This window comes from Phoca vitulina, unplaced genomic scaffold (genome assembly GCF_004348235.1).
Source record: "Phoca vitulina isolate PV1807 unplaced genomic scaffold, GSC_HSeal_1.0 scaffold23, whole genome shotgun sequence".
NCBI classification, from domain to species: domain Eukaryota; kingdom Metazoa; phylum Chordata; class Mammalia; order Carnivora; family Phocidae; genus Phoca; species Phoca vitulina.
In genome coordinates this window covers 26,544,886-26,616,974 of record NW_022589726.1, presented here as the reverse complement: position 1 = coordinate 26,616,974, position 72,089 = coordinate 26,544,886, and positions in this window count along the sequence as shown.

The following is a 72,089-nucleotide window of genomic DNA, read 5'->3' as shown; positions in this document are numbered from 1 at the left end:
ACATGAAAATATGTTCATCATCATTAGCCATCCGGGAAATTCAAATCAAAACCACATTGAGATACCACCTTATACCAGTTAGAATGGCAAAAATGGACAAGGCAAGAAACAACAAATGTTGGAGAGGTTGTGGAGAAGGGGGAACCCTCTTACATTGTTGGTGGGAATGCAAGTTGGTACAGCCACTTTGGAAAACAGTGTGGAGGTGCCTCAAAAATTTAAAAATAGAGCTACCCTCTGACCCAGCAATTGCACTACTGGGTATTTACCCCAAAGACACAGATGTAGTGAAAGGAAGGGCCATATGCACCTCAATGTTCATAGCAGCAATGTCCGCAATAGCCAAACTGTGGAAAGAGCCGAGATGCCCTTCAACAGATGAATGGATAAAGAAGATGTAGTCCATATATACAATGGAATATTACTCAGCCATCAGAAAGGATGAATAGCCAACTTTTACATCAACATGTATGGGACTGGAGGAGATTATGCTAAGTGAAATAAGTCAATCAGAGAAAGTCAGTTATCATATGGTTTCACTTCTTTGTGGAACATAAGGAATAGCATGGAGGACATTAGGAGAAGGAAGGGAAAAATGAAGAGGGGGAAATCAGAGGGAGAGGCGAACCATGAGAGACTATGGACTCTTAGCTTCTATCTGAGGGTTTTAGAGGGGAGGGGGGTCGGAGGATGAGTTAGCCCGGTGATGGTTATTAAGGAGGGCACATACTGCATGGAGCCTAGGTGTTATATGAAATCAATGAATCATGAAACACTACATCAAAAACTAATGATGTATTGTATCATGACTAACATAATAAAAAAATAATAATAATAATCTACAAAAAAAAAAAAAATGGGCGCCTCGGTGGCTCAGTCAGTTTAGCATCTGACTTTTGGTTTTGGCTCAGGTCATGATCTCAGGGTCATGAAATCAAGCCCCACATCAGGCTTTGTGCTCAGCAAGGAATCTGCTTGAGATTCTCTCTATCCCTCTGCCCCTCCCCTAGCTCACACACACTCTTTCTCTCTCTCTCTCAAATAAATAAATCTCTAAATGAAACAAAGCAAAGCAAAACAAAACAACCCCACCCCCTGCTGGAACTAATAAATGATTATAGCAAGGTTGCAGGATACAAGTTTAATACACAGAAGTTACTCAGTCTCCTGTATAGCAACAATAAATGCATGGAATTTGAAATAAAAACATAAAAGTAGAATTACAACATGACCCATCATTCCCACTTCTAGGTATAAATCTAAAGGGAACGAAAACAGGATCTTGAAGAAATATTTTCATACCCACATTGTAGCATTATTCACTATAGTCAAGATATGGGAACTTAAAAGTCCATCCACAGATGAATGGATAAAGGAGATGTATACACACACACACACACACACACACACACACACAGATTAATAGAGATAGAGATGTAGACAAATATTCAAATGTGAGCCTATGTAATATAATACATTGTATATTATACTATATATTCATATATAAATATATATGGATATTATTCAGCCATGAAAAAAAAGGAAATCCTGCCATTTGCAACTAACTTTGGTGACTCTTGAAGGCATTATGCTAAGTGAAATAAGTCAGACAGAGAAAGATAAATACTGTATGATACCATTTGTATGTGGAACCTAAAAAAGCCAAACTCAGAGAAACAGAGTAGAGTGATGATTACCAGGGACTAAAGGGTGGGGAAAAATGGGGAGATGCTGGTCAAAGGATATAAACTTCCAATGATAAAATTAACATGGTGATTATAGCTAATAATACCGTAACATATACTTGAAAGTTTCTAAAAGAGCAGATCTTAGATGTGCTCATCACAAAAAAAGAAATGGTAATTATGTGCCAGGATGGAGGTGTTAGCTAATGCTATGATGGTAATCATTTTGCAATATATAAATGTATCAAATCAACACATTGTAGACCTTAAACTTACATAATATTATATATCAATTATATCTCAATAAAGCTGGAAAAAACCCACAATACTATTTACATTAGCACCCAAAGAAATTAAACACTTAGATATAAATCTAACAAAATATGTAGACAATCTATATAAGGAAAACTAAAAAACACAGATGAAGAACTAAAAATTCAGATAAAAAACTCAGATTAAAAACTCAGATAGAGAACTAAATAAATGGAGAGATATTCCATGTTCACAGACAGGAAAACTCAATATTGTCAAGATGTCAGTGCTTTCCAATTCAATTTATAGAGTCATTGCAATCGCAAACAAACTCTCAGCAGGTTATTTTATGGCTATCAATAAACTGATTATAAAGGTTAAAAGAAAAGGCAGAAGACCTGGAATAGCCAACACAATATTGAAGGAGAAAAATAAAGTTGGAAGACTGATGCTACCTGACTTCAAGACTTAAAATAAATCAGGAAATAACAGACAAATGGATCAATGCAATGAAATAGAGAGCCCAGAAATATGTCCTCATATATATAGTCAACTTATCTTTGACAAAGAAACAAAGGCAATACAATGGAGGACAGGCTCTTCAACAAATGGCGCTGGGACAATGGGACATCCAGATGAACAACAACAAAAAAGAAAGAATCTAGACACAGACCTGACACACTTCACAAAAATTAACTAAAAATAGCTCATAGATCTAATGTAAATGCAAAAACTTGTAAAACTTCTAGAAGATAACATAAGAGAAAATTTAAATAACTGTGTATGGTGATGACTTTTTAGATACAAGACCAAAGACATGATCCAAGAAGGAAATGATTGATGAGCTGGACTTCATTAAAATTAAAAACTTCTGTTATGTGAAAGACAATGCCAGCAGAATGACCAGACAGGCCACAGACTGGGAGAAAATATTTGCAAAAGACACATCTCATAAAGGACTGTTGTCTGAAATATACAAAGAACTCTTAAAACTCAATAAGCAAATAACTCAATTTAAAAAATGGGCCAAAGACCTTAACAGATTCCTCACTAAAGAAGATACACAACCGACAAATAAGCATATGAGAAGATGTTTCATATATAATCATGAAAATGCAAATCCAAGCAACAAGATACCAATATGCATCTATTAGAATAGCCTAAATCCTAAACACTGACAATACCAAATGCTGGTGAGGATGTGGAGCAAAAGGAATGCAAAATGGTACAGCCACTTAGAAAGACAGTTGGATAGTTTTTTTTAAAACTTAGCATACTCTTACTATATGATATCACCATTACATTCCTTGATACTTGCCCAGAGGAACTGAAAACTTATGTCTACACAAAAACCTGCACACTGATGATATGTTTATAGCAGCTTCATTCATAATTACCAAAATTTGGAAACAACCAAGATGTCCTTCAGTAGGTGAATGAATAAATAAACTGTGGTACATCCAGACAATGGAATATTATCCACTGCTTAAAAGAAATAACTATGAAGCCATGAAAAGACATGGAGAAACTTAAATACACCTAAGTGAAAGAAGCCACTGGGAGGGAACTCTAAAGTAAATAACAGGTATTGGATGATTATGATGTGTCAATATAGGTTTGTCCTTGGTAGAAAATGTACCATTCTGGTGAATGATGTTGATAATGATGGAAACTATGCAAGGAGTAAATAGGAAATCTCTGTACTTCCTTCCCTTTTTTGTTAAACTGTTCTTAAAAAATTAAGTCACTAAACAAAACAAAACAAAAACCCAAAAAACTAAAACCTTGACTTCAGACTACTTTTGGAAATATATTTTGGCTGATGAGAAATCTGCTGTCAGTCTAGTTGTTGACCCTTTACAGGCTACCTGTCTTTTCTCTCTGGCAGCTTTCAAGATTCTCTCTTCATGCTCGATGTTCTGCAATTTCATTATGATGTATGTGGGTGTATACTTGATTCACTCTGCCCTACTCTTTATGTACTATTTCAGCCTAAGAAGTTAGGGGTTTTTTCTTCCAGTCCTGGAAATTCTCACCCATTATCTGTTTGTCAGTGTTTGTACAATTTCCCATTTTCTCTACTTCTGGAACTTTTATTAGAAATACATTAGAGCTCTTTCATCTAACCATCATTTTTCCAATTTTCTTGTTTTTCTTATCTTTCTATGCTTCATTTTTGCCAAATATTAAGTACTATCACATTGTTTCTGTGATTAGATCCAGTCTAGAATTCCTATCTATTGAACTCTTCAATTCAGTGGTTATATTTTTCATTTCAAGGATTGCTAACAGGTTTTTTTCATACTGATTTGACCGTAATTTATAGCTATCTATTTGTATGTTATAATTTATTTTTATGGTTATTTTCCCATCTTTACCTGTTTGAAGGTTGTTAACATACATTTAAGTCATTTTAATATTCCATATTATTTGCATTTTGCCAGTAGTATAGCACCTTTTTGCTGATTTTGTTGCTTCTCTTTCTTAATGTTACATCTTCTATATGTGATTGGAAGACTCATGTTGAGGCTGTAATCGTGGAAATTACTTACCATTCCCTTTCTCTACATGACCCCTCTGTGCCCACAGGTGGATTTTTGTCCCCTGGTGACACTGGGGAAATTGCAAATTTAGTCACTGAATCAGCAGGTGGTTTGGCCCAGATGCTGCATGTTCAGCCACTTCTGCTCACTCCAGCCACTTTCAAAAACCACAGCCCCAGGCAGCAGTCAAAGTCCTACCCTAGCCCCAGGTTTTCTTTCATGAACTTGGATCCAGTTCCCCAAACTGTGTGTGATGCTTTTTGCCCTTGTTACTCCGGAGATATCTAATTCCCAGGGTCTTTTAGATCTAAGGTCCAGCAGGCCTATGGCTTTATCCTCCATGCAGCCTGTTACTGCTCTTTATTTGGTTCACAAAGACTTTAGCTTAAAATACAGATATATCTTTTTGTTTTGGTTCTAATATTTAATTTATCATTGCCATATGTTTGTTTTGAGATGGAGAGCATAAATTCATAGTACCACCATGACCAGAAATTTTTGAAAAATTCTTTAAACTCAGTTTAAGCAAATGCAAGGCTATTGCCCCAAATAAGGTTGTTTGATAATCTGTATGTTCTATGTAATTAGTATGCTCCTGTGGTTGTTACTGTCAGGTTTACAACAAATGATAGAAGGTATCCACAACAATAATAGTTTGTCCTTTAGAACAATCTAGAAAAAGTCAAAGTTGTTGACCAAAATTCCTTTATTCAGGGTCTTCATGTAGCATATACTACAAACATTTATATCACTTTTAATATTATAACCTATTCTGTGCCTCCAGACTTAATTATTAATGCTTTAATGCAAAGAGTTTCTAAATATTTTATTTGAATATATCCAACCTAACATAAAAATAATTTCATACAACAGAAAAAAGGCTTCCCAAGAAACAGAGTCAATTATGAGTAGAAAAATCAGATTGAAAAATTATAGCATCCTTGATTTTTTGGGTAGTTGTTCTACTGGTCATTTCATCATCATGAAGTGGTGTGAAAAGGTTACCTTCTACCAAATGATGGGAGGACAACATAACCCGAAGCCAATAGCTGATGACCTAATACAGGAGTTTTTGAAATTATAGTCTTTTAAGCTTGCATGTGGGTGGCAGAAAAGTTCAAAGCTGCATCCATGGTTACATAATTAAAGGTGTATGATTATCCTTAGAGAAGAATCTCCAAAGGATATTCCAAGGAGTCTGTACTCCATTAATTGTAAAAGCCTGACAAAAATGGTTAGAGGGATTTTTGGCTCCCTTGACAACTGCTGGAACTTTGTCAGTTTATGTGTAATGTATATGTCATTGTTCTTGCATAGTGAGCAATTGGTTTCTCAATGCCATATGGCATTTTTTGGCTAAACACAGATGCAACACCATAAGGTGAAATACCAGCAGTGAGAAATAATAGTTTATATTTATCATAATGTACTAGCACAAAACCAGAAGCCAGTAACTGCTTAATGTTCCCAAAAATCTGTCTTAATGTTTATTGTTTTTGTTTTGTTTTTGCTTTGTCTTCTTTTTGGTGTCAGTAGGCAATGAAGTGGTTCAGCAATGAATGGATTTTGAGAAGAAAACATAGAATTTTAACGGGTCCATCTTTGTTTTTATAATTAGCACAGTTTCTTGAATTGGGTTAATGTATGGATGCAGTTGTCTAAAACATGTTTTGGGAAACTTTTAGCTCCCTTTTTGATCACATAGCCAAGAATTGATTATTGGCATCAGAGATAGAATGATGAACAATATGGTCATGAAAACCCTCCTATGTGTCATCCAGTCAAATACCCTAGAGTCTTTTTTTTTTTTAAGAGAGAGAGAGAAAGAAAGAGAGAGGGAGAGAGAGAGAGAGAACACATGCCAGGAGGGAGAGGGAGGTCAGAGGGAGGGGCAGAGGGAAAGGAGAGAGAGAATCCCAAGCAGGCTCCACACCCAGGGCTGAGCTTGACATGGGGTTGGATCTCATGGCCCTGAGATCATGACCTGAGCCGAAATCAAGAGTCTGACACTTGTGCTCCTACACTAGTCTTTTTTAAAGGTGACTCTCAGTTGATAGCATTATGAAGATCAAGACCTTTTAACAATATGGCATCATAACTGTAGTTTTAAGGAAGCAGAAAATTTTCATTTTCTAGAGTCAGTTGAAATTCTGTACTGAAAGAACTTGGCCTATTGTTTTTTTTTTTTTTTTTTTTTTATGGAAGATAACGAGTAGATGTAATCATATACTAGAAACCAATTTGAAATACACTTGGCGTTTTTCTCCCCCCAAAATGGCAATGCATCAATTGATGTTTGACACATATGGAAGATGAAGCTGTTTGAGTGTCTTATTTGCTCGACATTTGTGTTTCAAAATCACACCTTTCCAGGAGCCTTTTGAGTTGGCAGCAGTGGTACAACCCTTCAGATAGGTGGAACTGCTGAGAAACTATTCTTAAAAATTAAAAGTTGAAGATTTTCTGTAACATTTTCCTTATAACAAATGGTAAATTTATAACTTTGAAGTGGTTAGAGCTAAATGAAATGCAGTTGTCATCTTTAGTTCCCAAAATAACACCTTGAAAAACCTGTAGAACATTCCTTATATGTTCTCATACTCCTTTATGGATATAAATGTCCTGAAGATAAATTATACAGGTAGAAACAAAGTCCTTTTTCAACAATCAGGAGACATACCTAATTGTGACCAGGAGACATACCTAATTGTCCTAGTCTTCTCCTTTCCTTCAGATCATCAAAATCTTTGGTATCTGATTCAATCTTCTTGTATAATACCTAAATTCCATCAAGATTGAGGGAGATTTTAGCAACCATGTGGTGAACACATCTCATCCCCAAACTTCACCATTCCTTGACCTCCTTAGTTCTAACTAGATCTGCCCTGTCCAGTGTGGTAGTTCCAGTCACATAATGGTTGTTGAGCATTAGAAATATGGCTAGCTCAGATTGAGATGTGCTAAGTGTAAAATATCCCCCTGGTTGCAAATGGACGTAAAATACCTCATTATGATTATATATGGTATATATTGTTATATATTATGTATAAAATGATATTTTGGATATATTGGGTAAAATAAAAATATCAAATTTCATGTTTACTACTTTTTAAAATGTGGTAGTAGAAAATTTAAAATTAAATATGTGACTCATATTATTATATTTCATATGGATGGTGCTATTCTAGAGCGTTTCACTTCCATTCTTCTCTCCAAGCCATCCTCTGGATCTTGCCATGCAGTCTAGGGTAATCATTTCTCTAGAGAAAGCTTAAACTCTAGTAATCCAAGTTTTGGTCAAGAACAATACAATTAAAAAAAAGAACAACTATACAATAGTGTGTGTATGTGTGTGTGTGTGTGTGTGCTTACACACATTTCACAGTTCTTTTATTCTCCTAATCCTATTCTGATCTCATAGTCTTAGTTTCTTTATTTATCTTAATTTACTATTTCTATATTTCCCTTTTATCAGTCATTTTGGTGTTTCTTCCCAGTGGAGGACCCAAGAATGATGATCTGCCCTCCAGTTTCTCCAGCTCCCTTTATCCCCATGTTATTATCTTTCTACCACATGTATTCTACAAAATCTAACTTTAAATCAATGTTACATTCCTTATTATTTTTTCTTATTCATAGACATAGATAGAGAACAGAATGTAACTATGCAAATTGGAACTTCTGCAAATTCAGAGCATCAACATGACTGGACCCTCATTGCTGCCTGGCAATCATGTAACTCGTGTCTGATCAGCAACCGTTCTCATTTTTCTCAATAACACACTACATTTATTGTATTCACTTACTGATTATTTTTTTTCCTCACCAAGTGTTATTGAATGTCCTTTATATGCAAAGAGCAGGACATAAAGATACGAAAAAACATAGTTCCTTGTTTCAATGAATATACAGTCTCATACAATATTTGTAAAGTGCTTAGAATAGTTTCAGGCAGATAGTAAGAACAATAAAAGTGTTTGTTAAAATAAAATAGTGCATACAGTATAATCATTACTGTAATTCAGTAGAAGGAGAAACTTAAGGGTGAAATAAACAATTCAGTTTGTGTCTTCTTGGAGTGTGTGGTGCTTGTGAACTTCCCAGGTGGAGACGGCTGTTTCTAGGCAGGTAGAAAAACAGTTCTAGAGCTTGGGATATAGGATGGGATTTAAGATAAAAATACTAGAATCCTGAAAAAGTTAAATCATAGTTAAATTTTTGATAAAATCATCAAAAAAAGAAAAAAAGACTGAAATGAGAAAAGAATCAAGGTTAACAAGTCAGTGCAAAGAAAGGGTCTTCCAAAGGAAACAAAACAAACAAAAAGCACAAAAAAAGATAGGTCAGAAAAGTAGGAGAAGGACTTTACAATAGGACTGGCTCCTTTTCATCACTAAAGACTAGGTCATGGAGCACTGGGTGTTATATGCAAACAATGAATCATGGAACACTACATCAAAAACTGATGGTTCTAGAGGGGAGGAGGGTGGGGGTATGGGTTACCTGGTGATGGGTATTAAAGAGGGCACGTACTGAATGGAGCACTGTTACACACAAACAATGAATCATGGAACACTACATCAAAAACTAATGATGTATTGTGTGATGATTAACATAACATAATAAAATTTAAAAAAGACTAATGATGTAATGTATGGTGATTAACATAACATAATAAAAAAAAAGACTAGGTCAAAGTTCCCCATTCCAAGGAGGTCTTATCACATCATCAAAAATAATACACACACACCCCAAATCACTCTATTCCATGTCCTGAATTCATTTTCTTTATAGCACTTTCCATGTTTAAAATGATCACACTATTGATTTATTCATTTAAAACCTGTCTTTCCTTGCTGAAAGGTAAGCCCTTCAAAGGCAGGAATGTTACCTGTTTCATTAACCAACGTCTCCCTGAAGCCTAGCATAGTGTCTTTGCTCTTAATAGATACTATGTGAGTACATGTAGAATTAATGACAGGACATGAAAGGAGGGAGGGGGGGAAAGGAAACCCAAATGGAGCAGCCGCTCCTTGACAGAAGCTATTGTTACCATATGGGTTCACAGTACTAGTGTGGTCAGATACTTTAATTTGCTGAAAGAAGCCAGAAGTCCAATATTTACCATATTTCATTGTTTCTAAAATATATTTTTTCACTCTTTAACAACTCTGAAATCAGAATGTGTCTTATAATTGATTGACAGATTCGATGAAATTAGGGACATGAAATTTTTCTGTTTTAAAAATCACAAAACACTTGTTTGGGTCAAGCAAAACACTGTTATCTGGATTAACATGCTCCCAATGGGATCTCTGACTCAGAAGTTTTCTTATGCCAACTTCCTTGCATCCCTCCATTCTCCATTTTACTTTTTTATGCCTCCCTACAATGGAAATGCCAAAACATGAACATGGGGCAGAGTGGCACAGTCATTATCATGGTAATTTACTTATGGGTCATATTGAACAAAACCGAACAACATCTCATTATTCTTTGAGAGCATATATATAGTGTGTGCCCAATGTTACGTATTGCACATATGCAGATAATCTTTGACTTTGGTTTTAATCATGAAGAAAAATTGAAGGATAGGAAAAAAAAGGGAAAATATCACCAAGCTACCTTTATCTGGCATTCACATCTTTGGCTGGTAAATACAGTCCTAGTTTATTCAGTCTATTTTCCTTTGAGGATTATATAAACTCTCTCTTTATAGCCTTTACCAGATGTTTAGAAAACTATGTAAATGAAAAAAATTTATAAATTGTTTATGCTAAAAAAGCAAGTAATTGGAAGAAAGAGTTAAAATGTACTTTAGATATTTCAAGATTTAAGGAGAAAAGTATAAAATCTACATGATTCTCATTTTACTTAGGACAAGGAAGCCCAAAAAATGTAATTTACAGTCAGAGGAAAGAACTATTTCTTCTTCCTTGCTTCTTCCCTCTTCATATTGAGGTCTTTTTTTAGTAGGAAATACTAGCTGAGCTCTAGCTGATGTATTGTGCTTAGAAGAGAAATGCAAAATGACTGTTATTACCTTCTTAAATACAGGCAACAGCTTCATATCTCCACTTAATATGAAAGAATAAACTGTTCTAACTGCCATTTTGATCTCATGATGTGTTTAATAAAAAGCATGTAACAGTAAATGGTAGTGTTTGGTTCATGTGTTGACATAAATCAATTTATAAACTCTAGGTTACATTTAATGAGTATTTTACATTTCACAAATAGCACACTGAGAACAGTTTAAACATTACTGCTTTTTATTTCATCGCATTAATGTCAACAATGAACTTTGATGTTCTATGATGTTAAATCACCTCTAAGGCCTTAACTTATCATAGAACCATCTAGAAATCCATTTACATATAGAAGTTAGGCAAATAAATCTGAGAGTGATTTATTGACTAGAAACTTCAACTTTCTAAAAAATGCAGAAGAATATAACAAGTAAAGATTAACATGAAATGATTAGTATATATATTTTAAACATAAATACATTTCTTTAGGGAGTAGAACTTTAAGGAATGACATTTTATGTTTTAGAAAAGAGTGCAAAATTTTTCAAATAATTATATTTTAAGCAACATTTTTAATGTAAATATGGAGGATGATGTTGGATTAAACATTTTAGTTCATTAAATTATATGTGCTCCCTAAACACAGTATTTAGACAATTTTGAAAGGAAAATTTCAGGGATAAATGGGAACTATATTACATGGCAAAAAGAAAATTAGACAAGACTAGGACTTTAAATAACTGATTATAGGATCTATATTTAATATAGCATGAAGTTCAGATTACACAATTTGAAGTATGACATGTCTGAATTCAGAGTCTGATTTTGCTATGCACTTGGTGTGTGACCTTCAACAAGACATTCACTTATCTCAGACTCAATCTTTCTCATCTAAAAAACACTATTTATAGTATTTAGTTCACAGGGTTATTGTGAGGGGAAATGAAATAACAGTATGATCTACTGGTACTTGGTTAGCATGTAGTTAAAAACTAATCGATTTCTATGGCTTAGTAATTTATTCAACAACAAGTACATAGTGCTTTCTTTTTGTGGAGGATGACTAGAATACACTCTTTTATTTTGAGGAATTCAGGACTGAAGGGGAGAAGATATAAATGAATAATTATAGCAAAATATACAAAAACATGGACAAGATAAGGGGCCACATAGGACACCAACCAGCCTTGAGTCTTCAAAGCTGTTTGAGAAAGTGCCATTTATACCAGAGTCTTAAAAGAAATGAAGAGTTTGTCCAATACATAAGAAAAGATGAAGATAGTCATGGAGATCCAGGGGAAGTAGCGGGGGAAATTTCCAATCGGACAATACATAGAGGGCTTAAACTCATAAGCTCTATGCAAAAGGTGAATGATTCAGAAAGATTAGAGCCTCCTGAGGTCAATCATTCCCAGGCCCTATTATTAAGTAGTGTATTTCTTTTACAAAGAAGTAATGTAGGAGTCACTGTTTCATTTGTCAAATCGGCATTTATCAAGCACCTGCTATCTGGAGACTATGATCTCAGAATACAATGAGCAAACCATACAATTCCTGCCCTTGGGAACCTTAAAATATAGTGGGGGAAACTGGTATTCATTTGATTCAAACAATTCTGACATCTCCAAAGAAGTGCTTGGTGCCAGAAGAATCTGACCTACATTGATTTGACCTAGTTGGAACGCTGTAGAAGGGGCCATGGACCGAAGATCTGAAGTGTGAGTCGTGGTTAACTAAGAATGGAGGAGAGTCTATCTACACAGATAGACTGAGGTATAGAGGCCCTACCGAAGAAAGAGCAGGTGCTGTAGAAACTGGATGGAGTGGAAATTATGACAGAACATGTGGAAACAAACAAAGAACACCACATGAGAAAAGCAAAGGTTATTTATTCCAAGCTTGCCATAGCAAGAGAGTTAGCTACTGTCATTGATATCTTGGCAGAGGATCAAAGGCAGGCACAGGAGTGAGAAAACTTTATGGTGGAAAATCGGGAAGGCTTCAGGTGTGCCCTCATTGGGGTTTGATGACATGGGGAAGTGGAGGCAGGCTAATTAGAAATGAGGTATCCTATGTGATTGGCTAGGAATGTGTATTTGGCTTTCTCAGGTTGGTCCTAAGTTGGGAGTAGGGGAAAAATTAGGGAAATTAATTTAGTTATTTATCAAGTCTTGGCCACTTGGGGCCAATTGTTGCAGGCGTTATTGCTTGGCTTCCTGGACTAGTGGCTATAGATAGCAATCCAATATTCTATAAGTCTGACTTGTAGTTAGGCTGTTTACAGTAGATAATGGATCGGTTTCTTGGGCTGATTACTGAAGGTTGTGGGTCAGAGTTCTATTTTTATATGTGATTTGGCCATTATCTGTATATTAAGTCTCTTACATCTATGCTTTTTCACAACTATAAACAAATCAAAATGGATATCAGCTATGAACCAAATGAAGTAAATGAACATAATACAATTAATCTTGCTTGAGTATGTAACTTTACTGATATTGAGCAACTCAAAAACTCAGAACATCAGGAAATAAGGCAATCCTTTGAGTTCTACTAGTTCTATATTTACAAGGCAGATCAAAAATGTAAGAACATATGATACTTAAGACCCAGGAAGAACAAAAATGTTTAAAAAAAACAAACATTTTCTTTATTTCTTTTAATTACTCTGTTCCTCACAAATTAGTTATTAATAAAAAGTTGAGGAAAAATGTTTTTTAAATACAGTATATAAGGATTGGAGAAAAACATAATTACTGTCTCCTGCCCTAAATTTAATTCAATAATTTGTAAAGTTAATTCCCACAGAGTGATAATTTCTGAAATATTGTGTGCATATTCTAAAGCATACATCTTTGTTCCACACTCATACTCCAGACCCAATAGCACAAAGATTTTCAGACTGTTGCTGAGTTCTAACACCTCAGGAATGAAAAAAATTAAACAGTAATTTTAGACATTTCTTTTGGGTAGATTTGTACTTTGAATTATCTCTTTCCCTGGGTGTAGGCTTTTGTAGAAATCTCTCCTTTAGCCTTCCTCTTACCTTTTCTCCTTAGGGCTTTTCCATACCTGTTTTCCAGGTTGGGGAGGAGCTCTCTAATCTCTCAGCTGCGAAGTACATTCATGAGGAACTATCTGTCCCATAAATGGCTTCTTTCAGAAACCTCTTTTCTAAAGAAACTTTGGGAGTTTCTACAAACTGAATCACTTACTTTTTAATTTTTTTTAAAGAACTGAATGATTATGTTTGAAATTTTTAACAAGGACATTATTTGGATTTTAGCCAGCTAAAATCTAAATTCCATCTAAAAAAATTGAAATGATTAGCATGGAAAGATCATTATGATGATAAAATCTTCAAATTTCAAAACTCATGCAAACATATCATTGAAGAGGAAAATAGATTTTCTAACATTCATTATGAGTTTTGTCTCTTTGGGTGGTAATTTAAGAATTCCAGAGTTTCTTGAGCATGAGCTATTTGAGGTACACATTTTCTAAAGATGTTCTTGCTGTTTCTGTGTGTGACACATCCTCACTACCATGGAAAGAATGAATTCCATGTTTGGTTTTTGGTTTCTGTGGTCACTGATTTCTAAATTGTACTAAGATTAGAAAATAAGGACTGTGTGATATTAATCTTTTAAAATTTGGTGATGCTATCTTAATGGCTAAACATAATTTTCATAATTTCCATGTATATTTGAAAATAATGAGCACACTGGAACAAGTAAATAAATAAAGCAAATATTAATGGACATAAAGAAAGAAATTGAGGGGTGCCTGCATGGCTCCACAGTTAAGCATCTGCCTTCTGCTCAGGTCATGGTCCCAGGATCCTGGGATTGAGTCCTCCCTGCTCAGTGGGGCATCTGCTTCTCCCTCTCCCTCTGCTCCCCCCTACCCTGCTCATGCTCTCTCTCTCACTCATTCATTCTCTCAAATAAATAAATAAAATCTTTTTTTTTTAAAAGAAAGAAATTGAAAGTAATACAATAGTAAGGGATCAATGGATACATCAATGGATAGATCATCCAGACAGAAAATCATTAAGGAACCAATTTCTTTGAATGACACATTGGACCAGATGGATATAACAGATATATACAGAACATTCCATCCCAAAACAACAGAATACATAATTTTTTCAAGAGTGCATGGAACATTCTCTTTTTAAAAAAAGATTTTATTTATTTTTCAAGAGAGAGAGAGCAAGAGAGGGAACACAAGCAGGGGGGAGTGGGAGAGGTAGAAGCAGTTTTCCCGAAGAGCAGGGAGCCCAATGTGGGACTCGATCCCAGGACCCTGGGATCATGACCTGAACCAAAGGCAGAAGCTTAATGACTGAGCCACCCAAGTGCCCTGCATGGAACATTCTTCAGAATAGATCACATATTCTGCCATTAAAAAAAGCTTCAATAAATTTAAGAAGACTGAAATCATACCATGCATCTTTTTTGATCACAACAGTATGAAACTAGAAATAAGTCACAAGAAAAAAACTGGAAAAAAATACAAACATGTGGAGACTCAATAACATGACAATAACCAACCAATGGGTCAACAAAAACAATCAAAGAAGAATTTTTAAAAATATGGAGACAAATGAAAATGAAAACACAGTCGTCTAAAATCTTTGGGACACAGCGAGAACAATTCTAAGAAGGAAGGATAATGTGATACAGGCCTACTTCAAGAAATAAGAAAAAGCTTAAACAAATAATTTAACCTCACACCTAAAGGAACTAGAAAAAGAAGAACAAATAAAGCCCAAGGTGAGCAGAGGGAAGGAAATAATAAAGATCAGAACAGAAATAAATGACATGGAGACTTAAAAAAAATAGAGAAAAATCAATAAAACCAAGAGCTATTTTTTTAAATAAATAAAATTGACAAACCCTTAGACAGATTCATCAAAAGAGAGAGAGAGAGAGAAAGGCCCCAAATAAATAAAATAAAAAATGAAAGAGAAGTAACATTTGACACCACAGAAATACAAAGAACTATAAAAGAATACTATGAAAAATTATACGCCAACAAACTGGACAACCTAGAAGAAATGGATAAATTCCTAGAAACATACAATCTTCCAAAACTGAGCCAGGAAGAAATATAAAATCCGAACAGACTGATTACAAGTAAAGAAACTGAATCATTAATTTAAAAACTACCAAAAAATAAAAGTCCAGGACCAGATGGGTTTGCAAGGGAATTTTATCAGACATTTATAGAAGAGTTAATACCTATTCTCCTCAAAGTCTTCCAAAAAATAGGAGAAGAAAAGCTTCCAAATATATTCTACAATGCCAGTATTACCCTGATACCAAAACCAGACAAAGACACAACAACAAAAAAGAATACTACAGGCCAATATCCCTGATGAACATAGATACAAAAATCTTCAATAAGATATTAGCAAACCACAATACATTACATTAAAAAGATCAACAACAATACATTAAAAAGATCATTTACCATAATCAAGTAGGATTTATTTCTGGGATGCAAGGATGGGTCAATATTTACAAATCAACCTTATACACCACATCAGCAAACAAAGGATAAAAATCATATGATCATCTCAATAGATGTGAAAAGAGCATTTGACAAGATTCAACATCCATTCATGATGAAAACTCTCAACAAAATGGGGTTAGAGGGAACATACCTCAACATAATAAAGGCCATATGTGAAAAACCCACAGCTAACATCATCCTCAATGGTGAAAAACAGAGCTTTCCATCTAAGTCAGGACTAAGACAAGGATGTCCACTCTTTCTACTCTTATTTAATATATTACTAGAAATCCTAGCCACAGCAATAAGAAAAAGAAATAAGAGGCACCCATATTAGTACAGAAAAAGTGACACTGTCATTATTTGCAGATGACATGATACTATACACAGAAAATCCTAAAAACTCCACCAAAAAAAACTACTGATAAACAAATTCAGTAAAGTGGCAAGATACAAAATTAATATCCAGAAATCAGTAGCATTTCTCTATACTTAATAAAAAGGTAACAGAGAAATTTAAAAACCCCACCATTTATAATTGCACCAAAAAGAATAAAATATTTAAGAATAAACCAAGCCAAAGAGGTGAAAGACCTATACTCTGAAAACTAGAAAATTCTAGTGAAATAAAGTGAAGATGACACTCACAAATGGAAAGGTATTCCATGCTCATGGATTGGAAAAATTAATATTGTCAAAATATCCATATTACCCAAAGCAATCTACAGATTCAATGCAATCCCTATCAAAATACCAACTACATTTTTTCACAGAACTAGAACAAATAATACTAAAATTTATATGAAACCACAGAAGACCCCAAATAACCAAAGCAATCCTGAGAAAGAAGAACAAAGCTAGAGGTATCACAATCCCAGATTTTAAGATATACTACAAAACTATAGTAATCAAAACAGTATGGTACTGGCACAAAAATAGACACATAGATCAAGAGAACAGAATAGAGACTCCAGAAATAATTATATGGTCAATTAATCTATGACAAAGGAGGCAAGAATATACAATGGGGAAAAGACAGACTTTTCAATAAATGGTGCCAGGAAAACTGGACCACTTTCTAACACGACACACAAAAATAAACTCAAAATGGACTAAAGACCTAAATGTCTGAAAGACATTAAAGACTTGAGACCACAAGAATCCTAAAAGAGACGGAGGTAGTAATTTCTCTGACACCGGCCATAGGAACATTTTTCTAGATATGTTTCCTAAGGCAAGTGAAACAAAAGCAAAATTAAGTTGGGACTACATCAAAATAAAAAGCTTTTGCACAGCAAAGGAAACCATCAACAAAACAAAAAGACAACCTACTGAATGCAAGAAGATATATGCAAATGATAAGTCTGATAAGGGATTAATACCCAAAATATATAAAGAACTTATATAACTCAAATCAACAAAAAGAACAATCTGATTTAAAAATGGACGGAGGACCTGAATAGACATTTTTCCAAAGAAGACATTCAGATGGCCCGCAGACACATGAAAAGATGCTCAATACCATCAACCATTAGAGAAATCAAAACCACAATGAGATATCATCTTACACAGTTAGAATGGTTAAAATCAAAATTATAAGAAATAACAAGTGTTGTTGAAGATGTGAAGAAGGAACCCTTGTGTACTGTTGGTGAGAAGGTAAATTTGTACAGCCACTGTGGAAAATAGTATCAAGAGTCCTCAAAAAGTTAAAAATAGAAGTACCATATGATCCAGTAATTCCACTATTGGGTATTTACCCAAAGAAAATGAAAACACAAATTCAAAAAGATATATGCACTCCTATGTTTATTGTAGTGTTATTTACGATAGCCGGGATAGAAGCAACTTAAGTGTCCATCAATAGACAAATGGATAAGGAAAATGTCACACACACACACACACACACACACACTGCAATATTATGCAGCCATAAAAAAGGATGAGATCATGCCATTTGAGACAACATGATGGACCAAGAGGGTGTTGTGCTATGTGAAATAAATCAGACTGAGAAAGATAAATACCGTATGATTCCATTCATAGATAGAATCTACAAAAAAAAAAAAAACAAAATTCTGAATTAGACCTATAAGTATAGAGAATCAACTAATGGTTGCCAGATGGGAGGAAGTGGGCGACTGGGCAAAATGGGTGAAGAAAAGAGGGAGATACAGGCCTCCAGTTATGGAATGAATAAGTCACAGGAATGAAAGACACAGCATAGTCAATGATATTGTAATAGCGATGTAACAGGGCTTCCTGTGTCTAAGTGTTGATGACTTTCAAAATTCTGGAAAATCTTCAACCATTGTCTGTTCAAATATGGCTGCTTCTTCCTTTTATCTCATTCTGAATCTTCCATTAAATGTATGTTAGACCTTGTTATTTTATCATCTTCAACTCTTAAGTTCTTTTAATTTTATATCATCATTTCTACTTGGTTTTATGAACAACTTCTTCAAGCATAACTTTTCTACATCTAAATTTAACTAGCTCTTCATTGGTTATTTTACTTTACCATTTATATTTTCTCAAATTTCTAGAATTTTTTTTTCAAATTTTCTTTGCATTTTTGAGTCTGTCTTGCTTACATTTGCATACTTCTCTTTAATTTCTTTGAACAGATTAGGTAAATTTGTCTCTCATGATTTCAATATTTTATATTTGAGAGTTAGATATTCTTTGCTCTTTTTCATTGTCTTTCATTTAATGACTTATTTCCATGTGTTTTATGATTTTTGAGTGCAAATTGTTCATTTTCCTTAGACTTCTTAAACTTTAAAAACAGTGTTCCTCTAAATAGATTTCACCTTTGCTTTTAAAAATTGGCTTTAAACTAAACCAAAATGACTCTAAAGTGAATTTTAATCCTAACCTTTCACAGACCACATAGGTAGTATTAATTCAGGTTATAAATTCATTAGAAGGCTGCCTTCTGGGGATGAAATCTCAAGGAAACTTTTTGTTATCCTTTTTACAGAATTTAAATCTGAAAATTATTTTCCTCACTACATCTTCTGCACAATTGGTTTATTTCTGATACTGAGTGTATGGTCCTTTAAGGCCCTACTTTTATGATGAGGTCTCCAGGTAGAATCTTAATCCTGGAAGGGCCTTAATCTTTATCATTTGTCCTTTCTCCTTTTCAGCTATCAAGCCGATTTAAGATTCCTTGAACTGAAACGCTTAGGGCAAATTAATCTTTGGTATTTAGTTATCTTACTGAGTATTTGCTTTTGCTTTATTTTTGGCTTCTGAAGAATTTTCTGCATGTTAATTCAGCAACGCATTTAAAGTAAAACATTCTAAAAAATATTTTTATTCAGCATTTTTCCCATTGGGAAGTTTATTCAGATAACTTATTCTGTTATATGCTAAAAACTAAAGGTATTATTTTAATTTTTTTTCTTATTTGAGTTAGTCATAAATTTTTAAGGTCAATCCATGTTGCTATCTCTTTCTTAAATGTCTTTTTTTTTTTTTTTTTTTGTCTTCTGATTGGAATGTTTTCCACTGTGGGATATAACATATGGGAAAAAAATTAATGTCTTTCATTATAATGTCTTTCACTATACACAAAAATTCACTAAAAACTGGTAATAGGTCTAGATGTAAAATCTAATAATATAAAACTTCAAGAAGAAAATATAGGGTATTATCTGTTACTTTGGGGTAAATAAAGATTTCTTAGGACATTAAACACAAACCATAAAATTGAAAAAAAAAACAGATGTAATCAAAAGCAAGAACTTCTGCTATTAGAAGATACTAATAAGAAATATTAATGGCATTTTATCCTATTCTTATTCTTCCCTATGGAAATGAGCTGAGTTACTTGGGTGGTTGATGACAGCCATGGGTCAACATTTCTCCCCTAGTTGGGGCTAATTTAACTAAAGTTCTAGCACAGGGGATTTGGTCTTTTTTTCTTTCTTTCCATTATTCTCCCCAAGCAGGTCAGGTCAGAGAACTGAGCCCATTTGTCTGCTTTACAGATTCAAATTTGCCTTCAGGTGGGACAGAGAATTAGCAAGACCATTTGACCCTCACATTAGGCTTCATCTTATAACTCAGCCTTCATCAGTAATAAAGATGATATTTTGATCTTCCCTGTGCCTCATTAATTTGTTTTATTTCTTATTTGGTAGATTATTAGAGTGAGGCAGAAGGATGCTTTTTGAGGGGCTGCCTTTAAAAATGCATATAGTAGATTCTTATACAGCAATTTAAAAACATGAACTTGAGATACACACTAAAATAAGTTTCAAAAATGCAATTTTGAAAAAAAAAGGGAAAGTGTTACAAAACATAGTATGGTACTACTTATATAAAGTTCTAAAGCATGAAAACTACTGCTATAAATTTTTAGTACATAATCGTGTTGTAAAATTTTGAAATTATACATGATAATGATAAACACTCACTTCATAGTAGTTGTTTCTTCTGGGAGAGGAAAATAGGAGTACCCAGGAACTTCCATTTCATCAACAGTGGTTTATTTTATTTTTTTTTTTAAGTTCTGATATATCAAGATTTGACAAAAAGGTTGCTGCATACATAAGTGTTCATTATATAATTTCATTTTCTTGTGTGTTTGAAATATTTCAGAGTAAAGTATAAACTAGAACAAAACATAAATAGTATCAACTAATTCCCTTGCTCAGAACTTTACAATACCTTCTCATTCTACTTCAGATGAAATCTAACACCAATGCTCAACTAGGTAGAAGTAATAATTAGACATGTCAAATAGGATGGCAATATAATATGCATTCTAGAATATTAAAGGTGAGTGACACCTTAGGAACCATCAGACTCAACATTTTCCCCATCTAAATAATTACCCAAATCAGAACCTCCAGACATAGAGCCCCAGGAAACTGTTTTTGGTTTTTGTTACTCCTAATGTTTTGTTTTGTTTGGTCTTTAATTTCTCCAGAAGTTTCTGATAACTTGCCAGGTTATAACTATTGATTTCTCCCATTTTACAGAAAAGAAAGCTGGAGCTGAGAGTAAAAAAACATGCAGAGAAGAGGAGCAAGGCAAATTCACATTTACTGAACACCTATCATGAACTGAGTGTTGTACTAGGGCCCAATATTTCATTAAACATAGAATTCCCTTAGCAACCATTAAAAGTAAAATGTTTTAGCTTTACTTTTAAAATAATTATACAAAATTTTTAAAATATAGTGCATACTGTTTATAAAATTTTTTAAAAAACTGTAGAAGAATATAAATTAGAATGTTTTGTATTGATTATTTTATATTCCCCACCCTGGATAAACACTTAAAATTTTGAGCAAACACCTTTTGGCTATGTATTTATACATATGTTCATGTGTAAATAAACTACTTGGGATCAAACCATGAATCCAGTACTCTAACATTATTTTTATTCAAAAATATGTCAAATATTTCAACAAATATATATCATGTAATTGAATATAAGTATCTTTACCAGTCCCTAGTGAATGGAAATTTGAAGTTTTGGTGATTTTGTTTGTTTGTTTTAATATACATGATCATCACCTTTGTGCATAATCTATAATTCAGAAGTCAACAGGTATCAAGTTTCATCTTAAGATCTAGACATAATTGATTCAATTTATATTCCACAAATTATGGGAAGTTCAGTGCCTCTCCAAGGATTTCTATATATTCAGATGGGGTGTTACTTTCATCATTACTCGTAGGTTGAGTTCCTGCTTCCACTGACTTGGTTTACTGTCGTTTCATCACTCTGCTTATGTTCTTTCTCTTCTGTTCAAACTCATCTTCCCGAACATCCTCCCAAAATACCCTACTTACAAGTTATCATTTTTGTGAGGCATAGAAGGTTTGGGGAGATGAAAGGAACTGTATCATAACAAGGCAAACAAGTCCACATTTTTTTTTTTTTAAGATTTATTTATTTATTTGACAGAGAGAGACAGCGAGAGCAGGAACACAAGCAGGGGGAGTGGGAGAGGGAGAAGTGGGCTTCCTGCCAAGCAGGGAGCCCGATGTGGGACTCGATCCCAGGACCACTGGGATCATGACCTGAGCCGAAGGCAGACGCTTAACGACTGAGCCACCCAGGCGCCCACAAGTCCACATTTTATATCATGTGTTCATGTTGTTAAAAATGGCTTGCCATTCTTAAACTCAGGTTTCAACTTCCCATCATGCCACTCCTTCAATTCTTCTGAGTTTTATCCCTCTCCCCCATATTACTGTTGATTCCCATTGTTGACAAATGGCTTTCTCTTTGTAACCTTGCCTCCAACCCCAACTTGAACAAATTATGGTATTTTCTATTTGACAGTTCTTCTTAAAGGATAGATTATTTTCAAAATTGGTAGGATTATGTCCTTTGGGTTACTTTCCAACCTGATATCCATTTGTTTGGCTCTTGTATGCTTAACTTCTTAGACATTTCTTACATAAATGGTATTCATCTTCTACATTTTGATACACCTTACCAAACTACCATGCTAAATTTGAACCAATCTTTATAATATTTTTCAGGTGAGCTTCAAAGAAGTAGACTCTAGTTACAAAGCTAGCGACTTAGTAGATGGGATATTCAAAATCAGCCTCGGGTGCCTGGGTGGCTCAGTTGGTTGAGCGACTGCCTTCGGCTCAGGTCATGATCCTGGAGTCCCGGGATCGAGTCCCACATCGGGCTCCCTGCTAAGCAGGGAGTCTGCTTCTCCCTCTGACCCTCTTCCCTCTCATGCTCTCTGTCTCTCATTCTCTCTCTCGCAAATAAAATCTTTAAAAAAAAAAAAATCAGCCTCTTCTTGGGGTGCCTGGGTGACTCAGATGGTTAAATGACTGCCTTCAGCTCAGGGCATGATCCCAGGGTTCTGGGATCGAGCCCCACATTGGGCTCCTGGCTCAGCGGAGATCCTGCTTCTCCCTCTCCCTCTGCCTCTCCCCCTGCTCATGCTCTCTCTCTCTCTGTATCTCTGTGTCTCAAATGAATAAATAAAATATTTTTTTAAAAAAATCAGCCTCTTCTCTTGCTGTTATATCCATAAACATTATTGAAATTTATGATCACCTTAGATGTTGTAAGGATTAATTAGGATAACATGTGAATGTAGAAGATCCTCAATGTATCTAAATACTAAATAAAAAATTCTACATTTTCCACATCACTACTACAAATTGTGTGACAGCACTAGAGTATTCCTATTTCTCCACTTTGATCTTGTAAGGGCAGCGTAACTTCGGCATTCTTATACTGCCTATCACATTGGAACAAAACCATTCTAGACACATGGATAAAATCTACCACATACCCTATGAGCTTGTTTTGGTCCTTTCCTAAAATCCTATACATCTTTCCTTAACATCTTGAAGATGATTCTGCGAGCAACTTACTTCAGTTCTCTACACACTGGTTCTGTATCAGTTCCTGCACAAATTTTTCTCCTAGGTCAAGTTATTAGTCTCTAACGTATTAGCTGTATAATATTGTGAAAGTAACTAACTCTGAACCTGCTTCTTCATCTGTAAAATAAGGTAAAGGTATCTGTAAGATTTTTGTGATGATTAGACAGACAACAATAGGTTAAAACCAACGTGAATAACCTTGCCATTCAAAACACATCAATTTCCTCTTTTACCTTATCCTTTATGTTGACTATTAACTGCTTCTTTTTAACAATGATTAAGTCCATTAAACATGGAGCAAAAATACTTTTTTGAGAGTTGATAGAATGATAGAGTATAAATAACAAAAGATTGAAGTCAAATACGTCTAGGTTTGAATATTGACTCTGCCACTTCTTAGCTCTGTCACTTTGAATAAATTACTTAACCTTTTATAAGTCTGCTTCTGACAGAGCTAATAAAACCTCACTCCTAGGGTTGTCATCAGACTTTAACTTAAAAATGGCCCAGAGAAAGTTATACATAGTTGCCTACTTATTCCAACTGAAAGGGTGATGTAGATTCACCTCTGTTGTGTTTAAAGTGGTTGTCAACTCAGACCTAAAAATATCAAATTAGTCTGGTCCATTAAAGCATCAAGTCTATAAAATATCTACTTTCAATCTTCATCTGATTATATATGTATCTCAGGAACAGAAAACAAAATCCCATAAATGTTCTGTTTCACAGTAAAGACATTCTTATGCAGTTACAGATGAGCCAATAAATGAGGAACTAAGCAGTGACATCAGCATTTTATTTGGGGGACCGGTCCTCTGACATATTGGTCAAAATACTATGCAGTCACTTACCTAAGATACTAAAGTAGTCAAGACAACTGATTTGCAACCTGATTAAAAACAGGAAAGAATACAGTAAAATATTTGAAAAGGAAATTGGTAATGTAAACAGTCTTCCGCTTTTTGTTGAAATAAAGCAAATTATTTCTAGTGGTGCCACATATGGAGTTCTCGTCACCATCTGCTCACTTGGGAGTCACCTTCTCATGGGACCAACAGAACTTTGCTTTTTGTTTTTGTTAAGAGAGGCATAATCTATTAAATGAGTAAGGCTAAAAATGATTAGTATATAGATAACATTCCTTCATTGCTGAGCTGTTTTAAGAGGGGATGTGTGTGTATGTGTTTCATCTTTCCCTTGAAACTATCAAACTCCACTATCAAACACCATTCACTATGAAAAACAATGTCTTCATCTCTGCCTTAGCCTTTGGGACTCTGTCCTGAATCCCCAAAGAGCCTATAAAGAGTGCCCGTTGTCTAGATGGATGGAGAACAGGTGTGCAAGTGTTATTCTCATGGGCACTTTATTCTCCAGCTGAAAAGTGCTCAATCTGTTCTTGTGTCACTGGTGCAAACCCATAAAATCTGAGCCTGGGGGTCCTATATGTTCATGGAAAATGATTTAAGCCAAGAAATTAGGTCTGGAATGATGACAATAGCCTGGATCTCAAAATTGGTATGCTATCAGCTTTGAGGTCCTCACAAAGTTGATAGTCATTAATATCAACGATAGGTTTATGTTGACTACTTCCTCCCTTGCAGTGACAACAAACTAGTTCGGGCCTCAATGAAAACAACAAAGTGACCCTGAAAACAAGAGCATTAAAGCAGATGACAGGAAGAGCTACTATTTATTTCTATCTAAGCGGTAGTCAAAGAAAAATTGCCAGGAATTTTCAGAAATGAGTAGCTTGTTTTGCTTAATCTCAGACCACCTACTAAAACATTGAATGCATTTTAATTGCTAAACTGTAGAATTTATTCTTACTTTTTGTTTCTTTTTTAATGAGGACTCCAAGACCTCCAGAAACCAGAAAAAATGACTGATGATACAATATTTGTGAAATATAATTTAATAATTTTACTTTGAGTGGATTTATGTCTTATCAGATATACTAAGTAGATTCTTTGACTCCAAAATTTACATCCCTTTTTTGTGACACAGAAAAGATAAGTTGAACTATATAAAGCCCTCCCTCTCTGAAGAATTTTTACTGGGAAGTACATCAGTACAGCAAGGCAGAAAGTAAATGTTCCTGCTAGAAAACTGGAAAACAACTCAAATACATTCTTTCGTGATTTAATTTTTAGGACATAACATGTACGAAAGGATCTTTTGAATAAAGAGTTGTTATGCTTATCAGGGTCCTAAGACAAGTATCAAAAATTGATTTAGGCCTGTTAAAGCAGTAAAAACAATTTATGTAGAAGATTTTGAAAGATACTCAGAATCATGTGGAAGGTTAGAGAATGGAGCCCTCAAATCAAAGGGAGGCTGGGTGGCTAGAACTCAAGGCAAATAAGGCCACACCACTATGCCAGCAGGGTTACGAATCTGCACCGCTGAGTACTGCAGGCTCAACTTGCTTCACTAGCACAACTGATGCTGAGCCCTGGACATCACTCCCGCAACTCACACTCCTGTCACTTCACTCCTAGAAACTGAACACTGCTGCCAACACCACTGCCCCCAAAGGAATTTGCCATTGTCTCCGTACAGGGGCCTGAGAAAGTAAGTATGGAGTGGTGGGGGTTTTTTGTTTTTTTTTTTTTTTTGATTCTATGGTAGGAGACAATGAACCCTTCTTTCCCCATAAAAACCAACAAATAGCCCCTTCAATTCATCTTGGCACAATATTAAGATCATTGGTTTCTTCCTACTTTAAACCTTAAGAATGACAACTTCATAACAAAAGGCAACCATTGTTCATATAAATCCAAGCAGTCTTGCCCTCTCAACAAATGAAACACCTCAGTTTCTCATTAGGGGGAGCTCAATTCCATGTTCAGAATTTTGAGGGTGAGATCTATTCCTCCTCTAGTTCCATCAAGATACTGATTCAATATCATACCAGCTATGGACAAAATTCTAAAGTTGATAACTATCCCAATACGTACACTATAAACAATGACATAGGAAAAAATTATGACGGTATATGTATGCACACACACATACATGTTGTGTATAAACTTAAGTGCTCACACAAGCACATAATATATAGATACATCTGTGCGTATATGAATGCATGTAAACATACACACACACACGTATATATAAACACTTAAGAAGTAACTATAATTCTTATTTCTACAGTTTGTTGTAGGTCTTAGCTGTATATTTGAGTTCCCTTTTCTACTTTATATTCCAAGTTCCTTTAACTCTGATGTACATTTCAGTTCGTTGGGATTTAATCCTCTTGTAGTATTCTTCAACATTTTGTACCAGACATGGCAATAAAAGGAAGTATCCCCAGAGATTACCTGTGTTCCACCCACAGTCCTCTTCATCCTCACCAACTAGTAGCTATCCCATTTCTCCCTGATAGTAAGGATCAATTACCCAACCAACATCTTAAATCTGCTTTTACCTATTCAGCCAATGGTGTGAAAAATCCCCAAATGGTAGCTGGCAGTTTTTTTTTTTAATTTTTTTATTGTTATGTTAATCCCCATATATTACATCATTAGTTTTAGATATAGTGTTCCATGATTCATTGTTTGTGCATAACACCCAGTGCTCCATGCAGAACGTGCCCTCCTCAATACCCATCACCAGGCTAACCCATCCTCCCAGGTAGCTGGCAGTTTTATCTTCCAATAGAGACACTGTGTGTCATTTGGTTAAATATAAAGCAACAGAGCCAAGAATCTTGGGAATACAAAAAAACATTTTGTGAGTGGGTTACTTGATATGAGAAATTTCTCATGTCCACCTTTTTATTCTCTGACTCCTATATCATGTCTACAGAAGAAATAGTATAATTATATTGGTCACTGGTTCAGAACCTATACCCTTGCCTGCAGGAAAGCATCCCAACCTCACAAAGCATTGTTCCCAGATGGTGGAATACATGAGTCTTTTACAAAGCACTCAGCCATTTCATAAGGCCAGCTGCTTGTAGGAAATGGAGACTTCTTAAGTATGAATGATGAATTTATGGGTTCAGCTCTAGGCTTTGAATCTTTAATTGTAAAATGAGGAGAATACATGTGGTATGAAATATGATAATGGCATATAAAGCATTAGTAAGTCCACTGATAATGGTGCTGGAAGCAAACTCATATTTACAATAACTATCTTCCAAGGAGGACAGATTCGAATAAGTGCTTCCACCCATGAGGAAAGCATTCCATTATAATCAACCAGCCATCAGGTAACTAACTAGTTGCCCTGAGACTATGAAAACTCCTGGTAGTTGGCTATTCCTTGTAAAGTGAGAAATCAGTGATGGCTGAGTCAGCCTTAGTGAAAGCAAGTCATTTTGTGGAGTCTGTGCAAATCATTTATCCCTGAGAATATGACCCTTTCCATCAAGGCCCTCTTCTACTATGAGGCAATGATAGAGGAGTTTCTTTACATTTTGAGGCAATGGCTATTACACAGAGGTATAAATATAATACTTTATCTTTGACCTGAAAGCCTATCACTTTTGACTAGGTCCAGAGCAAGAGAAGGAGTTCTACTTAGTCCAGAGTGCAATGCATGAAGTTATTACACTCAGAACTTCTGCTACTCTGCCATGAACCCACTGGCAATGGTTGAGAAACGAGGCTAAAGGACATCTACAGAACTTGTCGACAAGTGTGGGCTTTTTGGTGGGCACTCATATGGGACACATTCTACGATCATTCTAGGAATTTTATCTCCATATCTCTTCCTAAAAATTCGCAAGTCACAAACTTAAGATTTGTATGTATGCTTGATTTAGACCATCATCTCTCCTTCCACTGAAAAAGAAAAATGATGATGGTTACCAGAGGTAGGGTGGATGGGGGAATTAGTTAAATAGATGATGGGGAGGGGAACCCTCCTACACTGTTGGTGGGAATGCAAGCTGGTGCAGTCACTCTGGAAAACAGTATGGAGGTTCCTCAAAAAGTCGAAAATAGAGCTATCCTATGACCCAGCAATTGCACTACTATTTACCCCAAAGATACAAATGTAGTGATCCGAAGGGGCATGTGCACCCCAATGTTTATAGCGGCAATATCCAAAATAGCCAAACTGGGAAAGAGCTGAGATGTCCATCAACAGATGAATGAATAAAGAAGATGTGGTGTACACACACACACACGCACGCACACACACACACAATGGAATATTATTCAGCCATCAAAAAAAAAAAAAGGAAGTCTTGCCATTTGCAACAATGTGGATGGAACTAGAGGGTATTATGCTAAACGGAATAAGTCAATCAGAGAAAGACAAGTATCATATGATCTCACCGATATGTGGAATTTGAGAAACAAGACAGAGGATCATAGGGGAAGGGAGGGAAAAATGAAACAAGATGAAACCAGAGAGGGAGACAAACCATGAGACTCTTAATCTCGAAAACAAACTGAGGGTTGCTGGAGTGGAGGGAGGTGGGAGGGATGGGGTGGTTGGGTGATGGACGTTGGGGAGGGTATGTGCTATGGTGAGCGCTGTGAATTGTGTAAGACTGATGAATCACAGACCTGTACCTCAGAAACAAATAATACATTATATGTTAATAAAAATAAATAAATAAAATAAATAGATGATGGGGATTAAGGAGTACACTTGTGATGAGCACTGGGTGCTGTATGGAAGTGTTGAATCACTAAATTGTACACCTGAAATTAATATTACACTGTATATTAACTGGATTTTAAATAAAAACTTTAAAAAAAGAAAGAAGAGAAAAATGAAATATTTTACTTAATTTTTTTTACACTGGCCGAATATCCCTTCTTCATCATCTACTATTGTCACACTTTACTGGCCATCCACAGGCCATTTCCAGCTGTTGTCAGAATATCATAAAGATATACTTATAAAATAAGTTAAATTAATTATTCCTTCTCAGTCATCTCATCATGGGGAATACCTCCATGAAACCACAAGTGGAACAAGGACTGGCAAAGCAGTAGATATGGGAAGGCAAGAAATATAAGCAGCTGGTTTATACAAGTTATTTGTTTCCACAGTACCAAGTCAGATCCAGTCCCTTTTTTCCCCCACTTCTACTTGTTGATGAAGTACTGCTTAGAATGTCTGAGTTTATGTCTATGTAGATTATAGAGCATTCAGTTCATGGTAGGAACGTTAGGTTGCATGGTCACTTAGTTGTTAAATGCTTACCAGATCAACACTGTTCAAAAGTAAATAGTTGCCACAGAATTTAAGGCTGTGCTCTGAAATCCTAGGGCCCTCCACTACAATTTTGCTACTAGTTCATGCCATGTGCTTCACATGGTCTTTTAATCTGTGAGAAACACCCTGAGAACCACTGAAATTACTATGTCAGGTGAGTGGCAGAACTCCATTCGTTGTTGCCTGAACCAACTGGAGCACTTTTTCCATGGGCCCAATCAAAACTGGCCTTTTGGGCCAAAGATAAAAATGTTATATTTATACCTCAGTGCAATATACCTTGCTTCCAAAATGCAAAGAAACCCACTGATTTCTATTTCTTTCTTAGGAGCAACCTCTTAATTTTAAAGGGGACATCTTTACATGCTCTAGTCATATAAATTAGGGATTGGCAAATTACAGCCTACAGGTCAAATCTAGCATGCCCTTTTTTTTTCTTTTTTTTTTTTTTTTAGTATCCTGTGAGAACTGCTTGAAGGGCTAGTACTGTGAGCCACTGGAACCTACATAACACTTGGCTCTCTAGTAAATCTCTTGCAGACAGCATATAGTTGGATCGTGTGTTTTTATCCATTCTGCCAATCTCCGTGTTTTGATTGGAGAGGTTAATCCATTTACATTTAAATTAATTATGGATATGGAAAGACTTACTCCTGTTATTGTGCTTTTTATATGCTTTATAGTTTTGTCCATTTCTCACATTGTTTTTTATGTTCAGTTGATTTTTTTTTTATAGTAAATGTTTAAATTCTTTTCTCATTTCCTTTTGTGTATATTCTAAAGCTATATTCTTTGTGGTTACCATGGGGATTTCATTGAACTTCCTAAAGGTAGGACACTCTAATTTGAATTTATACCAGCTTAACTTCAATAACATACAAGAAGTCTGCTTCTCTAGCTCCACCCCCACCTCTTTGGTTGTTGATATCACAAAATTACATCTTTATACACTGTGTGGCGCATTACATAAACTAATAATTTTTAAAAATGTATTGGGCTCTTAAACTAATAAAGAAAACAAGCTTTGGAGAGGCAAACCAAAGTTACAATAATGCTAGCTTTTATAATCACCAATGTATTTACCTTTATTAAGATCTTTATTTTTCCATACAGCTTTGAGTCACTGTCTCATGTCCTTTCATTTCACTTTACAGGACTCCCTTCAGTGTTTCTTGCAGGGCAGGTCTAGGGATCTTGAACTCCCTCAGCTTTTGTTTACCTGGGAATGTTTTAATTTCACTTTCACTTTTGAAGGACAGTTTTACTAGATATAGGATTCTTGACTGACAACCTGTTTTGTTTTTTTTTTTAGCATTTTGAATATATTGTCCCACTATCAGTTGTTCTCCAAAGTTTCTGATGAGAAATCTGCTGATATTATTGAAGTTAGTTTGTATGTGATGATTCACATATCCTGATGCTTTTAAGGTTCTTTGTATTTGGCTTTTGAAAATGTGATTATGTGTCTTGGTATGGGTCTCTTAGCTCCTCTTACTTGGAGTTCATTGAACTTCTTTGATGTTTATATTCATATCTTTCTTCAAATTTGGGGAATTTTCATCCATTATTTTTTCAAATATTCTCTCTGCCCTTCTCTTTCTCTTGTCCTTCTGGGACTCCCACAATGCATATGTTGGACTATTTGATGATGTTTCACAGGTCCCTTAGGCTCTGTTGACTTTTCTCAATCTTTTTTCTGTTTCTCAGCCTTGATAATTTCCATTGTTCTATTTTCAAGTTGATGGATTCTTTGGCCTGCTCAAATTTATCTTTGAGTCTCTTTAGTGAATTTTTTATTTCAGTTATTGTACTTTTCAGCTTTTCAGAATTTTTTTAGGTTTTCTGCCTCTGATATTTTTATTCTGTTCACACATTGTTTTGATTTTCTCTACATCTTTTTTTAGTTCTTTGAACATCTTTTTAAAAAATTTTAATAGTCTTTTTCTTTTTAGGTCTTTTTCAGGGACAATTTCTGTTGATTTTTTTTCTTCTGAATGAGTCTTTGTTCCTGTTTTTTGTATGCCTTGTGATCTTTTGTTGACCATTGGACATTTGAATGTAATAACGTGATAACCCTGGAAATCAGATTCTCCCCTTCCCCTAGAGTTTGCTGGTTATTGTTTTTGTTTGTTTTTATTGTTCCTGCAGGGTGTCTGCCTGCCAAGGATCAGCCTGAAGTATAAACATAAGGTCTTTTCAAGTCTTTTCTGAGCCTTCTCCTGAGCATATGTGGTCACTTTCAAATTTTCCTTATATATGCAGTTATTTTTGAAAGTTCTAATCTTTAATGTCTGGCTCTTGAAAGGGAAAAAAATGTGAAAACTAAAGGGAGGGAAAAGGTGCTGGCCCTTTAAATTCCCTGGAAGACACTTCAGTTGGAGGGGGAGGAAGGAAGGGACTTACAAGGTGGGGGAGAGGGTATAACAACAATGGATGCTTCTTTGTCTATACCTCTGTGACCAGAAGCAGCAAATAGCAGTCAGAGCACAGATTCCTGCTATTTGGAGGATAGGGTCCTTTTTACCCTTCTTGGATCCCAAATGCTATGTGCTAGCTACTCTAGGACATGTGCACAGCTGCCTGCCAAGTAGCTGATGGGTAGCTGCTACTGTGCTCAGAGCGAAAATTGACCAAAATTAACTACAACTTACCATCCACATCTTCCTTTGGAAGTTGCAAGCCTTTTTGGACTGCAAAGTTCCAAAATACTTACATTAGACAGATTCTGCCAGTGAGATTTTTGTCTAGGTGGGGGGACCAATTCCTGGTGCTTCCTATTATCATCTTCTTCTTGTAACAATTTTGAATTCAGGTTTTAGTCAACCAACTAAGTGAATTAGAACTACTTTTACATGTTTAAAATAGTACATGGAATTTCTGATAAGTGCTCACAATGTGTAAACTCACCCTGAACTAAATAATGCTTTGCTCTCATTTGTCTAGCACCCTTTTAATTCATTTTCACAAATGTGCTCCAGATATTTACTGATACAAATTAGCATTCTTTGCCGTTCTTTTTCAGCTTGATTTGTCATTTTCATCCTTTATTAATTGCCTCTTTTTGACAAGAGCTGTACTAGGAAGTCATGATAAAAAGTCCACACGCTCAAGGAGTCTGTAGTTTGGTGGTATTGTTATTATTTAATCCACTCAAATAAAATCCACACCTAAGGACTGAAATCCATTGGTTTAAAGCTGTGGTTTTTAATTTAGGAAGATTTTGTACACTAGGAGATATTTGCTAAAGCCTGGAGCTATTTTTGGTTGTCCCAATTGGAGGATGCTAATAGCATCTAGTGGGAAGAAACCAGGGATGCTGCTAAATATCCAAAAATACACAGGGTCATTATACTCGCCCCAACAACAAACACTTATCCAGCTCCCAAATCAACACTGCTGAGTGAGAGACCTTGATACTAAGATTGCAATTGGCTATCTTCACTCCCCTTATCAAGAATATTTTACTGATTGCTTTTTAATTATCATTCAAAATATATCTGAGGAAATCTGATTTATCTGACTCTTAATGACAAAGTGCAAATAAAGACACTTTCTTAAACTATACTTTATGTAAGTCCCTCAGCAAATTTCCTGTCTTTAGATTCTATTGGATAGGAGTTAGTTTAAACATAATCTGTTCCACTACAACAATATGCTTGACTTCAGGTGAGACAAATGTATTTTAATCTCATAAGGGCAGATCGCTAACTAACCTAACAATTAGCCTTTTGTTGAAGCAAAACTTCCCTTGAAAAGTTAATAGTATTCACTTATTACTTTTAACGCTTAGAATTTTGCATTCTGTATTTTCTTATAGCCATATAGAACCCCTACCTAGTGTGTTATTTTACTCATCTAAGTGAAGGAAAAGAATTACATTGTTGTTACTATTCTTCCATCTTCATCTAAGGTGTTTATTAACACTATAAGTTAATTACCCTTGCACTTAAACTAATACTCTTCATCCCTACCTTCAGATGCTGACTTTCAAGCTAATAACCTGTTTAATATTTTTCTAGATATGCACAAATCAGATATATAGTTTCATCAAACTGTTGGATACAAGTTATATATTTCAAACTCTATTTTAAACCAGGCTTTAAGTCCTCATTTCTTCATAAGATCTGTTAAGTCTTATAATAAAAAAGATGATACTCTATCAACCTAAGGAATTTTCAAGATTAACTTCTCCTCAAATCCTTCTTAAAAGATTTATTTCCTCAAACAAATAAAGACAGAGCTTAAAAATACGATGCTCTTTCGGAAAGTTTAGTGGTGAAAATGTGTTAATGGATTAATCGTTGCTCCAGGGGACGGTGTAATTCACATTCTGAGAGGAGCAGCTGTTCCATGATAAATGTACTGGGGGTTATGCTTCTGATTTTTGAGATGGCAAAACACCTGATCGACAGCTAGCAAGAGTTGATCAGATCAAGTTTTGGTGTTTTTGTTGTTTCTTTCTATCCCCTACAATATGGCTAGTTGCATTAGACTAAAGAGCCTGATCATTATGCCTTTCACGTAGCAGTGGTATTTCAGCTGGTATTAATTTTGTTGTCAGAGATACAGTTGTTGTAGGAAATATTTTGAATTTTTAGTACCATCTGGTGTGCTGAAGGAAGAAGTAGTGCTCTGAGCATTGGCATCAATCCACTTTCTAAGTGGGAAATATTAGTGCTTTGAAAAGGGGGCTATCAAAATGGGAGATGAGAGAGTCCTTAATTTAAACTGTTTTCATCCTTGTATTGCACTACAAATATCGCAGTGCACCAATTAAAAAAATTTTGCATGTGTGCATGTTAAAAATCCTTCAGAATAGAATGTCATTTATATGTATTATTAGTAGTAGTTCATGTCCAGAAACTTAGATATCACAATAAAATACAACTAAAATGGTAGGCACCAGTGAGAAAAAGAAGATGTGTGAAGGTTGGTCCTTACTTCGTTAAGAGAGGCAATAATTTGGTACTCAGAGTTAAACTGGTTTTCCCTTCCAGCATTCTTTATCATCGGATAGCTTATTGAGAGGTTCACTGAACTCATATTTTCCCCCAAAATAGATATTGAGTCAGTATAAACTAAAAACATGCAATTACTTATGACATAATTTCTTTTGCCTCAAAGAGTTGGGGATCTTTTTTGCAATTATGTCAAAGATCCCCAGAGATCAAAATATAGTATAAATAAGATAGGCACTTGCTTAGAACACAAGCCTACACAGAGTGCTAAAATGTCATTGGGGAATCATACATGTAATAAAATAAAGAAAATGTGTATACCAGAATCCTTATACAGAGAAGTATAGGTGGTCAGGGCACTTTGGGTATAGGATGAGGAACACTCTCAAGGGGCATACTTAAATAAGTTTCCTATTAAAGTGATTTTTATGATAAGTGTATCGGCTTTGTTTATGGAGTAAGATATGATTCGAGGGATCCATGGCTAAATTTTTAGAGAGAACAGTTTGAATGATGGTGGTTTACTTCTGTCCATTCTCCATGCAACACTCATGCTGTTCTCCAAATAAATGAAAACTTACCTGAAGAGTATCTTTTTGAACAAATACAAAATGATTAGCTTCGCAGGGCACTTAGAGGTTTTATGATAACCCTGAGTCAGAGAGATATTATATGAATTGTAAAGTCCTCATGCAAACCCCTATGGGCTAAGGGGTACATCTGAGGCTTAAAGTGCTATGAAGTTTCAGAGGAAAGTAGACTTTTTATTCAATTGGTCAAATGGGCTGAATTTAGGAAAAAATATCATAGAAGAATAGACACTTTAGCTAAATCTTCAGAAAGAAATAGTATTCAATCATGAGAAAAGATGTCTAAGCAGAAACAAAATATGAGCTAAGACTCAGAAGAAAATTCAGAGTGTTTTTGAAGCAGCTGGTAGTCTAATGTTGAGATATGAAGTCTTTGTAGGAGAATAACGGGAAATAAAATCATAAGAGTTGGATATAAATAGGACATGGAAGAGCTTAAGGGGTGGATGTGACTATTTATTGGGACTATATTGACTACCTCTAAAATTTTTGAGACAGTATTCAGCAACATGGCCACAGGTAGGAAGATGCTGGGAGGGGATAAGGAAAGAGTAAAAGTGGGTTACTCATTAAGTGGCTACTGCAATGATTTAAAGTTGATGATGGTTAAAGACTTGATAACTTGAATAAAAATAAATGAAAATGGAAATGCAGAGACAAATACAAGCAATACTTTGGAGATGGTGGCAGTAAGACTTAGCAACAGAGCAGATGTTGGACTTCTAGTGGGTTGGGGGAAATTGAAGAATGATGGAAAGTCTACAGTGGTAAATGGAATAAAGCAATCAGGAAATGAAGTGGTCATGGAAAAAATGTTGAGGTAGTGTTATGATGAGTAGAGTTTGGTATAGATTAAGTTGGTTTCCATATGACTTAACATCATTCCTCCTTTGTAGCATATTATGATAGAGGGGCATCTTGGTGAAATAATAACTACCATTATTAAGCAGCTATAGTTCATCAGTTATAATGTAAGATGTTTTACAAATGCATCCATTCTAAACACCAAAACAACTCCAGAATATTAATGTTCACACGTCCTCATTTTAAGATTATGGAACTAAACATCTGATAGGTTAAATTATCTGATCAAGGTGATGTTAATAAAAAGGAAATGTGGAATTTGAATCTATGTCTACCTGACCTTATTTTTTTTAACATATAATGTATTTTTGTTTCAGGGGTCCAGGTGTGTGATTCATCAGTCTTACACAATTCACAGCGCTCACCATAGCACACACCCTCCCCAGTGTCCATCACCCAGCCACCCCATCCCTCCCACCCCCCTCCACTCCAGCAACCCTCAGTTTGTTTCCTGAGATTAAGAGTCTCTTATGGTTTATCTCCCTCTCTGGTTTCATCTTGTTTCATTTTTCCCTCCCTTCCCCTATGATCCTCTACCTTGTTTCTCAAATTCCACATATCAGTGAGATCATATGATAATTATCTTTCTCTGATTGACTTATTTTGCTTAGCATAATACCCTCTAGTTCATCCACATCGTTGCAAATGGCAAGATTTCATTTTTTGATGGCTGCATAATATTCCATTGTGTGTATGTGTGTGTGTATATATATATATATATATATATATATATATATATATATATCACATCTTCTTTATCCATTCATCTATTGATGGACATCTAGGCTCTTCCCATAGTTTGGCTATTGCTGCTATAAACATTGGGGTGCACATGCCCCTTTGGATCACTACATTTGTATCTTTAGTCTACCTGACCTTATTAAACAGAAGAATTAAAATACGATGAGAAGAAGATAGTCATAGGAGACTATCAGAGGAGCATTTAACTTTAGACAGGGGGTTTTATCTCTAAACTGGAAAGAAAATAAATAAGAGGGACTGAGAAATTCTCCTGAAAGACAGACTTGTTCTACACAGTTAAGATAGCACATGACAGTCTTCTGATTGATGGCCAGTAAGTTATTGAAGTCTTCCAGTATTTTCAGGACACACCTGACTTCAGAAACATTAAATCCTGAAATAGGCATTTTAAAATGGAAACTATATTGTTGTATTGTATTGTATCCAACTTGTATATTATATCCAACTACGTTTTATGAAACTATATTATGTTATATCCAACTATGTTTTGTGAAACTATATTATGAGGTTGGCTATTGTTTTAAGATTAATACTGTCACTAGGAGGAAGAGTCCTTCTATTCTTAGCTTTATAAATTTTATCTATTTTGTTGTTTTTATTTTTTTTTTTTTAAACATTTTATTTATTTGACAGAGAGAGACACAGTGAGAGAGGAACACAAGCAGGGGGAGTGGGAGAGGGAGAAGCAGGCTTCCCGCGGAGCAGGGAGCCCGATGCGGGGCTCGATCCCAGGACCCTGGGATCATGACCTGAGCCGAAGGCAGACGCCTAACGACTGAGCCACCCAGGCGCCCCTATTTTGTTGTTTTTAAATAAGAGATGTTGGATTAAATAATTTTATTACAGCTTTTAGATAAGCATATATTTATTATTTTCTTCTTTTAATTCCCCTTTTTTGCCACCACTTACAGTTAGTCAATCTACATGTGTTCCCCATTTTACTCCCTAGATTATCTCCTAAAGCTCTCCATTTGTCCCAGTCCCCAATACTATTGTCCTCCCCCATCTACTATTGGTCTTGAACACATTCTTGCTGTTTTACAAGCCGCTCTCTCCACTGCAGTCCTTGTGATTATTTAAAAGTGTAAATCCCTCTCTTGCTTAAAACCCTTCAATAGATTCTCACAGCATTTTAGATAAAGATCAAAATCCATAAAATGACCCGAATTGAAGTCTGTGGGACTTGGGATCTACCAGGCACAGTCAGTGGATATGTCAAAGAGAAATACTGCCTTCTGGGGCTGTCTTTCCTATTCAGGATCATGAAGGTTAGGCATATTCATGGACTGCAAAAAGGATACAATTAGTGTCAATATCACCTGGATTTTTGACACATTGTTTTTTCTTTACTTCTTGGGATTGATGCCAGTTTTGGTCTTTTTGTATACCTCCATGGACATTTTAACTAGAATTCAAGGCAAAGAGATTGACAGTTGGAGTTAGGAACCAACATTTTAGATTTTCCATATTAAGCTAACAATCCTCCTTGCTGTTTCAAAGGCCTGTAGCAGGTTTAAATCTTTGGTGAGCATGTGTTAAGTCAGAATCAAAGACAAATAGTTGAGATAATGGTTCCAGTGGAGCTAACTTCCTTCTCTTACCATATTTTTCTCTTCAGAGTTTCAGAGTCAGGTTCAGGCCCCCAGGGTACACAGACTGAAGGGAATCTTAGAAACAAGCCAACATAAAGGCTTTGCTCAACTAAGATCTGTGTTTCTGTAAACATCAAACTTTAGAGCTCGACTGTATGAGCAAGGATGTTATACGTTCAGGTTATATTTTATTATACAGCTTATATCTAACTGAAACTCAAAACATGAAAGTGTCTCATTTTTTTTTTATTGGAAATATTTACAGTCTGTACAACCAAAGACCTTTACTTTGTTCCATGTTCAAACTATTTTCTGAGGGTTAAAATCACCAGAACATAAAAATAAACTATGTTACGGGAACATACAGAGAAATGAAAAGGAAGGTGGCAAGAGAATGGAACTGGAACAACCTGACCAAACTCTTATTTTGGAGATAAACACAACATCGAATGGAATTTACCAGAACAAGCCTAACAAAACACTGAATTAATTAAGTAGGCACCGTTCTCTCAAGAAAGAGTGGGCAGGGCTCATGTTTTCTGTGTTGAGCAGGGCTTCTCTTTACAACACCCCTTCTTTGATCAAAACCCTTGCCATATACCAGGTATGTGCCCTTGAGTAGTGTTGTGATATATAGAGTAGTGTTCCACAGGGTCCTCTAGCAAAATACTTCCCTGCCCAGGTCCAAAAAATTGGCTATTAATGATGTTGCATGATTTCAGGAAAACTATGGAAATTTCCCCTCCTGCTGACCCCAAATATATCAACACCACCTTAATCTCCTTTCCCAACTTGTGACTGAATCCCAAATTCTAGAACTGAAATTTCACTAAATATACCTTCTTTGCAATGAAAATTCAAATTCAAATTTTAAATTTGTAAACACCTAGGAAAAATAACAAATTAGACTGCTAACAACAGAGTAGTATTGTGAGGAAATTAGGTATCTAGAAAAGGGTTTGGGATATGTGGGATAGATATCTGTTTTCCTCTCTGAAGTATTTCTCCTCAGCCTAAACTTTGAGCCAATTAGAAAATGAAATGTCTTTAGATCCTTGGATTCATCAGAGATCTTTAGAGAACAAAGAAGATATAGGTGTGGCAGGGCGGGGAGGGGTGTGAGGACATATACAAGGAGGAAGAGGAGGAATGTTAGAGCCTACACATTTGAATTTCTGCTATACACTAAGCCAAATCACTTTGCCTTTTAATATCACAGAAATAAGAGACACCTCTAGATAGTCCACATAGAAGATCCTTGTAACAATATCTTAATAAGCCTCAGACAGGGCTCAGGGACAGAAAAATAAATACAGGAGTTTAAGCGCATTTAGTTTCATGCAGGAACATCAACTCAGCAGGGATGAGACATGAAAGAGACCTATGGTTCAAACATACCACTGAGTATCTAGACTATTTCCTGAAATGAGCTTCTTGGATATAAATAGCATGGTAATACAAATATACATACTTTTTACTAACCTAACTTTACAGTTTCTGGACTCTGCTTTGTAAAGAATCTGAAAATGCAACGCACTAGGTTAAGGAGAATTGCTTTTTGAACCTTAATGAACATTATGGCTAATGGAACCATGCTTTAAAATTCTACTTAGAGACAAGATAGTGAAAAATAATATGTTTTTTACTGATAATCCCTTCTGTTTTTATTTGTATGTTACATGTAGACAAATTCTTCACAAATTAATGTAGTAGGAAAAACAGACAGCAACAGTTAATAATTTGGTTACCATTATTAACTGATCAAACAGATTTCATTGAACAGATGCATCATTATTTATAATCATGAATGACTGCAGTGGTCCCTTGGATATTAGAAAATTTAGAAAATTTTTAGATGGTATAAAGAGACAATTTTAAAAGCTTTTATTTTGGGGCGCCTGGGTGGCTCAGATGGTTAGGCGTCTGCCTTCGGCTCAGGTCGTGATTCCAGGGTCCTGGGATCGAGCCCCGCATCGGGCTTCCTGCTCAGCAGGGAGCCTGCTTCTCCCTCTCCGTCTGTCTCCCCCCTGCTCATGCTCTCTCTCTCTCCATATCTCTGTGTCTCAAATGAATAAATAAAATCCTTAAAAAAAAAAAAAAAAAAAAAGCTTTTATTTTGTCACATGGAAATAAATATTTTAGCATTTTGATGTATTTCCTTCTAGAATTTTTCCTAGGAGATTGAGTATATAGTTGGTTTTCTGATTGCAAATCTAAATGAAAATAACAGCTACAATCATCCTGATTTGAACAAATAAACTTTTTGGTTCATAATCACCGAAAAGATATTTGATCACATTTAGTAATAATTGTTGTTTTAAATGTAATAATGTTATTAAAATTATGTTTTAAAGATAAAAAGTAAATTTTAATAGTTGGAATGGTAGGAGGGCTGGGATTTGCTTTAAAATATTCCAGAGTGGGATGAAATGAAGAGGATAATTGAAGATGAATAATGGGTACATGGAGGTTCACACACTATTTTTTAATAAAAGGTTTAAAATATTTTGTTACAGTCTATGATTTGTGGTATGTTACATATACATTTATCAACACCTTTAACCTCACTAATTATAACTTAATTTCTATACTCATTTATTTCTATGCCAGTTTGAGTTGTTAAAGCTGAAATAGGTGTGTAATGTCACTCAAAACATTGTGTTTGGTTAAATTTTTTTCCAAGGTGTTTTTTGTTTGTTTGCTTTATCCTGAAATTAGGTTATTTATTCTAATGAAATAGGTCATTGTTCTTTCTTCATTTATGTGTATACAATATTTTGTTGACAGGTCTCTAGTCCCACTTAATTTTTTGCCCTATGTTTTAACTTCCACACTTATTTTTTCTTTTGGTTTTTGCTGGATAATTCTTGAGTATCCTTTTGTTGTTCTGGTTGTTGTTTAATTTCTCTGACATTTTGTCTTTAGATTTTCTGCTTTAAAAAGTATTTTTTTTAAATAAATGTGATTGTATTAAATTGAGTAAAACTGATTATTGTTTTCTTTCATAAATTCTATGTTAAAATTGTAGTTTTTATCTTGAGTTTTGTATTTTTCATTCACTAATACTCCACATGGATGGATACACATACACATACGTATATGTATAAACATATGGACCATTTTTATTTTCTTTTAAACTCTGCAGAAATTTGGTAGTTATATAAACTGCTTTTAGTTCTCCTAGTAATAAAATTTAAGTACTGTAAAACATTCCTTAACCTTGTTTCTATAAATTTGAAATCCAGGAATGAAAAAGTTTAGCTTAACTTTATCCTATAGAAGATGAGAAATTCAACATATTTTTATTTCCCTCTCCACACCCTGCCCATTTACTATTATTTGTTGATGTAATATAGGGTGTGGTTTCAAAATATTGTTATTAAATTGTTTATACAAGAAATCTTCCCTTTCATGTTGTTTTGATTTATAATTCATTTCTGTAGAATGTGTAACAGAAGTATCTAGATAACATATTTTATTGAACTTTGATGCTTATCTGTAATTTTACATTATGACAGATCTTTTATATGAAACATCACAGTGTGTATATTATAATGCATTATGAGACACAGAACTCGAATCTCACTTTGTAGCTTTAATTTCTAAACCTATAGTATTAATAGAATTTATTTTCTTCAAAGGAACTATAAGAGGAGGGAACACTTCCCTACTCATTCTGTGAGGCCAGAAATACTCAGATATCAAAACCACTCAAAGAAATTACAAGAAAAGAAAGCTACAGACCAATATACTTTGTAAACTTAAGAATTTTGCATTTAAGGAAATTTAGCAAATGGAATCCAGAAATAAGTTTTAGCAGATAATATAGCATCACTAAGTAGGGTTCATTTCAGAGATACAAGGTAGTTGTATCATTTGATAATAAATCAAAGAAGTTTACCATATTAACAAACAAGAGGGAAAAACCATATTTTGTCAGTAGATACAGAAAAACCATTTGGAAAAACTTAACACTCATTCATGATAAAAATAGTAAACTACTAATACACTGGAACTTCCTCAACCTGATAAAGGCCATCTAACATAAACCTACAGCAACATATTTAATGATTTTCTACTATAAAACAATGAAGTTGGTGCTCATCCCTAGATGAATTAGGAAGGTAGAAGTAAAACAATTTTTATTCAGAGGCAATATAATCATCTATGTATAAAATCCTAAAGAATTCACAAAAAAACTAGAAATGAGAGTCTCGCAAGTTCACAGAATGTAATATCAATACCTTTTTCATTTCTAGGTACCAGCAAAAATGAGAAATTAAAATTTTTAAATACCATTTATAGCAGCACCAATAATATGAAATATGTAGGAATAATCTGACAAAATATATGGAAGACCTATTTACGATACTCTAGAAAATATCACTGAGACAAATTAAAGATCTAAATAAGTGGAGAGTTCCATCACATATATTGATTGGAAGACTCAATATTGTTACAATGTCAATTATCTCTCTTTTGATCTATAGATTCAATGCAATTCCAACCAGAAAGCTATATTTTAGAACTTGAAAGTTGCATCTAAAATACATGGGGAAATGTGAAGAATATAGAATAGTCCAAAGAATTTTTAAAAAGAAAAACAAAGTTGGAGAATGTACCCTTCCTGAGTTCAATATTTACTGTAAAGTTGGTAATTGGGACGATATGTGATTGGCATAAGAATAGACTTATGAATGGAACAGAGATATCACAAATAGATCCACAAGTATTTGATAATAGGATTTTCAACACATGTTCTAAGGTAATGAGGAAAGGATAGTCCTTTCATCAAATGATGCTGAGACAATAGATATCAACGTGGAGAAAGGAAGATAGGTAGACAGAAAGAGACAGAGACAAGGGGAGGAGGAAACTCTGATCTTTACCTAACAACATACCTAAAAATTAACCAAAGTGGATCATAAATTTAAATGTAAAAGCTAAAACTATTAACTTTCTAGAAGAAATCAGGAGGAAGGCTTTTAACTTTAGAGTACACAAAGATTTCTTAGATAGCTCATAAAAAGTACAAACCATAAACAAGAGAATGAATAGATTGAACTGCATCGAAATTAAAAACTTTTGTTCTTCAAATGGCACTTAATGCAAGACAATCCACCAACTGAGTGAAAATGTTTTCAAAATATATGATGAAAGACCTATTCCAGAATGTATACAGAATCTCAAAACTCAGTAATAAGACAAACAACTCAATTTGAAAACTGGGTTGGAACACTTTTCCAAAGAGATATGAATGGCAAATTAACATACGAAATGATGCTTAATACCCTTAGTTATTAGGAAAATGCAAATTAAACACAATGTGAGATACCATTTCATGTTCACTAGAATGGCTGAAATGAAAAAGACCGACACTACCAAACGCTGACAAGGATGGGGAGCACCTGGAACCCTCATACATTGCTGATGGAGATGCAAAATGGTATAGTCACTTTGGAAAACAGATTGGCAGTTTCTTATAGCATTGAATATTTACCTATAAGATGACCTAGTAATCCAACTCCTAGGTATTGGTCAAAGAGAAATAGAAACCTATGCTTGCACAAAGATATATTCCAATGTTCATAACAGCTTATTCAGAAGAGCCAAACTAACAAATTGTCTATCCGCTGTGGAATAAACAAGTCATGGCATATCCATAAAAGGAAATACTCAGCAATAAAAAAGAACTACTGGTACAAGCAACAAGAACAAATCTCAAAAGGATTGTGCTAAATGAAAGTACATGCTGTATGATCTTACTTATGCCACAATCTAGTGACAAAAGTAGATAAGTAGTTTCCAGAGGCCAGAACTGGGCGGAAGGAATTAACTATAAAGGGGCATAAGGGAACTTTGCAGTGCTGGAAATGCTTCATAGCATAATTGTGGCACTGGTAACATATCTGTATATATTTGTCAAAATGTACTAAAATGCAGATTTGGATTTTATTGTATGTAAGTTACAGCTCAATGAAGTTTTTTTTTTTTTTTTTTTAAAAAAAAAAAAATTTTTAAAAAAAAAAAAATATAAAAAAAAAAAAAAAAAAAAAAAAAAAAATCCTGCAAGTCACTCTTACTCTAAATACATCAAATTTGAGTCACTTTACATTATCCCACAGCAATAAAGGCAGATGAGATGAGAGATGAGAATAAACTAATGCATTTATTAATATCTTAATATATTCAAGTATTTACCGAGTAGCTATTATGTATATATAACATTGTACAAGATAATGGAGATACAATAATTAATCATAGCATTGATTTCCTGTGCCTCAAATTTTAGTTGAAAGATGGACCCATAAACAAGTAATTGCTTTACCATGAAGGCAAATGTTGAAGATATTTTGGGAGTGCACCACAGGTATAGTGGACAGAGTGACCTTAGCCCATTCTTCATTTTATTAGGTAACTCAATACATAGTGATCTGTTGATTCAGTTCAAATGCTCTTGACGGAGTCTATGCCCTGTGCCTAGGACTGTCACTGTTGCTAAGAGGGATATGCCCCAGTAAGCACTCAGTTTCTGTAACTATTTCATCTTCCCTGAAATTTCTTGGAACTCGTTATTGAACACATCACCCTTACCTCTCCTTTAGGAGGACAGAATAGGAGAATGAAAATGGAAACTAGTCACATGACTGTCCTACTCTGGGATGTAAACATCTCAGTTTGCCTTGCCATTGTGATAATGTTCTGTTTTGTTGACAGTATCACCCAGTTCCCTCCCTTGGGGTGAGCACTGTGGCCATTGGCTGCCACTGTACTGCCTCAGACTCCTCCCTCCAGGCTCCTGGGCTCTGGCAGTGACCTGAGTGCTCCCCTGGGACCATTGCTCCCAATTCTCTCCACTTGCTCCTACTTCCTGCACAGGTGTATTTCATCTACAGAGCATTTACTGTTGAGCATGACTTTTTTTCTCTTCAAAGTATTAGTGTTTTTCCTTTTATGAAAAAGCTTTCATAGATTAATTGCTTCCTCTTTTGTTATAAAATTTCTTGGAATGTCAAACGTATTGAGGAGCACAAGCTCTTTAACTCCCTTCTGTCTCAGGGAATTAAGATTCCCAGCAGACTGCAGACTTCCTCCCTAGTATGCTCTCTGCTTTGGCAAAAAATTAACAAGTAGTTGAGTGATGAGTTAGTAATACTCAAAGTAAGACTCCAATGTTTTAAAAATCCATATTTTAGCCATATAATGTTTTCCATCTTCTTTACAAATATCATAGAGTTTCAGAACTAATTATCCTTCTCTTCAAGTAAAATTATGAATCATGCAATAGAGTTTATCTGTATATTTCTCACTATTGGTAGCTAAATACACATACCCTTATCCCCCATATGAATAGCTTCATACTTTTAGTTACAAACATAATCACAGATCTTTTAATTTTTAAATTTCCTTGATCCTTACATGCTATATTAGCAGAAAGTCTAATTTCCTACCCACTTCTTGTCTAAAAACTCTAAGGGCTATTGAAAGGCTCACTACATCTTACCTTTTCTTACTAGCATGTACTTGTTTTATTTTCCCAAATATCCTGACAGATAATACTTGTCCACTACTGTGAAGGATGATTCCATTTCCTTGGTAATTCAGTAAAGGGTGCCCTATGCATGCATGAGCTCCTATGGGCGCAGCTTTAGTCACTCATCTCTTTTAGTTCAAATTTCCCAGCAGCTCCCACCACATAAGCCTAGAATCCTCATCCTCCATTTCTTTCTGGCAACCACATGCATTCCACTGGGGCCATTCCTCATACCCAGAACTATTAGAACTCCCCTTCAAAGGGACACTGTCTTCAGCAATCCCAAAGTGATTTCCTGTTCTCTGCACCTTGATATTGCTGGCAATTTTTCTTGTTAAAAAAGAAGCACACATATTTCTGGTGGGACAATGCCTTCAATGGGATATCTTCTCATTTGTGAATGGAATGGTATTATATACGTATGTATATACTTATACATACACTTATATATACATATGTGTGTGTGTTGATTTGAGCTCATTAATTGACTAAAAAAATACCTGCTAATTGAGTACCTATTATATACCAGCTACTAGATATAAAGATTGTAAGGAACAATCTCTAAAGAAATGTAGGAAATCATATAAGCAATTTTGATCCTGTCTGATAAGTACTGTTTCAGAGTTATGCATGGCATATAAATACCTGGAACAACATGCAAGGATAAATTTTACAATGAAGGAGCAAATTCAGTAGAATCATGTTGTTATTGGCAGATTTTACTCCATAATTAGGCCATGAATATGTCAGTTCCGTCTTGGGTTCCTGAATACAGAGAATTGTTCTGTGTGTTTCGGTTTTTTGTTATTGTTAAGTTTTATTTCTAACAGCATACAGATTCTAGTTTAGTGCTTGCATCTTTATTTCTGGTTAAAGCATACAGTATAATCTAAATAAGTATATATTTTGTAAGGCTTGAATGAATGGACACATTGCATTTTGGGTAGTGATGGTATAGGGGACCTGCATATTGTCTGTAGAGGTTTGTGATCTAACTGTATTCAATTTAACTAAAACTTCTGGCACGATCCATTTGTTACATTCAATAAGATTATTTGTCAAAACATGAGCTGACCACCACTTAAAAAATACAGTGTCTTATAGCTTTGTAATAACAAGCACCCAGAAGAAGCAAGCTTATTCTACTCTTTTTCGTATTGGCATCCATAATTCTATATAAACACTGACAGTGGCAATCATAGCAAAAGATCCAAATGGTGTCAACCCCACGCACATACGGACATGTAAGTTATTTAACAAAGTTTCATTACTATTGCTCTATTTTGACACAAAATTTTGATAAAAGTTAGAAATCTTGGGGTTTTTTTTAGTGATAAAGGAATTATTGTTTTTAAATGTTTTATTCTATTTTGGATTTTTATTATGAACATTTACATGAAAAGGGGAGAAGAGAGAAAGAAAAAACACTTCATAATTTATTAGAGTATAAAGATTTTGAAGATTTATTTGAGAGGGAGAGAGAGAGAGAAAGTGCGAGAGAGCGAGAGCATATGTGGGAGTTGGGGGAAGGGCAGAGGGAGAGGGTGAAAGAGAGAGAATCCCACGCTGTGCGCGGATCCAGGACCCCGAGATCATGACCAGAGCCAAAACCAAGAGTCCGACACTCAACTGACTGAACTACCCAGGCACCCCAGTATATAAGGATTATAACCTATTTTTTGTAACCAAGAATGACTGGCCTGTTTATTAAGTACTTCTGGGAACTTCATCAAACGCTGAGCAACACCAGAAATACCATGAAAGTGGTTTAGCCCCATTTTACTTGTGTGCGATTGTGTGTGAGTAGGTCTGAAACACTCCATAAACAGGTCTTTACATAAAACTTCAATGACTACATGTTCATTTAGCAAACTGTGAATAATTTTGAATGGAATAAATACTTTAATGATTTCAGCGATTGCATGATGTCATCTGGGGTGGGGTCAGGGAAGGGTTTGGAAAGAGATCAGGCTAATATTCACCTCAGTCATGCTTAACCCAATGTCTGCGTTTAACAACGATTTTCAAAATATGAGAATATGATGCCGTATTTCGCCTATTGTGATTCCACTTGAAAACTTCAGTTCGATGGGTACCTCTTTTGCAAGCCGGAACATTGCTGGGGAAACGAGCAGTGCTCCAGTCACAAGCACTAATAAAACGATTAGGTCAGAACGGACGTGTGTAGGCAGTCTTGGGGGCATGTGTATGCACCCTGTTGGAGGATAGGTTTTGGCAAGATGTTGGCAAGATGAGCAAGTGTTGGGCAACATGTTTACAGAATTCGCAACAAAGCCTCCAGGAGAGCACTGACAGCAATATTTACTCAACACTACTTTTAATTCTTTTAATGTTCTTTCTCCTAAGAAGAGGTAAAGACAAGGCGTTTGGCATTTGTTTTGTTTGGTTTTAAAGTAACAGCTACCTTGTTAAACCTCAAGTTTGACAGTGTGCGCTTGTAGGTCAGGTTATACTAGTTCAGCTTTGTCGACTTGTAAGTGGGAGGAATTCAAAGAAACTCCCTGAAGTAAAGCTCAAAGTGAAAGCAACTTCCCAAAGTACCGGGAAAAATTATTCCAAAAATAAATAAATAAATAAATAAAACTGCAACATTTGGTAAAACTTATTTCCCCCAACTTCTTGAACCGTATTTGCTTTATTAGTATCCAAAATTATGGTTGTGTCAGTTCCGCAACTGATAGTGGTTTGGTTCAAACCAGAGTCAGCGGCAGCTGCAAAAATAAGGAAACATCTCGTCTGCCACCCCGAGAGGATTAGAGTGCAACTCCCAGCAAGCCAGCTTTATGCAGCCAATCTCGGGTTTATCATGTAAGAATCAAAGTCACATGTCTCTGCATGAGCCATGTTAGCTGAAAACCTTCCAGCCTAATAAGCAGAGAAACGTAACCACAAAAACCATGAGGCTTTCTACATTTCAAGGACAAATGAGCGAGGGAGACATTTTCTTCTTACAGAGCAGTTTCTACCCCAGAAGCCTGTCCCGTCCCATTCCGGCAGCCCTTAATTGCCCCCTTACCTCTCTTCAAAAGTTCTCCAACGAGAAATTGGTTAGGTAGTTGCTTCCAGTAATACAGGGCTCTCCTCCGAGAGAAGTGCAGTCTGCTCTTTAGCCTCTACTGCTAATTCATAACCCCTAGACTAGTGTTCAAATGCTTTTGAACCCATAAGCACAGCAAGAAATCCATTTTCATCCAGATCCAGCATACATATAAAACTGTAGTGAGAGCTTCATGAAAAATATTTACCTTTACTGCATGTGATGCACTCTGATAGTTTCCATTATATTGTTTAATTTTTATATGGTTTTTGCAGACCACCAAATTGACTTCACTACATAGAAATACATCATGACCCACAGTTTATAAAATACTGCCAAAGTTCATTACTTTTCATGTCCAGCTGTGCATCAAAATCACCTGGGGAGTGTTCTCAAAACAAGAAGCCAGGGCTGGGGAGTTCAGAGTGACTGAACTAAAAGAAGGCAGACAGCTTCTCCCAATTATTTGCTGTGTGACCTTGGATAAGTTACTTAAGCTCTCTGAGTTTCAATTTCCTCACTTGCCAAATGATAACAGAATCTCCCATACAGATTTGTTCTGTGTATGTAATGAAGCAAAATGCTTTGGTAAGAAGGCATTAATACTATTTTTAACAGTTTTGCAACCATACTATTTTTAATAGTTAGGTTGCATTACTGATGTCTAATGGGGTTTTTTCATAACATGCCCTAATCTGCCTTACACACTGTGCCTTTCCTAGAGCCAAAAGTGGATTAGAACTCAGCCACCTCATTAATACCTTGCTGGGCTACTAAGTTGGAGGTGCCTAAATAAGGTAATAATGAGTTGACCAAGTCTTAACCTGATTTTGGCCCCCACTAGAGGTATTAATGAGGTGACCAGGTTTTAACCTGTTCTTGGCCTCATGTATATGTTGGTTTTCAAAGCAGGTGAGAACCTGTTTTTAAAAGGCTATTAAAACATCAAATCATGAGCCTAGTTTATTTTTTTTAAGGGAACATGAATGAGAGATATAAAGGAAAGAACTAGAAAGAGTTCATCACAAACTCCTAATATTAATCATTCACATTGCCTTGTACCCATTTTCCTAAAGAACTAATGTAGATAGCAATTCACATTAAGTAAATATTGGGCTTCTCCGGTGAATAATTTTCAATTTTGCACAATATTCTAAATCCATAGGTCCTAAATTGAACCAAGTAGCAAGTATTTATTGGAAAAACCAACACTGACCACACTAAATTAAGTACTATGAGGATACCAAGAAAATTTGAAACGTAGTCCCTTCCCTCAAGGTGCTTACAATCCACTTGACAGAAACTGCTTTAAAAGGGTATTAATAGAAACCTTGCAGCACAGTAAGACCGCCAGATCAGGAGACCATTGCCATTGAAAAGAGAGTCTGTTACTCACAGTTCCCAAGCAGAAGGGGACACACACACAGCATGAAGGCCCACTCCAGGAAGCATCTGTGGGGAGGCAGGGAGATGGACGGACTGCGGGGCAAGAGGCTTTGGTGCAGATCCTAAGGGAAGAAACAGGTGAGGCTGGGTAAGCCGCTGTATGATTGGCTAGTTTGAATCATTTTAGCATATTTAAGATATAGGAGCTCTCTCTCCCTAGTTGTCTGATACCCGGCTCAGGGGTATAGGTAGATAGTGCAGAGTGTAAAAGCCCAATGAAGGAAGTGGTTGGAGGGGTGGGCTCTGAATTGGTTGGTTTGTATTTGAAAAACACTCTTGCAGGCAGAGTTGTTTACCACTTCTAGGAATTGACTAAACCTAGGGAGGAGGTCTCTCCGGGGTCAGCAAAGCCCCAGATGTCAAAGCACCAGGATACAGAAAATAAAAGACATGGTGAATACGGAAACAACCCAAAACTTGGATTAACAACACAGTTTACCACTAATACGTGTATCATCTACCAAAAGAATAGAGGAATTTAGAGAGAGAGAGTTCTCAACCTTGGCAATACATTGGAATCACCCAGAGAATTGTAAAAGTACTACTCAAATCTCTATCCCGGATTCTGACTTAATTTGTCTTGGGTGCAGCTGGGCGTCAGGAGTTTTAAGAGCTCTCCAGGTGACTTTAATGTACAATCTAAGTTAAAAACCACTAATTTAGAGCAAATGTGAACAGGACAGGTGGAGACAAGTGTATTTGGACCTTTAATACCCTAAAGCTGGCCAGTTTATGCCTTATCTTTTGCAGTAGACAGGGGGGACAATAGAGAAGGAATAGAGAATAATGGATTTAACATGTATTGAGTAACTGTTACGTGGCGGGTCCATTTTAGTACTTCAAATACATTATCTAATTTTCTCCTTAAAAGCGTAAAAGAAAAATAAAAATTCTTCCATTTTCCTGAAAGGAAACTGAAACCCAGAAAGGGTAAAGGATTTGCCTATAATCCACAGCTAATGTGTTGATAAGTACATATTTCTTCTCTTCCAAATTTGAATCAGTTATTTTTTTTTAAAGAGGAAAGACTGTTTTCTCCCCGAGTAACCAATATTTTTCCTATCTGATAAACCAAACATAGTGTTTTCCTTTGTATCCAATTTTAAATACTTCTTGCCTTGACCAAATATCGCAGAGAAATCTGTGAACCTTGCCACAGTCAATATTTATAATCTTTTTTCTGTCTAGCATCTCAATTTCTGTTAGGCTTTACCCCACCCTTGTCCTGCCTGGTTACGGCTGGCCCGGGAATGACGGTAGCGGGCATGGGACTGGGGTTTATCTAACCACGGGACTCCGATATTTTATCAGTAATGATTGGGCTAAGGCATGGTCACGTGACACAAGCTGAGCCAATCAGAGTGCTTCCACGGAGACTCCGAATGTAGATGCTGGAGAGTGTGTTTATTCCTTGCGGACTGTAAGCTGTAAGCACAGAGACCAGACCTTCCTTGATATCCTGTCTCAGGCATGAAAGAATGAGGCCAACAGGAAGAGAGACGAAAAAACAAATAGATGTTTGGATAGATCCAAGAGATGGATAAGCTGCTATTATTGTTTGAGCTTCTGGATTTAATCAGGCTTAAATGCAAACATCTCCACCCATGGACTTAACAATTGTACGAGCCAATAAATTTCCCTTTTACTTAAGATGTTCTGAATGGCTTTTCTGCCATTTGCAACTGTTACTTACAGAAAAGTACACATTATTTGGGGCACAGGCCTATTCAATTTAATGGAAGGTACTCAGTGAATGAACTCAAGAAGAGTGTGAACTAGAGTGTGCTTTTCTTATATGGACAACTATTGCCTTGCAGTTTGCAGGTACTCCAGATGAAAGTGTAGTATAAGACTGTAGGGCAAGTTCAAAACCAATGATGTATTATTTTGGAATGAGGCTTTAGAAAAGAAGACCTGAGATCCCAACGACAAATCAGCAAGTTAAATTCAATTACTAATCATCTGCTATGTGTCGAGGAGTATGAATTGTACAGGGAGGCTCTAAAGCTGAAGAGGACATGGCCACTATTCTCACTGGGGCACCTGGGTGGCTCAGTTCGTTGGACGTCTGCCTTCCACTCGCGTCATGATTCCCAGGGTTCTGGGATCGAGCCCCATGTCAGGCTCCCTGCTCAGCGGGGATCCTGCTTCTCCCTCTCCCTCTGCCTGCCGCTCCCCCTGCTTGTGCTCTCCTGCTCTCTCTGTCAAATAAAATCTTTAAAAGAAAAAAAAAGCTCACTGCTTGTGGGAAAAAATATGGACCCAAAATAACCAGTGTTGTAAGGTAATGAATACATGATATGTTGCCAAATAAGCAGTATGAAAATATTTTAGAGCTACGTATGTTCAAAGGAATGAGCAATAGCCAGGATGGAGGCGGTCAGGAACACGCCTTTTTTTTTTTTTTTTTTTTTTTTTTTAAGAGGCCCTGTAAGCCGACCTGTGCCTCGCAGAATGTGAAGATTTGGGAGAGAGATTATCTTTGCCTACAAAGAGAAAATTCCATACAACATACTTGGGCTCTATCTGAAGAATGTAATACTAGATTTTATTAGTTCAAGAATCTAATACTAGACCAAAGGAAGTAGAATATAATGTAGCATAAAAAACGTCTCTCTACCTCTACCCCATACTATTATTTCTTGGTTTTTATTCTTCAAAGTGGGAAAAAAATCCCAGCCTTATTAAAAATATAAGTTACATAATGATCCAGACAGTCACGATTCTTGCCTGTTAGGGGTTTTAATCTATTTAGAAATTTCGGGAAAGTAGAAAAGTCATGTTTTGAGCAATACCCAGAGGACAGGGCACCTCATTCAGGTTAAGGAAAGTCAGAGTAGGATGTTTAGAGAAAGTAGCATCTAAACTAAAATTTTACTGAAGGCCAAGTAGGAGTTAGCAAAGATTCTGAAATGAGAAAAAAGTGTGACATAGTTGAAGGAAGTTCAAAGTGGTGACAGCAAGATACCTGTGAGAGTAGAAGGGGTAATGAATGAGTTTAAACTCTGTAGAGGAAATAAAAGGCATAAGGCTGCTGTTGTCCATGAGCATGGGCCTCTTGGGCTCCCTGACACACTTTCAGGGAATCTGTGAAGTCAAGTAATTTTTATAATAATGCTAGTACATTATTTGCCTATAAAAGCTCATTTTCTTATGAGTGTATAGTGGAATTTTCTACTGTACATTTGGCAGATCTACATAAAAGAATGAACCAATATGTTCCAAATAACAAGTCATGATGTTAGAAAAAGCATGCATGGATAAAAAAAATATATTCAAGGTGCAAGATAGGCCAATGTAACAGACTACAAAAAAAAATTATGAATATGGCTTCAGAATCTAGATGACAACTGACCTTTAAGAAACTCCCACTTTTTGAATTTTGAAAGGATAGTATGAAAGGATAGTCATAATTATCTAAAATGGCTATTAAAATACTCCTTCCTTTTCCAACTCTTTATGTGTGAGACCAGATTTTCCTCATATACTTCAACCAAAATAACAGATCATAACAGATTGAATGAAGAAGCAGATATGACAATCTAGCTAATTTTGTTAAACCAGACCTTTAAAAGAGGTTCAAAGTATAAAACAATTCTACTCTTACAAGTAATTTTTTTGTGGGGGGGGGGGGCGGGGAGGGATGTAGTTGTTTTGCATAAGAAAATGTTTATTACTGTTATTATTTTTTTAAGTAAATTAAATATTCAATTTTTTTCAGTTTTAATTTCTTTTTTTTTTTTTTTAAAGATTTTATTTATTTGACAGAGAGAGAGAGAGGGAGAGAGAACACAAGCAGGGGGAGCAGCAGAGGGAGAGGGAGAAGCAGGCTTCCCGCTGAGCGGGGAGCCTGATGCGGGGCTCGATCCCAGGACCCTGGGATCATGACCTGAGCCAAAGGCAGACGCTTAACGACTAAGCCACCCAGGTGCCCCTCAGTTTTAATTTCTAAGCTAGTTAATATAGATAGATATAACCCACATAGGCTTTTTAGGGTCCTCATAATTTTTAAGAGTAGAGATTCTGAGACTAAAAGTTTGAGAATGAGGGCCACAGAGAGTGTCACAGGGATTCTGTTTCATGTCTCTCTGAGATCTCTTCTCTTCTTGACCCTGTGTGATTGATGCGCACTCAGTAAGCCCATCAATAAATGTTGAGTCGCTTCACTTCCATTCACTCACTCCCTGTGTCTAACTGCCCATTGTTGTAAGCCTGAATAAATAAATGGATCTTGCTTTCACATCACTACCAGCTTCTATTTGTCCTGAATCCTCATTTCCCATTGATAATGCGTCAGAAGTAATAGCCGCTATTAGGACAATTTAAGAGAATCATGTAAGGATCAATAAACAAGATCAAATTCACAAATGCATCCATATCTCTGTCGTGATAAAAGCTGAAATTAACTGGGGAGACAGTGCTGTTTCCCTGTGGTTTTGAGCGTCTTACATTATAAGAGGCAAGACTAAGAACATAAAAACATTAGAATATTTAAAGGTGGCAAAAGTTATGACTTGTTCTCCAACTCTGAACCAAATACTTGTGGAAAAGATTATAATGAATAATCCCTTATCTTTAGGGGGAAAAATGTCTGATTTCTTTCTCTTCTTTGAAGCCTCTGATGAGTTCTGGCTGTTTGCCCCACATTTTGATCTTTGGATAAGGATGTTGTCCTCCGGGCTCCTTTCCTTCTGAGGTCCACCAGGAATGTCTGTCTGAAGGCTTTTACTGGGATTTTATATTTAACACTTGGCGGGTAAATGATTTCAGGAGAAGTGTAAGCCTCCGCTCACATGCAAGCTCTGTGAGCCTCTGCGGAAAGTTGGACTGGACATGGACTCCAGCGGCACCAGGGGCGAGAAATGACATTTACAGCAAGGGCTCAGCGCTGGCTCTGCCCCTCACCGCCCTCCTGGCCTGGGCCGGGAGGTTCCAGATGCCCCTCAGTGGGCTGGTTCAAAGGCAGCATTAGGCTGCCCTTTGGAAAGGGTAAGGTCCTCTCTTTGCAACTGAGTTGAGATGACCTCATTCTTTTCAGTTACAAATTTTGGCGATTTTGATTCCATGTTATCAGTCAGAGGCCATCGTTCCTTTCAAGTCCAAATCTAGCTTCTGCCAAATTTTGATGAAACAGAAGTCTTTCTCGTTCTTTTCAAGTAGTATTTTTTTTTAAGGCATGCTCATTTCAGATCGAATTAAAATCAAGTTTAGTAGCAAAAAATGTTTGTTCTTCTTTGAATTTGTTTGTCAAAATCCCTTTAAAGTGACATATACAGTAATCTTCCAAAAATTCTCCTTTCCTGCTCGCTTTTATTTATAAAAAATAGGATGTTTGTATCACTGTCATATATTAATTTTTCATTTTTTCCAAGCCTTTTTAAAATGTATTTTTAAAAATGCAATAAGGATGGTTAGTCAATCCTTTAACAGCTGAAAAAAATTATGCACAATTATATATGAAATACATGAGTGCCCTCTCTTGTCCACTTCAAAGTAAAACAGTTTTAGTAATCAGAGAACTTTCTCTCTGTAGTGGCAGGAAACAAAATCAGCCCCCTCTAATATAAGCTAAGTTATTTGTCTTCCTTCTTTGAAAATCTGATCTATAAATGCATGACATATTCCATGAAGAAGAGTGAAACTTATTGGAAGAAAATGAATTTTAAAGGAAACACAACATTTTTTTATGAGAAGTTAAAATGCTAGCCTCTTTTAAACAACACTGGTACCAGTTTTCATTTTTCTTTCTTAAGTCTCAGGGGGTATTCTGAATTCAAGTTAACCTGGCTTTTAAAATGAGTTTAGTTTTCATTTTACTGAAATGATTGCACTGTAAGCAAGTTCTAATTTCCCAGGATGTTAAACCTATAAACAGTCATATTCTGATTTTTACTTTTTTATTTTTTAACAACTGAAGGAAAAGCAACAAATAAGCTGGTTGTTTGGAGCCAGTTATTTTTTATATTGCTGCTCAGTGACGAAGCTGCACAAAAGGACATGCTATGGTGCTATTACTTTTAAAGTTTACTTCCCATTTCTATAGCCCTCCAGTCTTCCCAAGAAGTTAGTGAAGTGGACAAAATGTACATAGTCTTTGTGCCTGGTATGGAAGGCCGACTTGGGGTAGAGATTTCAGGATAAAAGGATCTTAGATCAGAAGAAATTGAATGACCAGGACTAACATTCATTCTACAGTCAGTGAGGGCAATGAGGAATGTTTGGCTGCAGTTTCAAGAATCAAGCCATTTCAATAGCAGTTCCTTGAACGTTTTGAGTAAGTAAAAAGAACATTTGGCCCTGCTTTGTTGCCTCCTAGAGCCTCAGATGAAATAATTTTCATCATAAATTCTTCACATCCTATGAAACACATTTCCTGAAGGCATGAAGGGAAGTTGTATTTAATGGAGAGGTTTTTCGAAAGAGCAGCGCAGGTTTCTAAATCTAAGAATCTAGACCCCTCTCAGCTCCCATCCCCCCCCCACCCCATAGTTTTACACTCCTGTCAAGTACGCCATTTGCCAAATGAGGTATCATAGTGCTGCCATCACTGCGAATGTTGTGTTGACGTCCATCAGGTTATAGACAATCCTGCTGGGGATTAGATCTCTCCACACTGCATTGGAGAGGAGAGTCCCTCGGTAGCTGGCCTGTGGTAACCATTGGCAGAGTCCAGGATTACATGCTCAAAGATGACGGGACGTTCATTTCCTTCTAGAATACGCTGCTGGTGGTGTTACCTGAGTCATTTCAATATTCCACTTCATAAAGAAAACCTGCCAACTATGGGGAAAGTGAGATCACCAGTAGGAGAGGTGAACCTGCTACTGTGCCGTTATCAGGAAAATCCACATAGTGACGAGAGTTATCTTTACAACTACCCTGGAAAGCAGAACTAATTATCGCTATTTTACCCAGAGTAGTTAAGTAACTTCACCAGTGCACGTGGCGAACTCCACTGGATGGAGCTAGAGTTTGACCTCAGCGGTCTAGCTCCAGTGTCTATGTCATACCTCAGCTCTTCTCACCCCACTGAGCTACTCTTTAGGGCTCTGCCCGAACACCACATCCTCTCAGAAGCTTTCTCGAGTCTCTTAGCTGAGCATCATCTCTCTCTTCTGAACTCTCATAACACTATCTTTGGTCTTCCTCTAATGCCAACTTGCGTCTGGTGGTTTTATTGTTTATCCATTTATGTCTTTGCTCGCCACCTAAATTGTAAGGTCATCAGGGCAGTACCCAAATGTAATTCATTTTTGTAGGAAAGGACACTTACAAATCGGGTAGGTAATTCACCAAACAGCATTTTAAATAAAGTTATTGGACTGATAAGCTCTCATCAGTCTATTCATTCATTCTACTAATATTTATTAAGATCCAATGATATGGCAGACCTCTTTCTGGGGGTTACAGTGATAAGTCAAACTGCAGATGAGCTATTATGATATAACTAATAGATGAACTGTTCCAAGATTTTGAGTCACAGGTCTTCCATTAATGCACCTTTTTAACTAATGGTTAGTTATTAATAGAAAAGTAGTTTGCTGATTGAACTTACGCCATTCTCAACAGAGTAACTCAGAGATTGTTCATTATATGTAAGGAGCTTCGTTTTAGTTTTAATTTTAGTATAAAATTTAGAGGCAATATAGACAGAAAAAGGAAACAAATCATTTATACAATAGCAATGGACCAACAGTGCAAATAATATAGAATTTTCTGATGTTAAGATATGGATAACCACTTGGAAATGAGCTTCAGATGATATTGTAAAAAACTGGCGGAAAGCATGCAGAGACCTGGAGCTCTTAAGAAAAAATGAACCAGGATCCAGTTCTGTTTCATTCATCCAGTAGATCAAATATCCTCCTTTATGGGTTTAATTCGACTGGGAATTTAACATTATTCCTTTCTGGGTGAAGCTCCGCCCCCCCAAAAGAACTCTCTTTAAGGTGCTGTCCAGACCCAATCCTGTTTCTCAGATAAAATTAAACCGAGTAGTCTCAAGTTGTTTTGACCGCTGATGGATGAGATTTGGAAAATGACAGTCTGGGGTCCATGAGAAATTGGTTATGTTGACTTGATTATGACTGTGTGTGGTACACATGTTGATTTCTTCTGCTTGGTCCATCTCAATGGATAAATTCTAGCAAATTCAAATTTGCAAAACAAAATAATCTGACAACTTGTAAGGGTGGGAAAGGATGTTGGTTCATTTCCCTAAAGACTTATCTCATAGAGAAGCCATATATTATATGAAAAAGAAATATAATTCAACATTTCTCTGCCAGAAAAGGCAGCCAAATTTTTTATATTGTTCCAGGAAGAAAATGATCTTTCTGCAATTTCCATTTACTCCTTCCTTACCAAGCCTAGAACTTTACTCTTTTGGAGATGGTGATGGTATTGCAACATTTTCAGGAAGTGAAACTTTAAAGTACAAAGAAGTTTTATTGCACAATCCCCCAGCCTCCATCCTTTTTCTCAGTGGAGACCCACTGTTGTCTTTAGTTTCTCCGCTCTGGGTTTTGGCTTCCTGGTTACCTACATTCTCTGTTTCTGTCATGTCTGACCCTTCACCGAAACACTGTGGTGTTCACTGTAATAACAGGTGGGCCAAAATGAACTCACGCTGATTAACATAGAGCATGCAATTTCATAGGAATTTTATTATAATTGAGCAATAATTCTTGGATACCCATTTTTAAAATTTATCTGGAAAGCAAATTAGAGTAGAGTATTTCCCCAAGGCTTCCAATAACATTATCTGTTTTTAGGAATTCTTATTCATGCTGGTACTCTAAGCTAATGAGCTCAATAGTCTTGATAAGAAAAAAGATGAAAGAGGTAGAACTGTTTAAAAGTTATTTTTAGTCCAACTCTGGGTTTATTACTATAGCAATGTGTCTCTATTGTGCTACCCTAGGGCATCCAAAATAATCAGAGTGGAATGGGTAGGAAACTAAATTAAGAACCAATAATCTGCTAAATACCTCCATTATTTTACCCCAATCCTCTTTCTATATTTCTTTCTTTATTACAGGAAGGGTAAGCAATTAGTTCTCCCATTGAGTAGCTTGCTGTGGATTATTTTCTTGTTTGTTTTGTCCTGGGTAGGTTGCAAAAGGGGATGGCTATCGGGAAAGGGCTCAGGGTAGAAAGGTGAAAAAGAAATATTTATTTGTTCCTGTATAGATATTAAAGTATGCTTTACACACATCCTCTCATTCAAGCCATGAGTCAGTTAATACTGCCTCTTATAAATGAGCACACTGAGTTTTCAAGAGGACAATGCATTCCAATCTATTGTTAATAGTTTTTATGTGTTTAAATGCTACAATTCCAAGCAGAGATTTATGCAATAGAAACAGTTTTCTTCCCCATTCTTCTCTCTCCTCAGTTGCTCTCCCAGACGCATGCAAAGACACACTTGTGTGCGTGCACACGCTTAGAAAATTATAGACCTATACCCACAAGGCTCAGGAAAGCCTACCATCCTGAAGTGGAAATGCAGTTAAGCATCTCAGTTTGTAACCCCTAATAAAGCAGTTGAACTCTCAATATGATTAACAATTAACTGCCCCAAATAGTACTTCTTCACCCCCTCACGCTAGGCCTTGTCCTGTTGTTCCTCACGTTCCATGGAGCCATCCCTACCCCTCTCACATCACCAGTTCTTCCAATGTGTTGTCCCAGCCAGGCTGGATGATTTTCCTACGGATTCTAATAAAAAGTCAAGTCGAGCAGGCCTGGCCTTGGGGAAATGACTGGTAACTCCCTCCACACAGATAAGACCCGTCGATGACAGAACAGAACATTTGCTTTCTTTTCTTTGTTCATTTTGTTATTTCTCCAGCAATCCAATGAGCTCTTTCTTTCCTAATTCGCTTTCTGCTCAGCGGCTTATCAACGTTGTCTCTTTTAAAAGGCATAGATCAAACAACGCGAGATTGTTGTCAAGAGACAAAAAAATTAAATCGTTTGGGGAGAAGGTAAAATAGTTCTAACTAAATCTCTGCTGGGCTTTGGAGAAAACTAAAATATGCTCATTTTTCTTTCAAATTGACTGGCTGGCTTCATTCTTCGTTTCTAGCATGACAGTAAAGTGCATTATTGTTATTATTATTATTATTATTATTATATATTTTTTTATCAATAGCATGGTGGTGCTTAGATAAAGCAGGGCAACCCTAGTCAAACTTTTCCCCTTCCGGACAAAGACAAACAAAACAGCACGCTTTGTCAGTATGGATTTTTCTCCACCAAGATAGTCCTCAGCTCAGTTCTATGTAAATGTTATTAAACTCCACATTAAACAGCATGTGTGTGTGGGTACTGAGCCCAGAAGTGCTTGACAGCTAATGAATAAACATATACTTTATTTCTAGCAAGTCTTTTTTAAGGATACGGTGCCTGAATACTTTTTGGCAAAAAGACCCATTTATTTTGTTTAAAAAACACATATGCTCACATGGAAACGCAAGTAAACCAGGCAGAGGGTATCATGCCAATTCTTGAGTCTAGAAGTAAGTCAGTGTCTGATGATTTTGCCTGAAGCATGTCGGGGACTAAGTCCCGTTCAGGTCGGAGAAAACACTGCTCAGCACTTCCTGTACCAATCCCACCGCTCCAGAGCCTGGCGTCACTTACCCGTCTCAGGCACTCTCCGGAGTGCCTAGCTCTTTTTCAAAACACAAGCACTTGTGAATACAAAGTTCAAAGGGCTTTCCAAAGCAGAGCCATTTAGCCCTTATTTGGAAAACGAAACACGGTTAAAAAAAAAAACAAACTCTAACAAAGACAGCAGGTATGCTTAACATAGAGCTTAGAGCTAGAAGTTTCATCCCGTCTCTGTGTGTAAGTATCTTTATTCGTATTCCTTGTTGGGTCACATTATTTTACGGCTTCATGAAACATATATGTGCCTAGATTAAAGAGTTTACCTTCTTTTAGCATCATGGTGAAATAAAGGATTACTTTTATTTTCTTCTATCTCACTATTACTGAATTTATTCTCCACATTTCCATAATTTATCTGGGGGATCTCAGGTGGTGGAGAGCCGAAGATATTAGCACAGAAAGCTACTTACTCTAAATGTACAGCATGAAGTTTATGCATCCAAATGGTGTACGGGGAGCTAATAGAACTCGAACGGCAAGTGCAATATAAATATTACATGTATGCGGAATTTTCAAAAACCAAGACTACTTCTAACCACACCATAGTCTCTCCTGGTTTACCAAAATAAGAGGAACTATTGTGGTAACAACTGCTTTTATGGATGGCTAAAACTTACATCACCCACCAAGTACAATGCAGCGTTTGGGAGCCTAATCCCTGAACCAATGAGGACCTGCTCCGAAGGAAATCCAGGGCAGTCACGGCTGGTGACCGTTCCGTGGACAGTGTCCTGGGCTCATCTTTTCATCATCACCTTGGCACTGGACCTGTGATTAACAACCGGTCAGCCTGGGTCTGTGAGCCTCTTAATGAACTCTGAGCTTTAGAACAAAGCTATCATTCTAAGGAGTAGTTTAGTGTGTTATAATGAAGTGAAGGAAGGCAGAAAGTAAAGGCAGGGAGACACGGGCACTCTGCTGGAAAGCACGGTCATTAAAAATAATGAGCAGTCTTTCACTTCCTTCTTTTTATTAACTTTCTGCAAAGGACAACCCAACACTTTATTATTTAGCACAGTCTCCACTTTTACTAATATCCGTTAGCAGATGGCTAAGAAATTTTTCCACAACATGCTCCATAATACTTAGAACCACCCTGGAAAACACTCAGGGTCTTTTCCTTTCCCTTTTTTGTTCTGTACATCTTAGAACTGGCTTTTCTAATAACTGCCTCTAAGCTAAACAAAAATTTGCCATCCATCTCTACTTCTAAAAAACCCCACAAAGGTAGCATTTTAGGTGGAGAGTTGAAAACAGAGGACAAGGACAAAGAAAAGGACTTCATGTGCTCATCCTAAAGTACTATTCGTTCCAAATTTCTCCTTCCAATTGCCCATGCAGTGCTAATTTATGTCTAGGAAGCTCTAGGAATGGTGTTGACACTTAATTGCTGGCACCGTTTTGTATTCAAAATTCTGATAGGAGAGGAGAAGGCTGAATGAACCGGATGGTTGGTAAAAGGCCAGAATTTTAGTCTGGAAGAGATTTCTAGAATGAATTATGAAGCTAACTGCTCTGAGTTAGTACTTTGTTCCCTTGGTGCCAAATAGCAGAGCTGAACTCTGATCTTTTTCCCTTGTAGTTAATAACTTAAGCCAAGCTTGTGATCAAAGGGAAGGAAGCACAACAGCTGAGACCCAGGGAAATTGTTGGCTTGACCAGAAGTCTCTGTGACTTGTGGATCCAAGTGACTGAAGGTTTCTATTAAGCAGAGAGTGAGAGAGGAAAGTAGTATTTGAACACCTATTATGTATCGGGCACGTGCCAGGTACTTTATTTACGCTATGTCATTTAGCTCTCACACTCACCCCAAGGAATTAGCTTTTTTAATCCATGAGTGATATATAGAAAAGTTAGGATTCATCCATCCAACCATCCATCCATTCATTCATTCAACAAATATTTATTGCGCAATATAACCATGTTCTAGATGTCATGCTGGATGCTGGGGATACAATGATAAATGAGACAGAGTGCTTTCCTTCACCAAACTCACAATTTAATGGAGATGATGGAGATTGCATAAATATTCAGAAGCCTGATGAGCATTACAGAAGGGGCAGCAGGTGCTTGAGCAGGTAGGTATAGAGAATAGAGGATTTACTCAACTATTCAACACAGGATTATTGGAAGGCCACAGGAAGCACTAACTTTGAAGTTTACTGAAAATGTTTATCTTGCTCTTCTGGAAATGTTTTTATATCTGTGTTAATAAATAGACATGTGACTATTGAATTCCATGTAACTGAGGGACTGAATGTTTTATTTTATCTAATTTTAATTAATTTAAAATTTAATTATAATAGTGATAGAGGGTTGGTAGCTACCGTATTTGACCGCATAGAATTCCCATGGGGCTGAGAGTATTTTGAAACTTGTCTTCTCTACCATTGCCTTTGGAGAGATTTTGGTATGAATCAGTCTAGGAAGCCTAGGGAATTTGTTTCTGTTGTAGTTATATTGAGACCCCCTCCAATTTACAGGAGACTTATATTACTGGGGTGGCTCCAAGGAAGATATAAAGTAGCTCTAAGAAACCAACTCCAATATAGACTCCAATTAGAGTCAACCCCAAATAGACCTGGATGAGTTCTTATACCAAAGTATTCTGCTGGGTTAGTCAATCTAGAAATAATTCAGCATTGGGTCATTTCAAGCAAGAGCAGAGTCCCAGGTTACCCTGCAACCCATCAGATACGGTGGGTCCCAAGCTCTGCTTTAGTCCCAGTTAGAGGAAGAGATGAAAAGGCTGATTAACCTCTGGTATATCAGTGACATAAAAGGGAAGAGGAGTCAAGTCTTCCCCAAGGTCAGAGCAGTAATTGTAGGAAAATATCACACACGTGCACAAAAATGGAAACACGGGCACATATATACTCACAGGCGGGCACATACACACACTTGCCCTTGGGTGTGGTTGTCTCTATCAGAGTTGGTGATATATGCCCTTTGGGTGTGATTGTCTCTATCAGAGTTGGTGATATATGCCAGATGTGCATTTTTCGCTGAGAGTTTTAATCAGGAGCTCAAGTAAAAGAGTGGTTTAAGCCTAAATAGAAATGGAACTGAAAATGCTTTAGATCCTTTTGCCAAAGCACCTACTTATTATCTGAGCTTGGTTTAGGTTAAAAAGAGGCTATCAAGCAATAAATAAAATTAGTCTTTCCAGATACTTAATCATTTATGACAAAATTTACTACTTCGCTGCTGACTTAAGCTCCCATATTTGATCCGTCATTTTGCTTCAGAGACATATTCTCTTAGCTCCAGACTACTTTTTAGAATAACATACAGTCAGATATACTTCATATTGCCTCTTGGATGGAAAGAACTATTTGTCTTTCTCTACCAAACGTTATCTTCTCAGCCAGCCACTTGACCTTACAACCCCCCACCCCCACCGACTATAAGATGATGCATCGTGCTTCTGACATTACTGCACCTTATTACTCACTCAGGCCATGACTGACGGACTACTGCCTCCAGGCTTGCCATGCAATCTGGCAGCCACATCAAGAAGCAACAGGAATCAGTCACAATTATCTCTTGCTTTATTCTTACAGAAAGGAAAGGAGTCAGACCATTAAAAATATGATACATATTGTATTTTCGTATGCTTGCTAGTTGCCAATTATATTCTCAGAAATTGGTCTTATGCAAGCACTATTCAGCAGTAAATTGGCTTGGTGCATGACTGACCTCAGATCATTTCATGAGATAGTAGCAATAAAAGCTCCCATTTGTTGAAAGCCAATAATGTGCTAAGATATTTATTACACACATTCATCATTATATTCAGTTTTTATAACAACCCATAAAATAGGAACTATTATTCCAGTTTTTCAGGTGAAGAAACACAGCATCCATGGGCCAACACAACTCGTGTAAGATCACACAGTTTGGAAGTCACAAACCCATCAACTCCTGTACAACTCTGTGCTCTTCCATTTCACCAGCCTCTCTTCCTGTGAGTCAGGTCCTTGGGAGGAGGGAGGTAGAAATGAAAGGGACAGAGGGGCGGGGCAGAATGCCGAGTTATCTCATTTCTTCAAGTTAGTGGAAAGTGATAAAATGGCTGTCTTTCAATATATGTCCCTTACCTTTGCCTAGCACAATGAGGTATTTATTGAATGAGACACGTTTTTAAAAATCTGTTCTCAAATATTCATCTGAAATATATTTTTGAGTGTGTATTATATGCAAGCATTGTGTTAAGTACTAGAATACTGGAGAGAATAAGAAAGAAAAGGTCCTTGCCTTTGAGGGCTTATATTCTGGTAGAGAAAAGAGAAAAAAAAGAAAAAAAAAAAAAAGCACGGCAATGAACAATATAATTCCAGGTGGTGCTGAAAGGTGTGAAGAAAGTAGAACAGAATGATGTGGTCTGAGGCCCAGGAGTGACTCTGAGGGGCAGGAGTGCTAATTCAGACGGAGTGGTCAGGAATTGCTCACTGGGGAGATGGCCTTTGAGCTAAGAGCTGAATGCCAACAAAGAAGCATCAAGATCTACGAGGATCTTGATGTGCCAAGGAGAGGATGCCAAGCAAAGGGATCATCCTCCTGAATGGACAGTAAGGGAGGGGAGGAAGCAAAGATGCTGCTTGGAGTTTGGTTTCAGCAACTGGGTAGGACATTGGCCATTCACAGAGACTGGAAAACTTGGAGGAAGCAAGCAGTGTGAGGGAAAAATGAGTTCTATTTAATTTCCAGAAGACATTACTGTAATGCTTACTTTTACCAGGTAGACCGAAAAAAAATCTTCACTCTGGTGATTTTATATGAAGATTTTATACATTTAGTGAATCCGTCAGATATTTCCATTTGAAACAAACAAACAAAAAATACAAGAAATGTTTGTAATTACTCTTTTATAATTAGCTTGATTTTGAAGTTTGCCAAAAGGTACAAACTTCCAGTAATAAATAAATCAGTCACTGGGATGTAATGTCCACCACTATGTCTATAGTTAATAATACTGTATTGCATATTTAAAGTTGCTAAGAGGGACGCCTGGGTGGCTCAGTGGGTTAAGCGTCTGCCTTTGGCTCAGGTCACGAGGATCCTGGGATCGAGCCCCATGTCGGGCTCCTTGCTCAGCCGGGAGCCTGCTTCTCCTTCTGCCTGCCCCTCTCCCTCTCTCTCTCTCTTTCTCCCTCTCTGACAAATAAATAAATAAAATCTTTTTAAAAAATAAAAGTTGCTAAGAAGGTAAATTTTAAAAGTCTTTATCACAGGAAAAAGAATTTGCAACTTTGTAAAGTGACAGATGTTAACTAGACTTATTGTGGTGATCTTTCACAATATATACAAATATCAAATCATTCTGCTGTACACCTGAAACTAACAAATTGTTACATGTCAGTTATAAGTCAATTAAAAGATTAGCTCTATTTTACCAATTTTAATATAGGAAAACAAATCTTTGGAAATGTCATTTGCACTTTTTCAGACTCTAGAGTATTTTTTAACTACTCAGTAGTATTCCTGAACATGCTTTTTTTTTTTTTTTAAAGATTTATTTATTTATTTATTTGAGAGAGAGCGTGTGTGCGCACTTGCGCAAGTGGCAAGGGGCAGTCGGGGTGGGGAGGGAGAGCAGGAGGAAAAGAATCTCAAGTAGACTCCCTGCTGAGCAGGGAACTCGACACAGGGCTCAATCTCAGGACCCTGACATCATGACCTGAGCCAAAATCGAGAGTTGGACACTTTACTGACTGAACCACTCAGGCGCCCCTGTGAACACGTTTTTAAAAGAAAGTCTGTGTTCAATCAAAATTCAGTTTTTTGTTGGATCCACTCAAAAAGGTACATAAAAGTTCATAAGAAAATTCCTTTTTTACATGCACCTATATTCCTTAAACTCGAAGATTACGAATTGGTAAAATCTTTCATTTAAAAATACAATGACTTATAAAGTCAGTTCTGGAAGACACAATGTCATAGCTACATTACTACAATGCACTAATTGCAACAGATGTGGCAAGGAAGAGACTCATCCATCCTTCGTGGGGAAAGGAGTCAAACCTCTTAACCCAGTCTTGAAAGACAGTGTTTCCTTAGCAGCAAATTGTTGGGGTTGTGGGAAAGACATCCTGGGCCAACACAAGCACAAAAGCTTGAATTTTGGGGGGAGCACAATATGCCACATAATTTAATCTTCTCCAGGAATATGTACCTTAAAAGAAAAAAAATCATTTGAAAGCCTTGGGCAAACAATGGGAATCATGGAAAAAAAAAAAAAAAAGAAAATCAAAGTAATCACCACATTAACAAAATAAAGATTAAAAAGAAAAAAAAAAAGAAAGGCTTGGGATCTGATTTTCTTGAAGTTTTGTTGAGTTTTATCAAAGCTCCTTTTCTTTCCTATATTTAAAACTATTTCAGAACATCAGAAATGATAGCAGAATTTTAAAGGTAGATTGACTTTTCAAGTCATTACTTATTCCTTTAAAACTATTCCAAAGATATTATTTGATAATTATAAACTTAATTATCTACTTATTTGGAGAGATATTCATTTGTTGTCAGCGTTCTGATATTTTAATAGACAGAACAAATGACAATTGGCTGAAGTTTTAATTTTTTTATGTTTTTACCTTTTTTTAAGATTTTATTTATTTATTTGAGAGCACACGAGTGGGGGCAGGAGAGTGGCAGCCTCCCCACTGAGCAGGGAGCCCAGGAACCTGACATCAAGACCTGAGCCAAAGGCAGACAGACACTTACCCAACTGAGCCATCCAGGCACCCCTGAAGTGTTTATTTTTTAATTAAGTATTTTGGATTTATGCAATACTATCCTCTCTAATTGTATCATTTTTTAATATAAATGCCTTGTCATTGTAACTTTTCATGTACTTGGGGATTCTGCAAGTAAAAAGACATTCAGATACAAACTTAATTTGAATATAAAGAATATCTTAACTAGTTTCTTGGCCTAATGATTCAATCTCCCTAAGTTATTAGGAATACTGATTCTATTTAAAGATAATTATAAAATCTAAATAATTTAAAGCCTGTATGACTTGGTCAATTTCTGCTGGCTAGTAATTATAAAAATTAAAAATATATATTTGCTAATGATAGTAGTCTAGATAAATTCTAATTTCCCTTCTATACTTAGATTTAGCTGGTAGTCATTGTTTATAGAGTTTGATGATTCCTCGTTATTCTAATTGTGAAAGCAGTAGAGTATGCAAATTACCAGAAAAATCTCCTACTGACAATGCAAATGAAACATCAGGTGAGTGGATATATTCTTTTGTGTCATTAATCAGTTGATTAAACTGTCCTAAAATGCAAACTGACAGGGCTGACCCCACCTTTCAAGCCTCCAAAGAATCATTTATGTTGCCAATAATGTAGCCAAGACAATAAGGCATATTCTGTGTGTTTGCTTTTAAAAGCCTGAAGGCTTTCAGTTATCCTTGCGAAGAGTCCATACTATAGATCATCTAGAATAGTATTTATAATAATAGCATTAGAATCCCAAAGCAAAACCTGGGGTGAGTGAGCTGCTCAACATGCAGCACGATAGTAGATGAGTTTTCCAGACAACAGTTCTGAGGAAGAAGACCTGTAGGAAAAGAGAGGGAAGGATTTCAAGCATTGTTTGTTTTCTTTTTTAACTTGGCTTTTCTACACTCCTTCTACTAAGATGCCATTTGTACATACAAATCACTTCAGTTTATTTTCAAAACCCACAGAGAGAGATATTGTTTTGTTGTGGTTACATCCTAGTCAGTAGAGGCCCAAAGCCTCCCATTGTGAGAGGAAATGAAGCCTGGCTGAGTCTTTAAGAGGCCTCGGTATACATGTGGCTCCTTTCATCTCAGGCTTGTAATTGCTGTGATTCAGCCCCAAGCCTATTTCCAAAGGTAGCCTACTGAGAAAATCCTCAGTATCTAACCCAAGATACATTAAAGAAGTTTGGTCCCACAAATGAAGCAAAGATGGCATTTAGGTTAACAAGTGAAAGGGCAAAGTCACTTCCCTCCCTCATCTGAAGCCGTCAGTTGTCCCAGTAAACTGCATTGCTGAAGTCATCCCCCTACCTGGAGAACCAAGGCACGTTGATAAAACACAACAAGACATCAAGACAGATCAGATCCCAAAGCTTCCAAATGAATTTTTTTTTGAAGGTGCATGTCCTGGAGAAGGTTGTGTTGTAGATTACGTTCTCTCGGTAGTTCATGTATGCGTGCCTGTGTTGGCCCAGAATGCCCTTCCCACAATCCCAGCACTTGCCTGCTAAGGAAATGCTTTTCTTCCAACATCGGACTGAGAGTATCCTCAAATCAGATTCCCTTCTCCTAAAGGGTAGAGGATTGCCTTCCCTCTCACTACCATTGTAGCAAGCGATTGTTATGGGTGTGTTACTGTTTTGCAACCCGGCCTTCAGATCAGATGCCACCATAAATTCCCTGAGGACGGTGGCATTCTTGCCCCGTTTGCATCCCTTGCACACAGCACGGGCTAGACCTAAGTAGGTATGTCATGAACTGAGAAAGCATGGTCTGACCAAGTATTGAAATTTAGATTCAGAAAACTGGATCCCTCCAATGCTGATTCTAATGTCTTTGGGTGATGATCCATTTTCTGACAACACTATCAAGTGAGTACAAACGTGTCTCCCCTGAATGGGGCATTTAACCACTTCAGAACTGCAGATGTTCCTTAGAAACAGAAGAGGAAACAAACAGCTAAGGAAAATGAACTGAAGAAGGAGGGAATGATATTATTAAACAAAAAAGAGTAATGTGAAAAATCTTTTTTTTTATTTTAAGATTTTATTTATTTGTTTTTGAGAGAGAGCACAAGCAGGTGGGAGGGGCAGACAGAGAGGGAGAAGCAGACTCCCGCTGAGCAGGGAGCCTGACCCGGGGCTTGATCCCAGACCCCGGGATCATGACCTGAGCTAAAGGCAGACATTTAACTGACTGAGCCACCCAGGCTCCCCTAATGTGAAAAATCTTTATAAACTGTCAGCTCTTACACTGTCATTTTTAGAATATCTGACAAGGCTAGCAGATTTCCCCACCTTCCTTTATTCCTTTTTGGGCACTGCAACTGCAGATTGCCTAGAAAACAACATTTTGGGTTATTTGTGAGAGATTATTCCATCCTTCTTTGTAGAAATATATTTTAAGAACCTATGTGGGACATTGCTACCCTTGTACCATGGTCTCTCTAATGCCTATCCTTGCTTGTAATTAAACATATTTAACAACTGGAAATAAAAATGTAATATAGAAGTAATTGCTAAATCAAAAACATTTGAAATCTTTCTTATTTTTGGAATAAACCAAGGTACAGATAATATAGAATTCCTTGCTAAGTGATATGAGTCCTTGTGCCCATAGATCATCAAAGCATTCTAATAATTCAAATCATTTGTTGAATTTTAGAAATTATTGGTGGGCTCTTTTGTTTGATATCATTGTTACTAGTTCAAAGATGCCGCTATCTGAACTACAACTGGACAGAGGGAGCCTGATTTCTCCCCATTAAATTGGTAGTATTCGGTTCCTGCTGGTACTGTGTTGCTGCTGGCAAGGGGCTGGGCACTCTGAGTCTACATCCAGACACCTGACCCAACCAGTGTCACTCACTACTGTCTGCTCGGTTATGTGCCTTGCCACCCTCATCAACTCTGGGCCACTCCAGAGCAGCAGATGAGTGACGTGGATGTTTCTGTTATTGGCCATCTCAGTCCACTCTGCAGCTGCTGAGAGTCGCCCTCACCTGCAGGCACTAAACACCTGGGCTCAGTATCCTACATCATTTACCATCTGGTACAGAAGCTCTGTATTTCACTACTCGTGTGGCCAGGATGTTTGTAGAGGTGCTTACCAGCTGAATAGCAGCACTGCCCAGCAGGCTCGGGTCTTCATAGGTAACTCCATGGTGAAAGTCTAATTTTCTTAAATTAGCCAAGTAATCATCTAGAGCCTGCATAATAATCTCTAGAAACTTGGCTTTGACACTCGTGAACATGAAATGAGAAAGCAAAATAGACGACTACTTACACTGTCCAATTTCCATGAATCAAATAAAAATAAGTGCTTAGTACAAAGCAAGAACTAGCTATCTTTTATCGCATTTAATCCTTCTATCATCTCTGTTTTGAGATATCATTATGATCATTTTATAGGTGGGAAAACTGAAGCACAGAAGAGTTGATGAAATTGCCCAAGGACCAGTACCCTGGAGGGAGAAAAGACAGAATTAAAATTCTCATGACGTGTCTTCCGAGTCTGTGCTTTTAACCACTGGGCTCTACTGTCTTCCTAGTAAGTAAAGTCATTTTCTCTAAAGGACCAGCTCTGTGTGGTGAAATGCACAGAACTCTGGTCTCATCACTTACTGGTTGAACCATTAGCAACACTATTGCATCACTGTAAACTTCCATTTTCTCACCTCTAAACTGAAAAGCATAAAACTTTCCTTGAAACAGTTGTTATAAGAGTTAGATAATATAATTCATATCATAATTCTATTGTACCTGGAATATAAAAAGTCTTTGATGAATATCAGTTCTACAGTCTAAATACAATGCCTCTCAGTGCTGTGAAGGCAATTGCCCAGATCTGGTTCCTTGCCATAATTATAATGACAATCATTCTCTAACTACTTCATGCAAGCTTCATAAGGTGGCAGGCACTGTTCTTAATCTTTCACTTACATTGATTTGTTTGATCTCAATTACCTTCAATATGCATGAGATGTTATTATTATTACCATCCCCATTGTACAGGTGAGGAAATAGGAACAAGAAAATGAAGAAACTTGCCCCAGGTCACGCACAGAGAGTGAGTGGTAGGGCCTGGATTTTCACACAGACAGTCTGGCTCCAGAGTCTGCACTCTTAGCCGTTCTGTTCATTCTTAGCATTTACTAGGGTTTCAATAAATATTTGTAGAAAGAATGTATAATTCCTAAAATTGCACAATGATTATTTCTCTCGTTAGCTTTATGCCTTCCAATCCCGAAGTAATATGAATCCTAACGGTAG